This window comes from Chenopodium album, chromosome 14 (genome assembly GCF_948465745.1).
Source record: "Chenopodium album chromosome 14, dcCheAlbu1.1, whole genome shotgun sequence".
Classification (NCBI taxonomy): domain Eukaryota; kingdom Viridiplantae; phylum Streptophyta; class Magnoliopsida; order Caryophyllales; family Amaranthaceae; genus Chenopodium; species Chenopodium album.
This window is the reverse complement of record NC_137847.1, coordinates 32,151,151-32,223,239: the sequence shown is the minus strand read 5'-3', so window position 1 is coordinate 32,223,239 and position 72,089 is coordinate 32,151,151. Positions and strand designations below refer to the sequence as shown.

Here is a 72,089-nt window from a genome sequence, read left to right as displayed (position 1 = left end):
TACTTGCACAAACCATTGTTAGTAGCACCAAATATAATATCATCTACATAGATCTGTACAACTAACAAATCAGTTCCTCGAGATTTAAGAAAAAGAGTTTTATCTACTTTTCCTCTTTTAAAATCATTTTTCAGTAGGAACTTTGAAAGCCTTTCATACCAGGCTCTTGGAGCTTGTTTAAGCCTATAAAGAGCTTTATCAAGCTTAAGAACATGATTTGGAAATTTAGGATTTTCGAAACCAGGAGGTTGTTCAACAAATACCTCCTCATTTAAGAAACCATTTAGAAAAGCACATTTCACATCCATTTGATAGAGTTTGAAACCCATAAAAGAGGCAAAAGCTACTAGGATTCTAATAGCTTCTAATCTAGCTACAGGAGCAAAGGTTTCATCAAAATCAATACCTTCCTGTTGGTTGTAGCCCTTCACAACCAATCTGGCCTTGTTCCTTACTATAGTGCCATGTTCATCAAGCTTGTTCCTGAACACCCATTTGAGCCCAATGACTTTCTTATCCTTAGGCTTTGGCTCAAGGTGCCAAACTTTGTTCCTTTTAAACTCATTTAGTTCCTCTTGCATGGCCACTATCCAGTCAGCATCTCCCAAGGCTTCTTGATGATTTCGAGGCTCTGGGATGGACAGAAATGCATGGAACGCACAGAAGTTCCTCATCTGCGATCTTGTTTGAGTTCCTTTTCTTATGTCACTGATTATGAGATCAGTTGGATGGGAACTTTTATACTTGAATGTTCTAGGTTGAAATTCCCTAGCAGGAACTCCAATTTGAGGAGCTTCTGGATCTGTTCCTTCTGCTTCCTCTGATAGTTCCTCATTCACCTGTTCATCTGGTTGAGGAACTTCCTCATTCTCTTGATGATCCTCTTCTGGAGCAGGCTGCTTTTCTTTGTTTTGCTTCTGAGTCTCTTCTTCATCCCTGTCTCTTATCAATCCAATTTCAAAATCATTATCATCTTCTTGTTCCTGCACACTCACAAACTGGTTAACTTCATCAACGATTATGTGAATGCTTTCCTCAACACACATTGAACTTTTATTGTAAACTCTATAAGCTTTGCTATCAGAGGCATATCCAAGAAATATGGCCTCTTCACTTCTTTTATCAAATTTCCCTAGGTTTTTCTTACCATTGTTATGTACAAAGCACTTACAACCAAAGGCTCTAAGGTGAGATATGCTTGGCTTCCTTCCCTTGAATAGTTCATAGGGAGTCTTGTTGATGATACTTCTGATTGTTACCCTGTTGAGGATGTAACATGCTGTATTCACGGCTTCAGCCCAGAAGTTCCTTGGCAATCCACTTGCAATCAGCATCGTTCTAGCCATTTCCTCAAGGGTTCGATTCTTCCTTTCTACAACTCCATTTTGTTGAGGAGTCCTTGGAGCTGAGAAATTATGATTCATGCCATTTTCCCTGCAAAACTCATCGAATCTTGAGTTCTCAAATTCAGTTCCGTGATCTGATCTGAGATGGACTATGGAGTGACCACTGATTTTTTGTATTTTCTTAGCAAAAACGACAAACTCGTTAAAAGTTTCATCTTTACTAGCAAGAAAAATAACCCAAGTGAATCTGGAATAATCATCAACAATAACCAAAACATATTTCTTGCCACTCCTGCTTTGAATCCTCATGGGACCACACAAATCCATATGGATTAATTCCAGAGGCTTTGTAGTGCTCACCATTTTCTTCAATTTAAAAGATGAACGAACATGATTGCCTTTCACACATGCATCACAAACTTTGTTCTGTAGGAACTTGATTATAGGAAGTCCCACAACCAGGTTCCTTAACCTTAGCTTGTCCAGTAATGAAAAGCTAGCATGTCCAAAACGTTTATGCCATAGCAGGGGATCATCTTCAACAACACTTAGACATGTAAGGTTGTTCCTTGGGATTAAGTTGAGGTCAACTGTATAAGTATTCCCTCTTCTTGTTCCTTCTAGAACAACCTTTCTTGACTTGTTGTTGATGATGTTGCAAGAGTCAGAAGTAAAACTTACAGAGTTTCCTTTATCACAAAACTGTGATATGCTAAGCAAATTGTGCATTAAGCCCTCGACCAGGAACACATTATCAATGGAATGAGATTTTGATCTTCCAATTTCGCCTTTTCCAATGATCTCGCCCTTCTTATTATCCCCAAAGGTTAATGTTCCTCCAGGGTAGTCTTCATGTGAGAGGAATTTTGATTTATCACCTGTCATATGCTTTGAACACCCGCTGTTGAGATACCACGAGTTGTTCCCCCTCACTAGGACCTGCAAGAAAACTAAACATTAGGATCAAGAACCCAGGTTTCCTTGGGTTCCCTAGACGTGGATGTAATATTAGTTTTCTTGACCCACACTTGTTTTACATTTCTTTTATCAGCTTCTTCTCTTATTCTACATTGATCATAGAGATGTCCAGTCTTACCACAAAAAGTGCATACCTTCATGCTAGGAAGCTCAACATATTTTTTTTGCTTACCTTTTCTCTTGGTCATGTAACCAAGGCCTTCAGTTCGTTTTCCTTGAGCTTCAGCAATCCACTTAGGTATGACCTTTGGGTCAATACTTCTATCCTTTCTAGCATTCAGTTCCGATACAAGTTGATCCTTTTGAGTTTTTAAAGTAGAAAGTTCATTTTTCAAATTTTCAAAATCAACATTGAATTTAAGCAACTGATCGTTTGTGGAACTGCTAGAACTGATATCAGAATTCATGAGCTTATACTGAGTTAATTCAACATTCAGAAGAATACTTTCATTCTTGATTCTATCAGCTATCTCTGTTATGTGTTTATATTTAAAATCAAGCTCTCTTAATTTGCTTTGAGACTTTGCATAGGCTATTTCCAACCAAGCACCATGTTCTTTGCAAACCTTAAGAGCTTTTTAACATTTGTTTAGTTTCACACAAGTATCTCTAAAGAATTCTTCTTCTTCTGGACATATATCTATTAGGACATCTTTAGAGAGAGTCTTAAGCTGTTTAGGATCAAGAAATACCTCTTTCTGAAGTTCCTCAAGGTAGGCCTTTTCATCATCTGATTTAGCCATCAGACAAAGATTAGCCGTCTCCTCTTCTGGTTGGTCATCCTCTTCTTCTTCACTGTCTGAGTCTCCCTAGGCTGCTATCATGGCCTTCCTCATGTCTGACTTTTGGTAGTTTGCTTTGCTGAATTTTTCTCTTCCTTGTTCCTTAGCCTTTCCTTTTCCTTTATCATTTTCCCAGAGGGGACAGTCTCTGATAAAGTGATCTTGGGATCCACACTTGTGGCAGCTGTAGTCAGGTTTTGGATTTGAGGTCTTTTTCCCAAAGTTCCTTGAGGTGCGGCCTTTCTTGAACATCTTCTTGAATCTTCGCACAATTAGGGTAGCCTCATCCTCGTCTACTTCTGAGTCTTCCTCCTCATCAGCCTTTAGAGCCAATCCCTTGTTCCTCATGGATTCGTTGTTGACTCCAAGGTGCAGCTCATGAGTCATGAGAGAACCTGCTAGTTGTTCAATGTTGAACTTGGTAAAGTCCTTAGTTTCCTGAAGGGCTGTCACCTTAGCTCTCCATTTCTCATCTTGAGGAAGACTTCTAAGAACCTTCCTAACATGCTCATCTGTAGGAATCTGTCTACCAAGGGAAACCAACTCATTTATGATGTTAGTAAAATGGGTTGGCATCTCTTGGATGGTTTCCTTAGGTTGCATCTCAAATCTTTCATACTTTGACATAAGCAGATCGATTTTTGAGCGTTTAACCTCATTGGTTCCTTCATGAGTAATCTTCAGCAAATCCCAGATTTCCTTAGCGTACTTGCACCCCATAACATAATTTTGTTCGTGAGGTCCAAGTCCATAATGGAGCAATTTCACAGCCATAGCATTGATTTCCATTTTATCAAAATCCTCTTTCTCAAATTCAGACATAGGCTTAGGGATTACCTCATTTTGAGCGTTTGTTTTGGTGACTTCGAAATCACCAACCTCGATGACCCTCCAGACTTGGTAGTTCTCCGCCTTGATAAAGATTTCCATGCGGTTCTTCCAGTAGGTATAGAACTTGCCGTTGAACATAGGAGGCCTCTGAGTTGAGTATCCTTCCTCGAGCTTTTTATGAGTATTCATTTTCTCCAAGACCTTTCTTCTTCAGGGTTTCCTGATTTTCCTAGAAGTTAGGCTCTGATACCAATTGTTGTTTCAATGAATACTACAAGAAGGGGGGTTGAATGGTAGTATGAGAGTTTAGCCAAACTTTTTTTTTTTTTTGCGGAATTAAGACTAAGTAAGCTAAAGGAACAGAAAGATAAATTGAAGGAACTAAAAGATGCAAGAGAGATTTTTACGTGGAAAACTCCTTAGCCCTAACTAGGAGAAAAACCACGACCACTTGGGATTTTGGGAAAAGAATCTTCACTAGAATAGGGCAAATGGTCCTATTACAAACTAAAGACTCAGACTTCAAGTTCCTCAACGAACTTGAAACCCCGAGGAACAAGTCACCTAACTTGTTACTCTTCTCTTCTCTTTCTCTTCTCTATCTCTCTTCTCTTTCTCTTCTCTTTCTCTTTTCTTTATCTTCTCTTTATCACTTCTCTTTCTCACATACATAAATTCACTCAAACTTCCCCATTCCCCAAATTACATCTCGAAAGAAAAACAAACTCTAGTATAAGAACATTAAGAACACTCTAATTAGCTTGTGTGGAATTGACACTTGACTCGAATTAAAAGTTAGAAAACTTATGTGAGCAAGGGTGAGTTTTTCCATCTGAAATCAACAACTATTTATAGACCAAAATTCGTTTAGGAAAAACTTCTTTATGCAGCAATTCCACTATGCCACTACTCCACCCCACTAAGAAGATTATGTTCCTAAAATTTAGGAAACATGAACTCCTCAATGTGCAAGACCATGACTTGAAGAAGATCATGGAGGAGTAGGCCGCAAGTTTTTAGAAAACGTGGAAGATTTTATTTGCAAAAGATATTTTCAAAAATCAGAATAAATAAAATCTTTTTGTTAGGAAAAAGATAACCGTTAGAAGATAACCGTTTTCCTAAAAACTAGCATGCACAATTTTATCAACTTAGACCAATTCCACACAGCTTTTTCGAGTGTAACTAATTTCTCATACTTACATAAATCCTAAAATATAAAAGTATAGTTAGTCTTCATGTCTTTGGATGAAGCTTCTACTTTGATGCTTCCTGTTCCTTGGGAGGAACTTCTCTTCTCTGATGAAGCTTCTGCTCTGAAGTTTCTGTTCCCTGAGGGGAACCTTCTCTTCTCAAGTCTTCATTTCCGAAGCACCAGTTCCTGCAAAGGAACTCTTCTTTATGGATAGCTCTGCTTCTGGCCTTCTTGTTCCTCATGGTATCTTTACAAGACACTTAATTCTCCTGGTCTTTGCAACTGAGTACACACTTAAACAATCAAGCCCTTATTAGTTTGTAAGTAAGTGAGGTTGTGTCATCATCAAAATCATTAAGTCCAACAGCTAGCAACCATATCCCATTCCTTGTGGACCGAACTCTTACTTATCATTATGCTTGGTTTATAGGATGTTTGTTTATAAGTGTGTTTGATTGAGTGTAGAATGTGCGACCGTTCTAACGCCTATCAATATTGCGTAGTTGCCGGGGAACGGTGTTGTTGATTGCTAATTAATTACTTGAGTCTAGTTCACCATAAAACAAGAAAAATTCAGAAAAATAGAGTGTGTTTCTTTTTGGCTACACTTGTGGCCTTGTTACTAATTGCAATTGTTGAGAGTGTATGCACAGAACTCATAACAGGATTTTGGTGCCTTACGATCCCGAGATTGAGCAAACTTATAGGAAGAAAAGGAAAGCCGGTTCTAGGCCGTTAACTACTTCCCCAACTAGGGAGTTCGATTTTGAGGAGCAATAAGATCAAATGGGTGACGCGGATCCACCACCTCAAAGACCTTTGAAGGAGTTAGGAACTCTGGGAGCTTATAGAGCTTCAAGTGGCATTGCTCCGCCCGTCACTCAAGCCAATGATTTCGAAATTCGGCCCGTAATTATAAATTTGATTTAAAGGAGGCAATTTAGTGGAGCAAAACATGAGAGCCCTCTTACACACTTGAACGAGTTTAAAAAATATTGCAACACGATCAAGGTAAATGGGGTAACTCAAGAATTTGTGAGACTAAAGCTATTTCCTTTCTCCTTAATAAGAAGGGCTCTTGAATGGCTTTAGAAGGAGGTAAGGCCTAACTCCTTGAGAATTTGGGACGAGGTCACCACGACCTTCTTAGGGAGATTCTACTCTCAAAACAAGATGGCCGAGGCAAGGGCATTGATCCAAGGTTTCCGTCAAAAAACTAGTGAAACCATATACGAGGCATGTGAAAGATATAAAGAATATCAAAGGGAGTGTCCTCATTATGGCATTCCGACTTACTAAGTGCTTCAAATTTTCTATGGGGGCTTGATCAGCCTACAAGGAAAGACTAGCTTAGATGCGGGAGCGGGTGGCCCGATCGTGAACAAGACGCAGGAGCAAGTCATTGAAATAATTGAGGATGTGGTGAGGCACCACATGGATTGACAAGAAGGAGAGAGGGAGTCTCTAAGCAGAGGAGGAAATGTGGTTTACTCCGTCGATCACCTCAACACCATCAATAATTTGACGTCTCAAATCGCCAACCTTGGCAAAGAGATGACATCTATCAAGGCAAAACTTGAGACCTCCACTTCACAATAAGAGCATCCCTCCCAATCTAAGGGGAGAGTTATGAATTCTAACTCTTCTCCTTCTACATCTAATAACATGCCACATGGTGTTTATATTTGTGAAAATTGTGGGTCATATGACTATGATACCTCTTCTTATAATTATGATTTCCAACCCCAACCCCAATATGAAGATGGTAATGATAATGAAAATGAACAAGTCAATGCCTTGTCTTATGATAATAGACCTAGGAATGCCAATCAAAGATACTTACCACCTAATCGAAGAGAACAAGAGGGAAATTTCTATAACCAAAGAGAAAATGATTATGATTACCATAACCAAAACCAATGGGGAAATAGGAACCAAAGGGACCAAAATCCCTAAGGTAACTACAACCAACATGGTGGTTATGGTAACCATAACCATAATAACCAAGGAAACTATGGGAATCAATGCCAATATCACCAAGGGGGGAACTCTAATAATAGGAATAATTGGAACAACAATAACAATAGAGGTTCTTTTAATCAAAATGCTTCCAATTCAAATGTGACAGTGTTGGGGTTTGGTGAGTCCGACTCACCGCGGAAACAAACCCAAAACCAAGACCGCACTCGCAATAAATAAAACCATGAACATAATTAACTTAATGACAAGATTAAGATAATAATTATACCTTTGACGCGTGCTTCGCCCAACTTCGAGGGGCTCTTACATCGAAAGCTAGCCTCGAAAATACGATGACCTCCAACGGAAGTCCACCCACAACTCAAACACCGACTACGTCCAATGCCTTGGAATTAGCAAGGCTCGACCGAAACCCGAGTAATTGAGTTCAAAGGTTTTCACAATGGTGATGCCTTTTTCAACTCTTGAGTTCAAAGGTTTTCACTACTAGTGATGCCTTTTCAAACTCTTACTCAAGTGATTTTTCCGATACCCCAACTTGGATTTTTCCAATACCCCAACTTGGAAAATTATGAGTGTGAAAAGCTCTCCCATCAATGTGGGAGAATTTGATTTTCCCATTTTATTTTAAAGCTAAAATAAAATTAATAATCAAACTAGTAATAAATCAACAAGTGGCAAGCTCACAAAGAGGAGTAGGTGAGGACCATTTGGAAGAGGGGGGGACCAAACTTGCCTCCCACTCTCACTCCCATAACCGGCCACCTCAGTGCCCTAACTCCCATTTATTTTGCGCCACGTGGCACCCACACTTGGGCACCAAGGCACCCAAGGTGGGCTGCCATGTGCTACGGCCTAGCAGGCCACGCCATAGCCCGCGCCACAGCCTAGCTACCCGCACTTGGAGATGCGGGTTGCTGCTTACGGCTAGTAAGCCACGTACTCCGAGTGCGGGCTGCTGCTGCACGCTGTTAGCATGCCGCGCACTCCGAGTGCGGGTTGCTGCAGCTTGCTGCCCTTGGACGCCTTGGCTGCTAGTAATGGTGCGCTACCACGCACCAGCCAGCCTTGGCTCGGCTTGGTGTGCATGCTAGCCACCATGCTTGTGCATTATGCCCTAAAACTCGGATTTCTTGGGGCGTTACGATGCTAGGGGTAGTTTGGTCTTTGTTGATTTATTATTATTTTCACGTCTCGTCTTTTACTATTTTCGACTCGACTTCCGACGCTCGGTTTCGACGCTCCAAGCTCGAATTTCCAACGTCTAAATATTAATTACTCGGTCGACTTATTAATTAATTCCTAATTAACTCGTCTCTTCGGCTCGTTAGTTGCTTGGGTGTGACCCGAAGGGTTCAGTCAAGAATAAGCTGTAATATTAATTATGCATCAATATTACTGATCGGAAGCGGCCTCCATCCAGGCATTCCGATCACTTAACCTCACTGAAAAAATTAGCTTTCTAATAATTCCGAACCCCCTATCGGAATAATACACTTGTTCGAAGGACACTATTCCTTTCAATCTCCCACTGGTCCTTCCGGACAAGTGTGCTTTTAGTGTATAGCCCTTTTCCTATGTCACTTAATGCCTCTTCATGCCCTATAAGGTAAGATTAATTTTTCATCCTTATTACGTCTAGAAGTGTTTCTCGATTCCAAGTCCGACTGTCAATAAACAAATGATTTCTAAAATCCATCCGAGCACAGCCATGCATTTTTACAGTCTCGCTCTACGTGAGGCCTTGTAAACAACAAAGACATCTTCCCTATATTTAATAGGAGGACATTTCCAGTCTTGTAATGTAGCTTCTCTTACTAAGAGGACCTAGCCGCCCAGTGATGCCGTTATAATCCCCTGTTACGGCAGACGTTTGACAATCATCAAAGCGGACTAGTACTCAAACAAGAAAGCTCAGAATACTCATGGTGAGGAAAAAAAGGTTCCGATAGCAATAATGAGAAGTATACTTATGACGATATTTTTAATCTCTTAAAGTATTCTCATAGGTCGATCCAGTATGATTCTAAACCAATACCTGTGCAAATGATTTATGACAATCATGTCCTTGTAGCACAAGAAACGGTGCTATAAATCAAACTACACACTAATCTCAAATGGTGATTAATCGTCCATCGTTTAATTGACCTCAATTAGGGATAATTTTCGATTATAATATTCAATGTTCACTTAATAGGTGTTTCCTTACCAAGACTGGTCTTGATACCCTATTTTGAATATTCCAAGAATCGAATGGATTCATTATTTAATTCTAAACCACAATTAAATAGCCAATGGAGTGATTTAAATCGCATGAAAAATTTAATTACTCCAAAACTGAATGGTTCATCATAGTGCTTTACATTAAAATTGTCCAAAATTAATTAAAACACTAAAATAAGGAAATCAAAGCCAATCTCCAATGTGCCTAATTCCCATTGCCTCAACATGCTTATTGTGATTCACTTGAGGCAAAGTTTTAGTCAGTGGAACGGCTACATTATCATCCGTTCCAACTTTACAAATTCTGATTTCACCTTCTGATTTCCATTCCCGAATCATGTGAAACCGCCACTTGACATGTTTGACCTTCTGATGTTCTCTTGGCTCTCTGGCCTCAGCAATAGCTCCATTGTTGTCACAATAGAGGTCTATTGGTCCCTCGATGGAGGGTATAACACCAAATTCACCAATGAACTTGCGAATCCAAACTGCCTCCTTAGCTGCCTCAGATGCTGCCAAGTATTCGGCTTTAGTTGTAGAATCTGCAGTTGTGATTTTCTTAGCACTCTTCCAACTAAACGCTCCTCCATTGAGACAGAATATGTACCCAGATTATGACTTGAAGTCGTCTCTGTCTGTCTGGAAGCTTGCGTCGGTATAACCCTCAACAACTAATTCACCTCTGCCACCGTAGACCAGGAATTTATCCTTGTTCCTTTTCAGGTACTTTAGGATATTCTTGGCCGCAGTCCAATGCGCCTCTCCTGGGTCTGATTGGTATCGGCTCGTAGCGCTCAAGGCATACGACACATCTGGCCTAGTACATATCATGGCATACATGATCGATCCAATAAGCGAAGCATATGGAATCTGATTCATCCTTTCTCGCTCAACAGGTGTCTTTGGACACTGATTCTTTCTTAGGGTTATGCCATGCGACATGGGTAGGTGACCTCTCTTGGCCCCTTCCATTTGGAAACAAGCTAGTACCTTATCAATATAAGTACTTTGACTCAATCCTATCATCCTTTTCGATCTATCCCTATAGATCTTGATGCCTAGTATGTACTGAGACTCTCCCAAGTCTTTCATTGAAAAACATTTTCCAAGCCAAGCCTTTACAGACTCTAATAAAGGAATACTGTTTCCAATGAGTAATATGTCATCGACATATAAGACTAGGAAGGCAATGTCACTCCCACTGACCTTCTTGTAAAGACAAGATTCATCTGGATTCTTGATAAAACCAAACTTACTTATGGCTTCATCGAATCGCAGATTCCAACTTCTGCTTGCTTGCTTTAATCCATAAATGGACTTCTTAAGCTTTCATACCTTTCCAGCGTTGTTTTGGTCGACAAAACCTTCAGGCTGTGTCATATACACAGTTTCTTCCAAAATACCATTTAGGAAGGCGATTTTGACGTCCATCTGCCATATTTCATAGTTGTAATATGCAGCAATCGCTAGGAGGATCCGAATGGATTTAAGCATTGCGACTGGAGAAAAGGTTTCATCGTAATCAATATCACGAACTTGTGTATAACCTTTTGCTACCAATCAGGCTTTGTAAATGAATACATTTCCATCTTTGTCGGTTTTCAACTTGAAAATCCACTTACATCCGATAGGTGTGTAACCTTCGAGTAAGTCAACCAAGTCCCAGACTTGATTTTCAAACATGGAATCCATTTTGGATCTCATGGCCTCTTGCCATTTAGTAGAGTCGGTGCTTGCCATCGCTTGCTTGTAGGTTGGCGGTTCATCTCCATCCATGATCAGGATGTCCTGATTCTCGGTTAATACTAAACCAAGGTATCTATCAGGTTGGGATCTCGGCCTTTGAGACCTACGTAGGGTAATAGACTGAGCATTTGCATTGTCGATTCGACTTTGCATATTTTGATCACTTTGACTTTTGTCAACAGATGCTGTTTGAGCACTTTGACTGTCATTCTGACTTTGTTGCTCATCCTCATGAACTTCGTCGAGTTCGATTTTCCTCCCACTTGTCATTTTGGAAAGGTGTTCCTTCTCCAAAAAGACATCATCGCGAGCAACAAACACTTTGTTCTCTGATTTGTTGTAGAAGTAATACCCTTTGGTTTCTTTTGGGGAGCCCACAAAGTAAACCTTATCAGATTTGGGATGATGTTTGTCAGAAATCAATTTCTTGACATATGCTTTGCATCCCCATATCTTTAGAAAAGACAACCTAGGAGGTTTCTTTGTCCATAACTCGTATGGAGTCTTTTTTACAGCTTTTGATGGAGCACGGTTCAGTGTTAGTGCCGCAGTCAAAAGTGCGTGTCCCCAAAAAGAGATAGGAAGATCACTAAGACCCATGGTTGATCGTACCATGTCTAACAAGGTTCGATTTCTCCGTTCGGATACTCCGTTCCATTGTGGAGTTCCCGGAGGTGTTAGTTCTGAAAGTATGCCATGATCTTTCAGATGGTCATCGAATTCTTGGCTCAAGTATTCACCAGCTCGATCCGATCGAAGGGCTTTGATTTTCTTGCCAAGCTGATTTTCCACTTCACTCTGAAATTCTTTGAACTTGTCAAACGATTCAGATTTATGCGACATGAGGTAGACATAACCATATCTACTATAATCGTCTATGAAGGTGATGAAATATCGATGTCCATTTCTTGTGGCGGAGCTCATTGGTCCACATAGATTGGTATGTATTAGGCCCAATAAGTCACCGGCCCTTTCTCCCAACTTGGAGAATGGCTGCTTAATCATCTTGCCTAATAAACATCCTTTGTAATTCTCAAAAGATTCTAAATCGAAAGAGTCAAGAACGCCTTCTTGTAGAAGCTTCGTGATGCGTTTGATGTTAATGTGGCCAAGACGACAATGCCACAAGTAAGTTTGATTTGACTCCATGGTCTTAGCTCTTTTGGTATCATAATAAACAATTTTGTCTAAACACACAATAGTGTCATTTCCATAAATATGAACAAGACATGAAACAAAAGTCTTGTGATCAAGGTTAAAATGACGTCCAACGTCATGAGATCAAAGTATGGTAGATAAAACTCAACAAGTTTTAGAATTTAGACAAAACACATGAGATTACAAGCTTTCTTTGGATAGGTTATCTCCATCTTCCACTTGTGTACTCATGTCCACTTGAAAAAGCACCGCTCAGTTTGTTCCTGAAACAGGAGCATAAAGTGAGTCAATTTTCCGGTATCTAATACCTTATAAATTTCTTGTATTCAAGTGTTAAGATGATACCTGAGATTTAGGCTGCTTTTCCTGTTGCCTCATCTTCCAGATACTCGCTACATTCCCTTTTGTAGTGACCTTGCTTACTACAATAGAAGCAGCGCATCTTAGCCTTGTTCTTGAACTCCTTCTTCTTGGGCCTTAGAGCAACCTTAGCCGCCTAGCAAGAATAGGTTTTCTAGAGCTCTTGGACAATTTCCTTGTAGGATAGTTTATCCCGATTGTTGGTAAGTTGCATTTTAATTGCAATGTACCCCGAGTGGAGTGAACTTAAAAGCATATGAGCCGCTTGCTCACCCTCCACCGGCCTACCAATCAGTTCTAGATGGTTAAATAACCTTGTCATCTTTTGCACATGGGCTTGAAGCGGCATCCCGGGTCTAAGTCTTGCACTATAGACCCTAGCCCATACTTCTTGCCTCTCTTTGCTGAGACAACCATCTTGCGGTGGCTTGATCCTCATGTTAGACAGTGACCTAGTCACTTCCTCCACAAGTCCATCATAGTTGCCCATGTCGCTCTTTGTGACCCTCAGATTGACCACATCTTCTAGAGCCTTGAGGAGTACATCTGGAAGGTAGTTGGAGAATTTCTTCTTCCACTGTTCCGGGAGGGGTGTGTCCAAGATATGCTCTAGGTAGAAATTGCGGAGGGTCATACGGAGTTCTTCCTCTCATTCCTTGAAGTTCACCAAATTCAAGCTAAATGGTAACTTCTCGGGAAGATCTGGGATTATTAGATTGTTGTCGATAGTTGAAGACATGATTCTACAATTGAAAGAATTTTAATGAAAAACCATTCATGATACTTAAATAAGATTGAATTTAATTCATGCATATTTCAAACTTATTTAACGTCTTTTTTACACATAAAATTGTCCCTATTTTTGTGAAAATAAGTCGATTCCAAAATCCAAGGAAACAAAGAGTGACTAAGCATGCTTTGGCTTGTCTTAGCACTCAATCTCCCAAGGTAAGCAACGCTTTGCAAATGGCTCCAAGCCACTCTTGGTTGAATAAATCGTCACATCTAATGCTCTCTTAACAATTTATTCACTTTGCCGCGACATGTTAGGACTCCATCACTCATATCGTTGAGTACAACCAAAACCAACTTACATACCCGGTATGCCTTATGATTCTAGGGAGTAGTAGTGATGCTTCACTTTGGCGTAGCCCATCACCACTCTCAATAGGTCAATAAGTGTTGTTTTGGAATGGCAATTTTACTCAATATTTTAGGGACCTAGGGTTTCTATGTTGGTTGATTTAAGTGAACTTAATTAATCATCACAACATTCGAATTCCTAAACATGCATCTAACATATAATTCATATAAATGATCATAAATATGTAAAGAAAAATATGTAAAGCATAAGCATTTGATGCATATTCGGCAACTGCCATGACCCCTTGAATTCTTCAAGTCTTCAACAGGTCTTCTTTTGCAACTTCATGGCTTTGTCTTCCAAGAACATCCATCTTCAAGACTTGACCAAAATTATGCAACTACTAGTATGTACGATTAGGACTAATCTAAATATTAAGGTACAAAAATACTCAACGGTGCGCAGACCGTATTTAGATTTACAAAAATACATCATGGATCGCAGCCCGTATTTTCTATCCTAATCGGGCCCCACTAGTTGCCATTTTATTAAACCTGTGAGAGAACATATATTCCATTCATCTATTCACTATTTGTGAATGGCCCATGCATTGTACAACGATAAAACAAGTAACAATGCATAAACACGCGATAACTAGTAACTAATCTAGGTGGTTAATCCAATTAACACACCTAATTAAAACTAGTCAAAGTTGTTTTAACCGATTATGTAAATAAGCGCAATTAATATTTGAAGCTCCCCCTAAATTCCTCATCCAACGTAATTAATCCAATTAATTAAGCCCAAAATTTGCCAAAATTAAAATTTGCCAACGCCCCTCAAAACCGAGGCCTAGCCTCCAAAATTTTAATTAAAATACACTAGATTAATTAAAATAAATAAACGGCTAAAATGCAAAATAATATCGCCTTAAAACCGGGGTATATGTGCTAATTAAGGGGAGGTGCGCATAGCCGGGACCCATGCTAAGCGTCACACCCATAGCTTAGAATACCGCACACGCGTCGACTCTTCTACGGGGCGTGCATGAACACAAGCCACGAGGCCGCACAAGCTTGCTAGCTATGTGCACCATGCCGCAAGCTCGCAGCACAGCCCACACGCACACCCCTGCCGCACTAAGCCATGCACTCAAAATGCTCGCACACACCACCACACCACAGCAGCCATGTGCTGCGCTACGGCAGCAGCACGCACGCATTTAGCACAGCCGTAACATGATGCTGCTGCGTTGCTGCTGTGGCTGGGCGCGCATGCTACGCATAAGGCTGCATGCAACCATCGAGCAGCCCCTTTGGCAGCCACATGCTATGCAGCCCGACTAGCCAAGGGAGGCTTTGCCTCGATTTGCGTGCCATAGCCTCGGGATTTCAATCCCAAATTTCGCGTGACAATTTATTAATTCTAAATTAATTTTAGAACTAATTTTAATGAGAAAAAAATTGAAAATTGAATAAGTCTAACTCAAATAAAATTCATCCAAGTGCATATAACCAAAATTATTTCTAAGAACCATTCTTTAATAAAATTAGTTTAACTTGGTGCAACAAAATAAATAGGCAATTTCTCACTATTAATTTAATCAATTTAAATTAATCTTGAGATTTTGACAAAGTTAAAGGAAATTTGGAAAAATGAACATAAGTTCAATAAAGATTCCAACTTTATACTTGTGAATCCTTAGAAAATTATATCTTCCAGTATGAAGATAAACAAATTTCTATCACAAGTTTAAAACTTTATGATTCCAATCAACTTAAAAATGATTAAATCAACAAAGTTCAACAAAAATTCATGGAATTTAGTAAATTTAAAGTTTCAATCACTTAACATAATTAAAGATTGAATCTTTAGTACTACGAAGCCTCAAAGAACAACAATTTCACACTTAATGCAATTAATTTGCAATTATGTGAAAAATAAAACCAAGCTTTCAAACACAAATTACTACCAAGTAATCATTCCTAAAGAGGTTTAAAATTGCATATAAAATATGTATTGAACCAATTACATAACCAACATAAATATGGAATTAATTTTCAAGGTTAGAAAGACTTAAAATTTTTCGTCAAAACGAAAAATCCCTCAAAAAGTGCATTTCTGGTCGTTTTTTGGCTAAAAACTGTCCTAAAAGAGTAAAACCATTTCCAGAACGCCTTTACCACCCAAAATTCACTATTTTTGGGTCGAAATCTGGGTTCGGGAGATGAAGTCAGCTTTAATACGGGATTAAAATTAATAAAATGAGCTACTAATCTAATTAGCAACTTAAAACCAGAAAAATTAAGCCATAAAACACCTTGAAAAATAATATGATTTTAAAAATAAACGAGCGAGGCTCCGATACCACTGTTGGGGTTTGGTGAGTCCGACTCAGCGCGGAAACAAACCCAAAACCAAGACCGCACTCGCAATAAATAAAACCATAAACATAATTAACTTAATGACAAGATTAAGATAATAATTATACCTTTGACGCGTGCTTCGCCCAACTTCGAGGGGCTCTTACTTCGAAAGCTAGCCTCGAAAATACGATGACCTCCAACGGAAGTCCACCCACAACTCGAACACCGACTACGTCCAATGCCTTGGAGTTAGCAAGGCCCGACCGAAACCCGAGTAATTGAGTTCAAAGGTTTTCACAATGGTGATGCCTTTTTCAACTCTTGAGTTCAAAGGTTTTCACTACTAGTGATGCCTTTTCAAACTCTTACTCAAGTGATTTTTCCAATACCCCAACTTGGGTATTTATAGGGAAAATCATGAGTGTGAAAAGCTCTCCCATCAATGTGGGAGAATTTGATTTTCCCATTTTATTTTAAAGCTAAAATAAAATTAATAATCAAACTAGTCATAAATCAACAAGTGGCAAGCTCACAAAAAGGAGTAGGTAAGGACCATTTGGAGGAGGGGGGGACCAAACTTGCCTCCCACTCTCACTCCCATAACCGGCCACCTCAATGCCCTAACTCCCATTTATTTTGCCCCACGTAGCACCCACACTTGGGCACCAAGGCACCCAAGGTGGCCTGCCATGTGCTACGGCCTAGCAGGCCACGCCATAGCCCGTGCCACAGCCTAACTACCCGCACTTGGAGATGCGGGCTGCTGCTTGCGGCTAGTAAGCCACACACTCCGAGTGCGGGCTGCTGCTGCACGCTGCTAGCATCATGCGCACTCCGAGTGCGGGTTGCTGCAGCTTGCTGCCCTTGGACGCCTTGGATGCTAGCAATGGTGCGCTACCACGCACCAGCCAGCCTTGGCTCGGCTTGGTGCGCATGCTAGCCACCATGCTTGTGCATTATGCCCCTAAAACTCGGATTGCTTGGGGTATTCCGATGCTAGGGGTATTTTGGTCTTTGTTGATTTTTTATTATTTTCACGTCTCGTCTTTTACTATTTTCGACTCGACTTTCGACGCTCGGTTTCGACGCTCCAAGCTCGAATTTCCGACGTCTAAATATTAATTACTCGGTCGACTTATTAATTAATTCCTAATTAATTCGTCGCTTCGGCTCATTAGTTGCTTGGGTATGACCCGAAGGGTTCAGTCAAGATTAAGCTGTAATATTAATTATGCATTAATATTACTGATCGGAAGCGGCCTCCTCCCAGGCATTCCGATCACTTGACCTTGAGCATTTGATTGCTAAAATTTCACTAAAAGTAGGAGATAAGGTGATAGAATTTGATTTGAATGAGAGCATGAAGTATCCAAGCTTTAATCTTGATAATTGTATGATGATTGATTCTATTATGACTTCCACGCATGAGCACTTGCTCACTACTAACGATGCCCTTGAGAATGTCCTATTGAATAAGGAAAAGATAGGTGAGCAAAGCAAGGAGATGGCATTGTATGAAGAAATGCTTGAAAGAAGTATGGAAGAGAGCATTGAGCAAGTATGCATGGGAATCACAAGTGATGATGCATTGGAAATAGCTACCTCAAGAGAAGGTAAGGGTGTTCCAATGATAGAGTTAAAACATCTACCATCACACCTAAAGTATGTGTTTTTGGGTCCTAATTCAACTTTTTCGGTAATTGTGAATTATTCTTTGAACGAGTGCCAAACTCAAATGTTATGTGGTGTTTTGAAAAACCACCAAGATACTTTTAGGCTATACCATTGATAACCTCAAAGGTATTAGTCCTGCTTTATGTATGCACCACTTAACACTTGTGGAGGGTTCTAAGCCTTCCATTGAGAAGCAAAGGAAACTCAATCCTCAAATGGGGGAGGTGGTGAAGAAAGAAATCACCAAACTCTTTGATGTCGGCATCATCTTCCCTATTTCGAGTTCTAGATGGGTTTCCCCCGTTCATGTGGTCCCTAAAAAGGGAGGAATGACCGTAGTTGAAAATGAGAATGGTGATCTCATTTCAACTAGAACGGTGACCGGTTGGAGGATGTGCATAGACGATAGACGTTTAAATGCATCCACTAACAAGGATCATTTTCTCTTCTCTTTTATCGACCAAATTTTGGAAAGACTAACCAAGCACAAGTATTATTTCTTTCTTGATGGTTATTCGGGTTTCTTTCAAATCCATATAAACCCGGATGACCAAGAGAAGATAACTTTTACTTGTCCATATGGTACTTTTAAATATAGGAGGATGTAGTTCGAACTTTGCAATGCGCCGGAAACCTTTCAAAGGTGCATGATGAGTATCTTTGGGGACATTTTTGAAGCCGAGATGGAAGTGTTCATGGATGATTTCTTGGTAGGAGGCCTCTCATTTGAAGATTGTTTGTCCAATTTGGGCAAATGCTTAGCAAGATGTGAAAAGATCAACTTGGTCCTAAACTGGGAGAAATGCCACTTCATGGTTGAAGAGGTAATCGTCCTTGGTCACAAGATTTCAAGCAAGGGGATTAAGGTTGATAAGGCCAAAGTTGAAGTTATTGAAAAATTGCCACCTCCAATCAATGTGAGAGGAGTAAAATCCTTTTTGGGGCATGCCGGGTTCTATAGGAGATTTATCAAGGATTTCTCACAAATTTCTAGACCCCTAAATTCTCTTCTTCAAAAGGATTCCATCTTTATTTTTGATGAAAAATGTCTTCAAGCTTTTAACAAATTAAAGGAGGTTTTGATCTCTACTCTAATCGTGCAAGGGCCAGGATGGGATTTACCATTTGAACTTATGTGCGATGCTAGTGATGTTGCAATTGGAGGAGTGTTGGGGCAAAGAATAGAGAAGAAGTTTCATGTCATCTACTATATGTCTAAGACTTTAAATGAAGCCCAACGGAACTACACCACAACGGAGAAAGAGTTTCTTGCCGTGGTACATGCTTTTGAGAAGTTTTGGAACTACCTCATTGGTTCCAAAACTATTGTCTACACCGATCATGCGGCTATTAGGTACCTCGTTGCAAAGAAAGAGTCCAAGCCTCGTCTTCTTCGTTAGGTCCTTTCTCTTCAACAATTTAATGTTGAAATATGTGATTAGAAAGGGGCCGAGAATGTAGTTGCGGATCATATTTCCCGGTTAGAGAATGTGCAATCTAGTGATGATGATATTCCCATATGTGATGAATTGAGAGATGATGTGCTTTATATCTTGAATGAGAAAGAACTTCCTTGGTTTGCCGACTTGGTGAACTACTTGGCATGTGGGGAATTTCCTCCCGATTTCTCCAAGAACCAAAGGAAGAAGCTAAAGAGGATATCAAGGCACTATATATGGGATGACCCCATTCTCTACAAAAGAGGAGTAGATGGTTTGCTTCGAAGGTGTGTTCCGGATGAGGAAGTGCAAAATATGCTCAAGATGTGTCATTCCAATCCTTGTGGAGGGCATATGGGAGCAAAAATAGCATTGAAGGTCTTGCATAGCGGTTTGTGGTGGCTTCACATCTTTAAAGATGCTTGGGGGTTTGTGAAGACTTATGACCGGTGTCAACGAACCGGCAACATATCCAAGCGAAATGAGATGCCTCAACAACCAATACATGAGCTAGAGGTATTTAATGTATGGGGTATTGATTTCATGGGGCCATTCCCTACTTCTTATGGAAATCAATACATCCTTGTGGCGCTCGACTACGTTTCAAAATGGGTTGAGGCCATTGCCTCCCCAACTAATGACCACAAGGTAGTCATGAAATTGTTTAAGAAATTCATGTTTCCAAGGTTTGGAATTCCTAGAGCTGTGGTAAGTGAAAACGGTGCACATTTTGTTCATAGTGCTTTTCAAAAGATGCTAAGAAAGCATGGGGTTCACCAAAGGTTCGGTCTAACCTATCATCCACAAACTAGTGGACAAGCAAAAGTGTCCAACCGTCAAATCAAGTTAATCCTTGAGAAGACGGTTGCAAGGAAAAGGAATGATTGGTGTAAAAACTTGATGATGCTCTATGGGCATATAGAACGGCATATACCCCAATAGGCACAACTCCATATCGGTTAGTGTATGGAAAATCTTGTCATCTTCCAGTAGAGTTTGAACATCGAACTCAATGGACTATCAAGAAGATTAACTTCGACTTGGCTAGTGCGGGAGAGCAATTTAGTGGGGCCAAGTATGAAAGCTCACTAAACCATCTCAAGGAATTCGAAAAATATTGCAATACTATCAAGGTGAACGGAATTTCCCAAGAATTCATCCGCCTCAAGCTCTTTTCCTTTTCTCTCAAAGGGCGCGCTTTGGAATGGCTAGACAAGGAGGTCAAGCCAAATTCTCTAAGGACATGGGACGAGGTTACCAAGGAATTTCTATCCCGTTTATATCCACAAAAGAAAACGGCGGAGGCTAAAGCTTTGATTCAAGGTTTCAAGCAAAAGCCAAGTGAGAGCCTCTATGAAGCATGGGAGAGATACAAAGAGTATCAAAGGGAGTATCCTCATCACGGAATTCCATCCTATCAAATTATTCAAATCTTCTATAGAGGCCTTAGCTCTCAAGGAAAATCATGTTTAGATAGAGGAGCCAGAGGTCCTATCATGAACAAAACGGAATAGGAAGTAGTGGACATAATTGAAGACGTAGTGAGGTATTATAAAGATTGGAAAGATGGAGAAAGAGAGTCAACTAGCAAGAGTAGCTCTTCGGTGTACTCGGTTGATCATCTAAATGCAATCAACAATCTATCCTCACAAATGACAAACTTGGGAAAGGAGATGTCCGCTATCAAGGAAAAGTTGGAAAGTGTTACCTACGAAGTTTTAAGTCTTCCTTCCCAATCTAAGGGGAGAGGTATGTCTTCTAATTCTCAACCCCCTCCCTCTTCTAATAACATGCCTAGTGGATTCTTGTTTTGTGATGATTGTGGGTCGTATGATCATGATGTTTCTAGTTTCCCTCATGCATGTATGGATGTTTGTGATGATCAAGATGGAAATGTGAATGAGCATGTGAACTATGTGTCAAATAATCATGATTCTAGGTTTGAGAATCAAAGAGGTCAATGGAATAGGAATTACAACAATCATGGCAATTTTGACAACTATAACCAAGGTGGTGGTTATAAGAACCAAGGTGGCAATCTCGTAAGATGTAAATTGTGAAGATTTTAAAGTAGTAAGGAAAACTATAAGAAAGATCAGTATTCTGGAACATATTGTTAAGTAAATAGGCTTCGTAAGATGTTTAATGGTTATTTGTAAATGATATTAGAGATAATGAATAGTTGAATGCAAATTTATAGTGGCACTATTTGATAATGATTCTGTATGTTAATTTTTTATATTTCTTATTTTTTTTGTCTATAAAAGGGAGTTCTTTGTATAGAATTATATCATAGGTCACAAAGTGGAAAAAGCTTTACTTTTTAACTTTGTTAAAATTCTCTAACCTAGTTGTGGTCACAATGCTTCTTGAGCTAGGTTTACTTCATTGTATTCATTGTAAGCAAAAAAGAAATCTTTTTATAGCTTATGTTATGATTATTGCTCTTGCAATACATCATTAATCAGATCAGAGTTCATACAAAATTCGTAGTCTTCCGTCAAATCGGAGTCCTGTTTTTCATCCACCTCTCATGATTTTAAAGTGGTGGTTGTGATACTTAAATTGGGTTCTTTATTTGACAACTCTACTTGTTTGCCTCTACAAGTGGAGTTTGTGGAGTTTTTATTGAAAATGAATTTTTTAAATATTCATTTATATTTTATTTTGGTTAATTTCCATCTTTAGTAGCTTCAACAAAATAATATTTTTTTTGAGGGGAAAAAATTGGAATTCTCCTATTACCCAATGCTTCAACATCTTTCATTACACTTTAAAAAAAATTTGTTCTACAATGAAGTGATCTATGCCTTCTTCTTTTTTTGGGAAGATATGTTGGTAAGTGTTTTGCACTACTATTTTATAGTAAATTCCGATTTGTGTATTGTATTGTATTGATATAAAAGTATCTACATACCTTATTCCTAAGCTTGTTTCCTGAGAAACTTACATGATTAGTTGGATGTTAATTTGAGCCTATGAATTTGTATGGACTATAAGAAAGTGTTCTTAAAGTCCATACAAAATTCGTAGGCTGAAGTACAACATAGCCACTCTGTAGCTCTTTAATATTAACTTATTCTTTATTTTCTCTGAATATGGTTTTATGAGGGGTATTTTATAGCTGCAATGTGAATGGTGATAGTGAATGAATATGGCTGATAGAGGTCTTTTATAAGATGAGAGTGTATTTTTTTTTCATTCATTTTTTAAACTGTCCTTTTTTTTCCTTTCTTTTTATTCAATGGTCTAAGTTGTGCTGTTATTGCAGGTTATGCTACTGAATGAGGAAGATATCACTGATGCTTGTAATTTCATCAAGTCTAGGAGGCAGTGGGAATCACAAGTGCTTTATCATAGTTAAAGACTGTAAACTCTGTTGTTCCAGTTTGGCTTTGCTATAGTAAAGTTGGTAAAACTAAAGAAATTATTGTTACTAATTTTGGTACAAATAGATTAGGTGCAGGGTTAAATTCTTTTATAATTTTATTAAAATTTGTAAGGCTATAACTTAATTTATGATGAATATTGAAAATATAATTCAAATTATAATATTTTTCTGTTTTACTTTGATGGAATTCTATAATGATCACGGGTTAAATAGGTCGTTATGCTACCACCCTAACCAAATTAATCATTTATAATACCTAAACCTACACTAAACTAGTTAGTGGCAAGTAAAGGGTCGAACCACTAGGGAAGCACGCTAATTCAACATCAAATATCACTAATGCAAGAGTGAAAAGGGGATTGTTTTTGTTGGTTTTGTTGAGTAGAAGACTAAAACTACAAGTAAGCAAGAAAATGATGATTAAAATCAATAGAAAATGACGCTAGGGATACGGGGGTGTCCAATATGATTAGAAAGAGGAGAATAATGGTAATTATCATGAAACATATGCCAAAGAACACAAGGTTCTACCTAAACAATTCATTCTCATGCAATAGTCTAGGCAAATCAATGAAAGAGGTCTACACTAATAAGGATCATTCTCATGCATCCTATTAGTTACAATCAAATCAAGAGAATAAAGAAGCACAATCCATAAAAACTCCACTTTAATTACTCATTCTCATGCAATCACTAAAATAGAGGTAATCCTAATCTAGTTCAAATCACTTTCATGCATTTAAACTAGAAAACATCAAATAGAGTGCAAAAATAATCCCAAGCTAATAAAAATCATGTCTTTCATCAATATATGGCATAAGTTCAATCCAACCATCATCATTCATCCAATATCAAATCATATCTTCCACCCCCTTCCCCTAGCTAAAAGTTTAGCCTAGAGAAGGGAGATTAAACATAATATCAAAACTAGCAATAATTTCAAGAAACTCAAAACAAAACATGATTGAAATCAATGAAATCATTAATAACTAGATAAACTAATAAGATTGACAAAAATAAGTAACAATAAAACAAATAAATAATATGAAAGGAAAGGAGAAGAGATTACTAAAGAAGGGATTAATGAAAGATTAAAACTTGGATCCTTGCTTGATTGAAGAAAGATTAAAACTTGAGCAAAGTTGAATACAATAAAGGAAGCTTGAATAACAATCTATTTTTCTCTCTCTAGATTAGGCTAATGTTCTATGGAATTAGTACTAAGTCAATCCGAAAAAAATCCCCCCAAAACGTTTTAAGATGGGACTTATATAGTCCATACAGAGCCAGCTGATAAAAGGAGAGGTCCGACCGAACAAAGGGAAGGTTCGGCCGGACTACAGGGTAGGTACGGCCGAACCATGGGTAGGTTCAGTCGAACCTCCCTGATCCTGGTCTGGTCGAACTTCTGTGGTTCGACCACTCCTGCAAAATTGCCAAATTGCATCTTGTCCCTGCCTCGACGTTCGGCCGAACCACTGAGCAGGTTCGGCCACACCTTCAGGAGGTTCGGCTGAACCTCTTCTGAATCATGCTTCCTTCAGCTTCCCTTGAGCTTAGCTTCCTCCTCTTGAAAATCCCGATGGTTCCTACAAAGCATAAGCATGGAAATCATAATAAAAACAAAGCGAGAAGACTAAGAAAAGGGAAGATAGTGGAGAAAAGAAAGGAGGAAGAAAAACTAAGTAAAAATGCTTAGAAAAAGGGCCAAACAAGTGCAAATGAGGAGAGAATCCTTAGAGAAAAAGGATAAAAGAGTGGCATAATTTCCACTCATCAAAATCCCCCACACTTGCCTCTTGATTGTCCTCAAGCAAGGAAAACTGGAACAAAAAGACAAACACAACAAACGTAACATGACAAGGTTTTTAGCAAAACCAATCAAGCCTCAAGGTAATGAAATGCTCAATTTGGACTCATTTGCAAATAAAAGCACCAAAGAATACTTATCTTTCTCAATTCAAAAAGGGAAAACACGTTCAAAGATGCCCAAGGTTGAGAAAGACAAACCTAAGCTAAGCGTAGAGAACTAATGATTTCATTCTCCGCCCTAGCCCCAACCAAGACGGTCCGCGTTCTCTCCACTAGCTTCAATTCATTCCCTAGCTAGCTCCTCATGGTTCCTCGAGGGAACCGGAAAAAGAAAAATTTTATGTGGAATCATAGGGTCATCCCGACATCTCAACTATGCATACTCTCTCCATAGGGTTGAAATCTATCTCCCTCCACCATTCTTTGACCACGCCCCTCTAGAATCCAAGGGCCTTAAGTAGGGTTGTAATGTCATGGCTAGGGGTTATGGTTGGGAAACAATTTGAAAATTTTTGTGGTAATTCCTAAGTGAAGCGTAAGAGTGGTTATCTCTCAAGAACATCCTAAGAATTGAACCTATTCTTCAAACTTACAACCTTTCAAAACAAACCACACCACATTACTTCAATTTTTTTCATCAAATTTTTTTTTATTGGTTTTCATGAGTTTCAACTTTCTTGCCAAACCTATTTTGCGTACTCTTTTCACGAATAGTCTTTCAAAACCTTATTTGAACCAAATTACACAAACTTCTTGCTCAATTTCAACATTATCAAACTCGAACCTCACAAGCCAATGCTTCACTAACTACAAGGGTTGGTAGAACATAGGCCGATAGGTTTGTAATATGGCTAAGTCAAGAAAGGGGAAATAAGGCTCAAATTGGTTAGCAAGAGAGTGAATGTAAAAATGAAAACCAAATTTGTAACAAAACACAAAGAAAACAAAGAAAAATGAGAAGAAATGCCCTCTTCCTCCTCTAGAGTTATATGGTCACGATCTTGGGAGCTAGACGCCAACAGAAAGATTAAGACATGCATAGTTAAGGATCCTAAGTGCCGCTCACAAGAATGATGAAGGCTAGAACAAATGGCGCTCACACGGGATGAGAAATATAGCAAATACTAACCAAGGGAATCTTATCCACCATAGAAAGCAACACCATCTTACCACTTTCCCGTGAACTAGGGGTTCAAACGCCCTCAAAAGTTCTAAACCGGGCTACCTTAGCTTACAATGTGTCTAACTCAACCCAAAGCATTCTCAAACCGTGCAAACCCTCATCAACTAGGAAGATAAGCATTCAAAGACACATCGAGGCAAACTAATCCAAAAGAGTGAGCAAATTACACATCAAAAATCATTTCAAATTGTCATATTATGCTTGTAACAAAAAAAGGGGAAAACAAAACAAAAGAAAGAGGAAGAAATAAAAAAGGTTCACATCCGAGGCATATAATTCACTCAAATCCCAATCGTCATACAAGTGATCGTTCGATAACAACATCAACGATCCCAGATTTCATAGAACCAAAAGCAAACATCCTCGAACCATTCAACTTCTTCCTAAGCTAACCTAGACTAAACACTCAAAGAAAGAGAAAATAAAAGAGAGGAAAGGTCTCACCAAATGCCTCTTGAAATGGAAGACAAGATATTTCATACAATCTCACCAAGGGAGCTTGTGTTGCTCCTTAACTTCCTTCGTTTCCGCTTTCAAGCTTCAAGAAAAGTGAGCCAAAACAAAAGAAACTATGACAAAACAAGAAAAATAAAAAAAAAAAGTTAGAAACCAAAGAAAAAGACTAAAGTTATAGATAAAAAGTAAAGAAAGATAAATAAAAAGTTATCTACAAAGTTTGGATTAAGGGAATTTGGATTGTCAGGAATTTTGGATTTTTTTTTTCTTGGGAGCATCTTCGCCTACACAAAGCTCAAGCACCATCAGAAATCGTCAAAAATCAGCAAAAATCATCATAAAAACATCATTAAAACATCACCATCATCACCATCACATCATCATCATCATCATCACATCACCATAACAACATCATCAACAACATCATCAACTACAACAAGGCCACAATCCTCAATAGTCCTCCTCATGTAAAAGCCACTACCTACCACACTACCTTCCCCTCCTATGTACACTTCAACCAACCCAAAAGGAACATCCTCCCCCACACTAGTCTTTTGAACGTCCCGAGCAAAAGTTAAAAGTTAGAAGTTCTGAGGGGAAGGAAGGGAACCCTCATCATGGGGTCCTGTCTCCTTGCCCTCTAGGTTGAGGGGGGTTCTCAAAATCGAACCCGGGAATGTCCATAAGTGGGTGGAAGGGTTGGTTAAAGTGCTCATAGGGCCACCCCTGGTCACCCCATCCACCATCAAAAGGGTTTGGGGTGGTTGTGCGAGCCGGATCATAAGCCGGATCACACCCACCCGGGCGATAAGGATCATAAAGTGGGGTGCCAATGCGTTGAGAAGGGTCGATAAGACCTTCCCAATAGGGGTAGACGTTGGGGGTAGGGTTGTTGGGGTCATAGGGGTCCCAATGTGGAACCGGACCCTCTTAAGGGGGGTGGTAGGGGTAGTTAACATAGGGCGCTTGGATGCCCGTTTGTACAAGGTTATCATAATTCATCCTCCCGTAGTACCCCCATTGTTCAATGGAAGCTTGGTTATCCCAACGGATATTCTCGAGGGTACTACGGAGGACATTCATATCAAAAGAAGGTAAGGAGAAAGAGGAAGATGCCTCACCTCCCTCGCTAAGGGGGGGAACGGTTTGCTCCTGGCGTTGGACCGGGGGAGGATGAGGAATTGCGCCCCGGGCTCTTGTTCTTCTTAATTCATCGGGGATGTGCTGCCGGGGGATCTTCCATTTGAGATGAGAGAAATGGTCCACCATAATGAGGGATGGGTCCGGAAGGACACACCATTCAACCTCTTTGTCCACTAAGAGGATGAATTTGCACTTGCTTGTTGAGTAGTTGATGAAACGGTTGTGACGGAGAGCACTAAGGGAGAGAGAATAGGGAGGGAACTCGTCAGTGACTTCCTCTCGAGTTTGGTGCACAAAGGGGAGCATTTCTATTTGCTCCTTGTAAGCTCCATCTTTCAAGGAGAGGGCAATGATAGTGATCATGACCCCCATAAAAATATTGTCACCAAGACGGTTGTCCCTAGTATCCAAAAGCCTTTGGATGAAGGTGGATGAGCATTGGAACTTGAGGCGCTGAGGGTTGTCGGCCAAGAATAGACAAGTAACCTCATCCTTAACCATTGAGCCAAGGTTTTCTTTGAAGAACACGGCATATTGGAGGAGCCGTGCAAAATATCTCAAGGCTATGTGGATGATGTTGTTGACCTTAGATGTGTTGGTCCGAAAACTATCCCTGGTGGATATGCCCTCCACCATTCTTGCTCGTTGTAGGGGATGCGATGAGTGGATGCCATTTCGCATGGATGATCTAGCCCGGTCGCATGCCAATGGAAAATCTCGTTTAGATCACTCTCGGTGAGGGAGTGATCCTCATTGAACATGCGGAAATGTATTACAAGTTGAGGCTCCTCATCATTAAATTCCGGCTCAATGACTTCCTTGCGAAGAGAGGCAAGGAATTCCAAAGTCACTCGCTCATAGGTGTGAGAGTGAAGATAGATGAAGTCGCCCCAACCAAAATAAAGAAAGGACAATCAGCAATACCAAATGCACCAAGGAAAGCATACAACCTTACTCACAAGGAAAATACCATGTCTTTGGCTCAATAAGAAAACCATACAGCAAATACAAAAAGAAACCTGCCTAATCAAGGTCAATAAACCTAAATACACCAATGCAAATTGCATTCAATATCCATTTGATGAGCGTCGTTTATGGCGCTCAAAAGAATAAGATTTAGGTTCATTTTCTTTCATCATTTTCATATAATTCTCTTAGTATTATTTGATTTTCCATTTTTATAATTCACTTTGGTTCTCGATTAGTTTTTACGAGTTTTTCATATTTTTAGTTGATAATTCATAGTTTTAGTTTTAGTTTTACTTTGTTATGCTTTCTCTCTTTGTTTTATTTGTGTTTTGTAGGTGAATAATCAAGTCAATTTGCTCATTTTGGGACTGCCTTGTTCGCGGGCATCATCTCGAGTGCACTGATGATGGGGATGCTCAAGAGCGCGGAGTTTGATCAAGCAAGTGAAGGAGCCAAGGCCTCGTGCACCACACAGGGATGCGCGCGCATGGCACAGGGGTGCATGCGCGCAGACCTAGCTGTGCGTGCGCGCGGCTGGTCTGTGCGTGCGCACGGCCCTGTGCGGCCCCCTTCGCTCGATTTTCCTATTTATAGCTTTTGACTTTATTTTTTTATGACGACTTAACTTTTGTACTTGAGAAATAATTTTCCAAAAATAGTAGAGAGAGAAAGTAGAGAGAGAAGCTTAAGATTTACTTGTTTGTACTTGAATTTGATCTTAGATTTCAATTTGATCTTGAAATTCCTTCTTCAATTCAATGGGAGTTTGTAAGATTTCTTTCCTTTAATTTAATTTTAATGCAATTCTTTCTAGTTTCTTGAATTTTGATTGAGATTACATTCCTTGCTTTAGAATTTGTTGATTGATTGATTTTCTTTTGATGAAGCTTTAAATGAATATGATTTTGATTGAATTTGTTTTGTTCCTTAATTTCACCATGTTTAGTGAGTAGATTAGTTGCTAGGGAGAAGGGGAAGCATGCTTGATTGATGATTTTTTCTAGTTGATTATACTAAATTGATTGGATTGTTGCAATTAAATTGGTTGACATAGTTGTGCATGTGATTATTTAAACTAGGAGTGATCAACCTATAAGATTAATCTAGATTGCATTGCAAATTTCATTGTCATGAACCCTTGATTTGAGAATTGCTTTAATTGATTGAATTTGATTGTGAATTTCCTTGTTAGCCATTCATAGTGAACCCTAGATTGGCTTATAGGAGATAGCTTTTGGATTCCTTTGATTGCAACTATTGGTTGTCCCTTGTGATGTTGAATCGATTGAGTGATCTATAAATTAGCATAATCATTGAGCTTGCATGTGGAACCTATATCCCTAGTGTTTAGCATATTGAATTCCTCAATTTGTCTAGCTTTTTGACATCTTAGTTACCAACCACAACCATTTATATTCTTCGAATTAGCTTGACATAGACTATAGAATCGTTCCTACTCATTCCTTTGGGTTCGACCCTTGACTTACCATATACTTGTATTAGGGTTGGTCGAGTGTTTACAAATTAAGTTTGTCTCCAAGAGAGGTAGATAACGACCTACATTTTCCTCTTGTCAAAATTGGCGCCGTTGCTGGGGACTGATATTGGTGCTTTGTTATAGTTGTTGAGTCTATTTCACCTTTAATTGAAAATACAAAAAGATTTTCTTTTAGGCTACATTTGTAGCCGTGCTACTAACCATTTCTTTTAAGATTTTATGCATAGAGCACGTGGTCATTCTCTACTGCCATTTGATCCAGAAATTGAGAGAACTATTGCAAGGTTGAGGGGTCCTGGACGATCTTTGAGCCCTAGCATTTCAAGTGAAGAAGAACCACAACAAGAAGAACAAGCAAGAATGGGAGAAAATCCGAGAGTGGCATTGAAAGAATTGGAGATTCCCGATTCATATAGATTTGAGAGTGGGATTGCTCCACCTACAACACCGGAAAATGATTTTGAAATAAGACCGGCAATGATCACTTTGATAGAGAGGCGAAAATTTAGTGGGGCCAAGCATGAAAGCCCACTAAACCATCTCAAGGAGTTCGAAAAATATTGCAATACTATCAAGGTGAACGGAATTTCCCAAGAATTCATTCGCCTCAAGCTCTTTCCCTTATCTCTCATAGGGCATGCTTTGGAATGGCTAGACAAGGAGGTTAAGCCGAATTCTCTAAGGACATGGGACGAGGTTACCGAGGAATTTCTATCCCGTTTCTATCCTCAAAAGAAAACGTTGGAGGCTAGAGCTTTGATTCAAGGTTTCAAGCAAAAGCCAAGTGAGAGCCTCTATGAAGCATGGGAGAGATACAAAGAGTATCAAAGAGAATGTCCTCATCACGGAATTCCAACCTATCAAATCATTCAAATCTTCTATGGAGGCCTTAGCCCTCAAGGAAAATCATATTTAGATGGAGGATTCGGAGGTCCTATCATGAACAAAACGGAAGAGGAAGTGGTGGACATAATTGAAGACGTAGTGAGGTATTATAGAGATTGGCAAGATGGAGAAAGAGAGTCAACTAGCAAGAGTAGCTCTTCGGTGTACTCGGTTGATCATCTAAATGCAATCAACAATCTATCCTCACAAATGAAAAATTTGGGGAAGGAGATGTCCGCTATTAAGGCAAAGTAAGAAAGTGCTACCTACCAAGTTTCAAGTCTTCCCTCCCAATCTAAGGGGAGAGGTATGTCTTCTAATTCTCAACCCCCTCCTTCTAATAACATGCCTAGTGGATGTTTGTTTTGTGATGATTGTGGGTTGTATGATCATGATGTTTCTAGTTGCCCTCATGCATGTATGGATGTTTGTGATGATCAAGATGGAAATGTGAATGAGCATGTGAACTATGTGTCAAATAATCATGATTCTAGGTTTGAGAATCAAAGAGATCAATGGAATAGGAATTACAACAATCATGGCAATTTTGACAACTATAACCAAGGTGGTGGTAATAGGAACCAAGGGAACCAAGGTTCTCGAGGTAACTATAACAATCAAGGTTATAGTAGCCAAAATCAAAACCAAAATTATGGTAATCAAAACCAAGGTTATGGGAATCATAATCAAGGTAGTGGTAACCATAATCAAGGTTATGGTCAAAATCAAAATAGGGGTAATTGGAACAATCAAGGTAGAGGCAACTTTCAAAACAATGCTCAAAGAGGCTCCAAAGGCCCTCCACCCGGATTTGCTCCTATGTTCAATCCTCTTCTTCTTCACATAGAACAAATTTGGAAGAAATCATTGAAAATCAAACAAAGTTGTTGAACACTTACATGACCGTAAGTGACAAGAAATTTAATGAAATGATGACTCATAATAAGATGCTTGAAAACCAAATTTCTCAACTTGCTAATGCTTTAAAAGACCATGCTAGTCCTTCTTCTTTACCTTCCCAAGGCCTAGATCCCAAGAGACCGGTTAATGCTATTGTCACAAGGAGTGGTAAGATTCTTGAGGAGAGTTTGCCTAGGAAGAGTGAGACCAAAGAGGGCACAAAAGGGGTTTTGGTTGAAGATGAGAGAGATGGTGCATCTTTTAGCGAGGTTGAGATTGAGAAGCCTAGTGAGGTGAGAGTGGAGAAAGAGATTGTGAAACCCAAGCTTCCTTATCCACAAAAATTCATGAGACACAAGTTAGATGAACAATTTGGAAGACTCATTGACATGCTTAAGCAACTTCACCTTTCTCTACCATTCACCGAAGTTGTCACCCAAAGGCCCAACTACGCAAAATTCCTCAAAGACATTTTGAGTGGTAGGAGGACTTGTGATGGTGTAGAGACGGTGAACTTGACCGAGAATTGTAGTGCTATCATAATGAACAAGATGCCACCTAAGCTAAAAGACCTCGAAAACTTTTCCATCCCTTGTGCCATTTATAAAATGCAAATTGAGAATGCCTTGTGTGACCTAGGAGCTAGTGTTAGCCTCATGCCATACTCAGTGTACCAAAGACTTGAGCTAGGGGAACTCTTACCTACTAACATCACTTTGCAATTGGCCGATAGGTCAATTAAGTTTCCTAAGGGTAAGGTAGAGAATGTTCCTTTGAGGGTTGGGAAATTTTTTATTCCGGTAGATTTTGTGGTGCTTGAGATGGATAAAGATGCTAATATTCCTATCATTCTAGGAAGACCATTCCTTGCTACTTCGGGTGCTTTGATAGATGTGAAAAGTGCTAAAATTTCACTCAAAGTAGGGGATGAGGTGATAGAATTTGACTTGAATGATAGCATGAAGTATCCAAGTTCTTCTTTAGAAAATTGTATGTTGATTGATTCTCTCGATCATGTTGTGTCTTCTATGCATGAGCAATTGCTCACTTCTAACGATGCTCTTGAGAATGTTTTGTTGAATAAGGAAAAGATAGGTACTCTTAGCAAGGAGATGACTTTGTATGAGGATGTGCTCAATGGAAGCTTTGAGGATGTTGAAGAGAAAATGTGTTTGAGCATTTCTAGCCAAGAAGCGTTGCAAGTGGCAATATCAAAGGAAGGTAAAGGTGTTCCAATAGTTGAGCTCAAATCTCTTCCATCACACCTTAGGTATGAATTTTTGGGACCCAACTCCACTTTTCTCGTGACTGTTAGCTCTTCTTTGAGTGAGCATCAAGCTCAAAAGTTGTGTGGTGTTTTGAAGAAGCAACGAAGTGCTTTGGGTTATACCATTGATGACCTCAAAGGTATAAGCCCCGCTTTATGTACACATCACATAACTCTTGAGGAGGGTGCTTTACCTTCTATTGAGAGGCAACGAAAGCTACACCCCCAAATGGGAGAGGTAGTGAAGAAGGAGATCACCAAACTTTTGGATGCGGGAATCATATTCCCCATTTCTAGTTCTAGGTGGGTCTCTCCCGTTCACATCGTCCCAAAGAAGGGAGGTATGACCGTCGTTGAGAATGAGAAAGGTGAGCTCATTCCAACGAGGACGGTCACGGGATGGAGGATGTGTATAGACTATAGACGTCTAAACACATCTACAAAGAAAGATCATTTCCCCCTTCCTTTTATTGATCAAATGCTTGAGAGACTAACAAGGCACAAGTTCTATTATTTTCTTGATGGTTATTCGGGATTTTTCCAAATCCCTATCCACCCGGATGACCAAGAGAAAACAACCTTCACTTGTCCATATGGTACATTTGCTTATAGGAGAATGTCGTTCGGCCTTTGCAATGCTCCCGTGACATTTCAAAGATGCATGATGAGTATATTTGGAGATATGTTGGAAGAGGAGATGGAGGTTTTTATGGACGACTTCTCCGTAGGAGGTGTTTCATTTGAGGCATGTCTTGAAAACCTTGAAAAATGTCTTGCAAGGTGTGAGAAGGTGAACTTGGTCTTAAATTGGGAGAAATGTCACTTCATGGTGGAGGAAGGCATAGTCCTTGGCCACAAGATCTCTCACAAGGGGATAGAGGTGGATAAAGCTAAAATTGAAGTCATTGAAAAGCTTCCACCTCCGGTGAATGTAAAGGGAGTGAGATCTCTCTTAGGGCATGCCGAGTTTAATAGAAGATTCATCAAGGATTTCTCATTCATTGCAAAGCCCCTCAATGATCTTCTTCAAAAAGATGCCGAGATGATAAGTGTTTGGAGGCATTCAATAAAGTGAAGAAACCTCTAATCTCTACTCCTATTGTTCAAGCTCCAAGATGGGATTTACCATTTGAGTTGATGTGTGATGCAAGTGATTCGGCAATGGGAGGTGTCTTGGGTCAAAGAGTGGACAAGAAAATTCATGTGATCTATTATATGTCCAGGACTCTAAATGGAGCTCAACGGAATTACACTACAACGGAGAAGGAATTCTTGGCTATAATTCATGCTTTTGAGAAGTTCCGTTGTTAACTATTGGGTTCCAAAACCATTGTCTTCACGGAACATGCGGCTCTCAAGTATCTTTTTGCCAAGAAAGAGTCCAAGCTAAGGTTGATCCGGTGGGTTCTTGAGCTCCAAACCTTTGACATTGAGATTAGGGATAAAAGAGGAGCGGAAAATGTTGTGGCGGATCATCTTTCTCGTTTAGAAGATTCTCAAACTCATGATGATGGTTCTCCAATTGAGGATAGGATGCTTGATGATTTCTTGTATGCTATTGAAGCAAAGGAGCTCCCATGGTTTGCCAATTTAGTGAACTTTCTTGCATGTGGAGAGTTTCCTCCTTCCTTTTCTAAGAACCAAAGAAAGAAGCTCAAGAGAGAGGCAAGGCATTATGTGTGGGATGATCCCATCTTATACAAGCGAGGGGTCGATGGCTTACTTAAACGTTGTGTGCCGAACGAAGAGGTGCCTAGTGTTTTGAAAATGTGCCATTCGGATCCAAGTGGGGGCCATATAAGTGTCTCTAAGACCGCCACTAAGGTCCTTCCATGCGGTTTATGGTGGCCAAATCTCTTTAAGGACTCATGGGGCTTTGTAAAGACATGTGATCGATGTCAAAGAGTTGGGAACATCTCCAAGACAAATGAAATGCCTCAACAACCCATACTCGAGTTGGAGGTGTTTGATGTGTGGGGTATTGATTTTATGGGGACATTTCCCTCATCTTTCGGAAATCAATATATTCTTGTGGTGGTCGATTACGTGTCTAATTGGGTTGAGGCCATTGCCTCCCCAACTAATGACCACAAGGTGGTTATGAAGTTGTTTAAGAAGATAATCTTTTTAAGATTTGGGGTACCAAAGGCGGTAATAAGCGACAACGGTTCTCATTTTATTGACCATGCCTTTCAAAAGATGTTGAGGAAGCATGGAGTCCATCAAAGATTCGGCCTCCCATATCATCCCCAATCGAGCGGTCAAGTGGAAGTCTCTAATTGTCAAATCAAGCTCATCCTTGAAAAGACGGTTGCGAGAAATCGCAAGGATTGGTAGGATAAGTTGGATGATGCTCTTTGGGCCTATCGAACGACTTTCAAGACCCCCATAGGTACCACTCCATACCGCCTAGTCTATGGCAAGTCATGCCATCTCCCGGTTGAAATTGAACACCGTGCTTTGTGGGCAATCAAGAAGATAAATTTTTACTTGGCAAGTGCGGGGAAGAAAAGGTGGTTAGATCTTCATGAGCTAGAGGAGCTTCGGCTTGATGCCTATGATTGTGCTAGTGTGTACAAAGCTCGTTCCAAGGAAACACATGACAAGCTTATTGAGAAGAAAGATTTTTGTGTTGGCGATAAGGTTCTTCTCTACAATTCAAAAATGAAATTATTTCCCAGAAAGCTCATGTCAAGATGGAGCGGTCCCTATTTGGTCAAGAATGTTTTTCCAAGTGGTGTTGTAGAGGTCTCTATGATGGATTCTTCTTCTCCGTTTAAGGTCAATGGCCATCGTCTCAAAAAGTATTTTGACGTTGTTTTTGTTGGCCTTGCTCACTCATTGCTTCTCCGACTACCACCTTAATTGGTGGAGGACGTCGAGCTATGACGTTAAACAAGCGCTACCCGGGAGGCAACTCGGTTTTCTAACCTTTTTCTTTTGATTTTACATTTTTTTTCTATATTTCTTTTATCCTTGAGAATTTTTCTTATTCCTCTTTATTTCTGTTTGTTTTCTTGATTTTAGGTACCATGAGATTGGATCGAAGAAAATTTCCATCAATTTTGGTGTTATTTCAAGATTTCACGAGGTTTGGTTAAGTTTAGGTGGAAAAGCTTGTTGGGGTCTTATGCTCTCATATTTGCATTTTTATTGATTTTCTACTCTTTTTCGAATGCGCTTTCAAATATCTCATTATGCAAACACGAGAGTATATTCATGGCCGAAATATTCTTGCTTGGTGCACGTGCACCATAGGTTGCGCGCGCGCACCAAAGGGGTCAGAAAATTTTCACTAACTTAAACAAAATTTAACGGTTTTTGAACCATCCCTGTACCCCCTTGGTGCGCACGCACCCCATCCCTGCGCGCGCGTACCACCGGGGTCAGAGTTTTGGCCTGTTTTTGAACCAACCCAGCCCCTACCTAGTGCGCACGCACCTTCTAGCTGCGCGCACGCACCAGCTAGGCAGCGATTCTGGCCAATTTTCCAACCCAAGCCTCACGCCAAACCCCCCTGCTGTCACCTACGCGCACACACTGTCGCCTACGCGCACGCACCGTCGCCAGCCGCCAGGTGCATTCAGCGCCCCCCTTTTAACCCCAAAAGACGTACCACCCTTATTTCTCCATTCTCTCTCCCCGATTTCCCCTTACTCCCTCACTCATTCTTCTATCTTCAAACCCTTCCAAACCTTTGAAAATTCACACAATTACTCAATTTTAATATTCATTTCTTTACAAATTACATCAAAGCATAATCAAATTCCTTCCAAAACAAAAAAAAAATTCCAGAAATTTCGAACTTGAAATTCGAAAATTGGGCATAATTTCGAAATTTTGGTGTTTTGATTTAGTGCTTGAATCTTGTCTTTGGCTGTTCTATTTGTTCTTAAATCTTCATTTTGGGCAATTTGAAAGTAATTCAAGGCTTCATTGAGGTATAATTTCTTATTTTCTAGTAATCTTCTTCCTCATTGTTCAAGCTTGAAACCCTTGTTTTTGCTTTCATGGTAGAACTCCATTGTTGGTTCTTTTAGCTTGTAATTTGTGTTGAATGATGTTATTGGATGTTAACTTGAAGCTTTTTCATGATGAATTTGTATACCTTGCTTGATTCCTTGATTCACCATTGTTGGTCATTTTCTCTTTCATGGGTATTCTTTATGATGGTTTTATTGCTTTGATAATTCAATGTTTGAGATTATTTTTCTCAATTTGATTCATGATTTGGTCTCTTATGTTCAATTTTGCCTTTAAATCCATGCCTACTTGCTTTAAATTCATGACTCTATATTAATGGCATTGTTCATATGTAGCCATCTCTTGTTTCTATTTTGAAATAATTGCATTTGTGCTTGATTCTTGAGCAATTACTTATGCTTATTATTGAAATATGACAAATGTAAATATTTTCTCATGAGTTGTTTTCATCCTTGTAGATGGCTCCAATCCGTCACAAGAAGCGGGCAAGATCGAGTTCAAGCAAGCCTAGGCATGTTGTTCCACCTCTACCCGAGGTAGAAGAAACATACGACATTGAATTCTCTAAGAATCACAGTAGGATCGTTTCAAGCGTCTATCCAAGAGAAAGCTAAGACCAACAAGATTCTACGATCAAGCAACAACCAAGTTTCCCGGCATAGATGAGGACGTTCGGCTTCTTGCAAAGGGCCTTGATCTTTTAGAGTTCTTGGATTTGAGCGCCCCTACTTATGCAGGGGTGACCTATGAATTTCTTTCTTCTCTTGAAGTAGTCCGAGAACCGGGTGACGATTCCTCAAGGATTTTGACTTTCCAACTTTTCAATCATGATCACTCATTGACGGATTCTCAACTATGTTCATACTTCAAGTTTCCATGGGCCGAGGACGCGGATCATTGTATCTATCCAGCGCATAGTAGAATGGCGAATGACCATGGATATAATGAGCAATGTTGGGGGAGAAGTATCTCGGAGGAAGGGAAGTATGAGCCTCAAAATTCCAAGACCGCTTCCATGATTAATCCGGCTATGCGGTATTTCGACCGTCTCCTCACTTATGCTCTTTGCTCCAAGGACTCTTTGGGAGCTATCTCTCGAGAGGAGCTTTGTTGGTTGTGGATAGCCGACCAAAACGACTTTGAGATTGAGCTAGTGGATTTCACGGAGCATTTGGTCATCGATTCGTGGATATCCGTGATGGAGTTAGCCTATCGGGGAGCATCCAATTGGGAGGGATGATTTTTATCCTAGCTCTTTGCATCAATGACGACTATAAGACTTTGTTAAATGAGCTTCCCCCAATTATTGATCCTCGAGAAAAGTCTTCTTCTCATTTCCTCAACATCTCCGCCCTTGTGAACCAAAAGTTCCTCGATCGTACTAGAAAGGATGATGTTTTCATTTGGAAAGTTTCCCAGATTAAAGAATGGTTCTTAATCCCATGCAAAGAGGCAACTACCCGACCAAAAGAGAAAGATTCCTTGTCTTGGAGGCCTCCGGTGCGAGATGTTGATCCTTCTATTCGAAGTAGGACGAATCATACAAGAGGCCGCTCAACCAATGCTTTCTCATTGAATGTTCACACTATTCCCATTGTTAAACCGGAAGGTACACCTATTCCTTCCCCCTCTCCTACTCCTTCTACTTTTGATTTGTCAACCATTCATGCTAGGCTTGATTCTATTGCTAATGTGTTATATTCTATGCCTTCTATGCAAACCCCTAATCTTGGTTATGACTATCATACAAATCAATTGTACGACTTACATGTTCGGAGGGGGGAGATCGAGCCCTATGTGAATTACCAGTATCTCCCGGTCCAACAAGGACCTATCCCTCAATGGGAGCCTTTTGATCCTACCATTGGTCCTCGACCTTGCTACCCTTATTGGGAGGGCCCTCATGTTCACCCTAGTTCTATCATAGGCACCACCCCGGCCACTTACGACTATCAGCGGCCCGGTGGTTGTGATTATACATATGATCCGGCTAATTCTTCGCCCTTTTCGGACCCCGACACTTTTGGAAGGTGGGGTAGGTCGGGTGAGCCGGTCTTAGATGATTGGTCTCATTATTTTGAGGTTGATAGAGCTAGGAGGGAAGGTAGGTTAAGGGGTAAAGCTCCCATGGACGTGAGCGAGATGGCTAGCTCTAGTCATATGATGGAGACCGGTGAGGGGAGTTCTCATTCTACCCCTTACCATAGTGAGGAGTGATACTACCAAGGCTACCCCCCCTTCTTATGTGCTTTATATGATGTTTCTATGTTGCCTATATGTCTTTAGGTTTAGAGTTAGGGGGGTAGTCTAGTTTAAGCTTGGGGGTGCTTTATGTCATTTGTTTCTGTGCTTCACCATATCCCCCCTGCTTTTGTAGTTCATTCCTGGTCTTTTGTGCTTCTGGTATTGATCTCTGTGTCGTTTGGTTTTATGATGATGCTGCTGTAAATCTGCTGATTTCTCTGCCCGATTATTGGTTTTGTTGCTTGTTTCGCTGATCGTTGTCCGCTGACTTTCTCTGTGTCTCTGTTATGATGATTCCTGATGATGAATGTCTAATATCTTGTCTCCTGATAATGCTTCAATCTGATGATTCTACTTCCTACACTCATTTGATCCTATTCCTGTTGCTTTTATTACTTGTTTTTTCTTTATTTTCATGCATTTTGTTTTCTCTTTTCTTCTTTTCTTTTGTATTGAAGTTACTAACAATTTTCTTTGTATATAGTTTTTTATTTCTCACCTTGCTCTATTGCTTATGCTTTGGATTTCGACGATTCATAAAGGTGCTCTTTCGCCTTGTTTAATGTGCAATAGCTTTGGCGCCCGGTGAGATCTTTCTATTTCTTTTCTTTTTCTTTTCTTGGTTTCTTAGTCTAGGATTAGTTCTAGGAGAAGTTGAATGGTTCGAGGTTGTTTGCTTTTTAACACCCTAGTGTGTTTGGGAAATTGGCATTGTGGCCGAATGTTCACTTGTTTGTTGATTGGGATTTATGTGTGTTAGCATTACTTCCTTATTGCTTTTTACTTCTCCTTTACTTTTCTTTTTTTCATTTCATTTTCCTTTTCTTCTTTTTCTTTTTCTTTTTCTTTTCTTTTCTTCTTCCTTCATGTTTTCCTTTTCTCTTTTTCTTATTCTTTTCTTTTCTTTTTATCCCTTGTTCTCTATATTTTGTTTTTGGTCCTTTTCTTTTCTTCGAAAAAAATATAAAAAAAGAAAATAATAAATAATAAAAAAAAACAAAAAACAAACAAAACTTGTTTTTGTGAATATGAATAAAATGTTTTTGAGGCATTGCTTTTCTTTGTTCATCTTTTTGCTTTTACTTTGGACTTAGTACCACTTGAACTTGCACATTGGCTACTTTTATTCCTAAATACAATGGTTTGCACGGTTTGAGAGTATCTTTGGTTGACTCTAGGATAGGGTATGCTAAGGTAGCGGTTTAGACCTTTTGGGGCCTTGAAGCCGGATTCTTTTGGTTTGTGGTAAGACGGAGTTGCTTCCTTTGGTGGATTTGACAACTTTAGTAAGTTTTTGCTACAACCGTGTGAGGATTTCTCTTTTTCAAGCCTTCATCATTTTTGTTTGTGCATCGTGGATCCTTAACCTTTACATGCCTAATCTTGAATCTTGACTCATAATTCTCAAACACGAGACCGAACCAACTAGGAAGGACAAAGGCCATTTTTCGGGGTGGTAATTTTTCATTTCTAGGATTTTCTTCTTTCTTTTTAGTTCTTTGGGTTTACATTTGCCATCTTGCTAACCATTTAAGCCTTTCCCCTTCTTTTCAAGCCACATCTTTAGAATTTTGAGCCTTTTGTTTCTTTTTGTTCCAATCTTGGTTTTTGTGAAGCAAATGATCATGTTTTTTTGGAGTTTGTGGTCTAAAAGGTTGGATATTGGTTTTATTTGTAAGCACGCTCATCTTTTATATATTGTGAATAATGGCAAATGAATAAATGAAAAAGCCGTCCAAAGTTAAAAAAGGCAAGGACATAATAAATGCAAAATCGAAAAAGCCGTCCACAGTTAAAAGAGGCGAGGACAATTGCTTTGATAAAATGAAAATTACAAAATAAAAAGAGTGAAAAAGAGAAAATTCAAAAAGCAGTTTGATGTGATTCTTTTCCCTTTTCAAGCATTGAGGACAATGGTTCCTTTTAGCTTGGGGGAGAAGCGTTTACGCTTTTTGTATATATGCTTGTGGATATAGCTTTGAATAAGCTTGGGGGTATTATTTTGTTTTTGTTTGGTGACTTCTTGGTTTTGGTGTCGAGGTGTGGCCAACCTTTGCTTCATAACCTAGGTGTACCACCAAATTCGACCTAGTAGTTGAGTCATATACCGAGGGAGGGAATTAAGAGTTAAAGCCTAAGGAAAAGGGATGCAAGGTCGAGATGTCGAGAACCCTCAAATTCTATTCTTTTCCGGTTCCTTCGAGGAACCATAGAGACGCTTACTAAGGGAAGATTTGAAGCCATTAGGGAGAACGCGGTTAGATTGGTTGGGGTGAAAGTGGATTGCGCCTCATTAGTTCTCTACGCTTAGCATACCCTATGTTTCAATCAACCCTCGATATCTTAGAACGTGATTACCATTGTTGTTTTAGAAAGTTTTATATCCTTCATGCCTTGATCATGTGCAAAAGTCCATTGTATAAGCATTTCTTTTCTTTTCAAGGTTTTAAACTTTCTCTTTTCTTTTCTTATTGCTTTGCCTCCTTTTTAATAAAAAGAGTTATAGGTTAACCTCTTTGGAAACCTTTACGAGAGCATCACTCGTCCTTTAGAGCGATCTAGGGGTTTAAATGGCTTGTCTTTAGTTGCTAAAATTGACCGTGATTCCAAAGAAAGTGAGTTAGTGTATATTCTCATCTTTTCTAGTTTTCTTGTTTTTTTCTTTGCTTGAATAGTGTCATCATTTTCCCTAGGGTTTGATTTTGTTTTGCTCGAGGACGAGCAAAAGTTTCGCTTGGGGGAATTTGATGAGCGTCGTTTATGTCACTCAAAAGATTAAGATTTAGGTTCATTTTCTTTATTTTCTTTCATCATTTTCATATAATTCTCTTAGTTTTATTTTATTTTCCATTTTTATAATTCACTTTGGTTCTCGATTAGTTTTTACGAGTTTTTCATATTTTTAGTTGATAATTTATAGTTTTAGTTTTAGTTTTACTTTGTTATGCTTTCTCTCTTTGTTTTATTTGTGTTTGGTAGGTGAATAATCAAGTCAATTTGCTTATTTTAGGACTGCCTTGTTCGCAGGCATCATCTCGAGTGCATTGATGATGGGGATGCTCGGGAGCGCGGAGTTTGATCAAGCAAGCGAAGGAGCCAAGGCCTCGTGCACCACACAGGGGTGCGCGCGCACATCATAGGGGTGCGTGCGCGCAGACCCAACAATGCGTTCGCGCGGCTGGTCTGTGTGTGCGCACCGCCCTGTACGGCCCCCTTCGCTCGATTTTCCTATTTATAGCTTTTGACTTTTTGTTTTTATGACGATTTAACTTTTGTACTTGAGAAATAATTTTCTAGAAATAGTAGAGAGAGAAGCTTAAAATTTACTTGTTTGTACTTGAATTTGATCTTAGATTTCAATTTGATCTTGAAATTCCTTCTTCAATTCAATGAAAGTTTGTAAGATTTCTTTCCTTTGATTTAATTTTAATGCAATTCTTTCTTTTTTCTTGAATTTTGATTGAGATTACATTCCTTGCTCTAGAATTTGTTGATTGATTGATTTTCTTTTGATTAAGCTTTAAATAAATATGAATTTGATTGAATTTGTTTTGTTCCTTAATTTCGCCATGTTTAGTGAGTAGATTAGTTGCTAGGGAGAAGGAGAAGCATGCTTGATTGATGAGTTTTGCTAGTTGATTATACTAAATTGATTGGATTGTTGCAATTAAATTGGTTGACATAGTTGTGCATGTGATTAATTAAACTAGGAGTGATCAACCTATAAGATTAATCTAGATTGCATTGCAAATTTCAATGACATGAACCCTTGATTTGAGAATTGCTTTAATTGATTGAATTTGATTGTGAATTTCCTTGTTAGCCATTCATAGTGAACCCTATCTTGGCTTATAGGAGATAGCTTTTGGATTCCTTTGATTGCAACTATTGTTTGTCCCTTGTGATGTTGAATCGATTGAGTGATCTATAAATTAGCATAATCATTGAGCTTGCATGTCTAGTGTTTAGCATATTGAATTCCTCAATTTTTCTAGCTTTTTGACATCTTAGTTACCAACCACAACCATTTATATTCTTCGAATTAGCTTTTCATAGACTATAGCATTGTTCCTACTCATTCCTTTGGGTTCGACCCTTGACTTACCATATACTTGTATTAGGGTTGGTCGAGTGTTTACAAATTAAGTTTGGCTTTAGGAGAGGTAGATAACGGCCTACATTTTCCTCTTGTCACCACTTCATAAATTTGTAAGAACATCGGCTAATACATCTATCAAACAAGCTAGGATAAACACATACTAAACTATGCAAACTCCCTAAGGAATGATTAATTAATTATTAATTGTTAAGAAATAAAATAAGATAACTCACCAACAAACTGCGATTTTCCACGGATGAATTGTTCTTGTATAAAGCAACCAATACTCAGCAAGGAACTCCTACACAACATTTCATACTTTTAAAAAATCATCAAATCAACAATTAGAAACAAAACTACTACTAATAAATCATTCTTGAATGACACTATAACACCATCCTAAATAACTATAGAAACAATAAATCATGGTAAAAATGTACAATTAATTAAGACTATTTCAAAATAAATATAACTAAAACAATAAGACATAATAAGCCATACAAACATGAACAGGGAAATACTAAAACAATAACCTAAATCAAAGATAACATGGAAATCATACAACTATCAAAATAGGCAAAACAACTAAACAAGAATTTAACTCAAATCAATTTAAATTTGATAAATTAGTAGGAATAACATGATCTATAGTTCAAATATCGCCTAAAATCCAACATTATTATCAAACTACTCATCAACCATTCATTTAATTTACCACACAATCTATTAAATCAATTGTATTCGAATCCATATTGAGATTGTATCCCATATCAAAATTACATGGTTCAATCCTTGATTTACTGTCCACTAATTTTTGTCCAGAATCACAAAGTCTAGGCTAATTAAGTCCAATATTCAAATTTAGTATTATTGGACACTTTATATATTGCATAAACACTAAATCAAAAATCAAAAATAGCATAAATTGAATATAATTATTATTAAAAAAAAAAAAAGAAACAAAGAACAACAATACCTATAGAAATGGTAAATAACATACAGCACAATAAAACCTTCTAACTAGAAGTTAAGTATATATAGAAAAAGAGCACAGTACCATAAAAAAAGTGTGTAAAGGACACAAAAAAAAATACACACACAAGAATTACCAAGCCAAACCAGACGCACAAAAACCAGGAAAAAAAGACAGCCACACACTGTATTAAACAGTAGCAGTATGGGCAAGCCACCTTATAATTGTACTATCTATAGACTTTACTCAATAATCTACATTTTTTAAGATAAGCAAGCCACCCAATAATGGTACCATGTATAACCTAAACATAGCCACACATTGTACTGAACAGTAGCAATATGGGCAAGCCACCCTATAATTTTACCATCTATAGACTTTAGTCAATTACCTCCTTTTTTAAAGAATACCCTATAATGGTACCATGTATAACCTAAACTCAAATAAATAAAAAAAACAAAAAAATTGTAAGACAAAAATAAATAAGTAAACAAAAAAGTTTAAAAAAAAGCTCAGCCAATCAGTTAATAAATTTTAGCTAAAATTAAATCATCCAAGCATTAAAAAATAACCCTAGCTAAAATAAAATCACTAATTTTTCCTTTCTTCTTGTCATCACTATTATAAAGAATTTAACACTAATCATCAATTCTACTTTTCTTCTCTATTATTACTATTATAAAAAAATTTAACATCATAATAAATTAGAACAATCAAGAGCATTTCTTTCAAAGCAATCACACTAAATTGAACAACTACACCTGTTAATTGCCTCATTATTTCTTTCACAACTCTCGTAAAATAAAGACAATACACAAAGCCATACAATAACCAAAAAATATATGATTAAAGCAGACCAAAGAAAGCAACCAAAGACTACATTAACTTAATTAAATTACTCACATAGTTAAGTCAAAATTAGAACCAACACAACCAAAAATTTCTTGTCCAACATATCCAACAACATACCTATAATTGTAAATAAAAATACAATTACAACATTGTAAATAAAAATACAATTACAACATAAATGACAAACCTCCTTTCAATCCAATCCCGCAAATCAAGTGCCATCCTAAACGATGATGATGACTAACCAAATAAAACATAAATTCTAACTAAATAAAATCGAAACTCAAATTCCAATACCTACAAGTGCTGCAAGACAATAGAAGAAAAATTTTGGCTAATTAAATGGTGATGATGACTAACCAAATGAAACCGAAATTCCAACTAAATGAAATCGAAACTCATATTCAAATACCTACATGTGCAGCAAGACAATAGAAGCAAAATTTTGGCCAATGTACAGTAAACTTCATGGACTTAAGACTCATATCACTATTCCCCGAGGATGTTGACTGATTTTTTAAAGGTTTCCACTTTTGAATGGGTTAAGATATAAGATACAAAATATACAGGTATTACAATCTACTCTCCTTAAAACAAGTTTCGGAGTTCGCCCTGAAACTTAAAATAGAAAATTTTAGGGTATCACAATCTATTTTCCTTAAAACAAGTTTCGTCCCCGAAACTTAAAATAGAAAATTTTAGGGTATTACAATCTACCCTTCTTAAAACAAGTTTCGTCCTCGAAACTTAAAGTAGAAAAATAATTTGTAAATTTGAAAGAGAGTAAAAACTAAACCAAACTTTTCCGTATAAAATATATAGATAGAGTACAAAAATATTTAGGGTATTACATACTCTCCCTCTTAAAAAGGAGTTCGTCCCCGAACTCAACGTTAGTCACATAAAAAAAAACATAACAAGCACGAGCACATACAGAAACACTCTTGAAATGGCTTCACCTATGTCAATTTTAATCCTAACTCTTAATTAATAAGTTCATTCCTAAAACAAACCACGCTGGGATATGAAGATCCCTGCATAAATTTAAGTACATGTTCCAAGAGTAGGCCAAAACTAAGCGGTTTGAGACCCACAGGCATATCCTTGAGAGCAAGCTCAAGAAAGGAGAGCCAGTCAACCTACATGTGCTCAAAATGATCGGATTATTTGAGAACATGGAAAGGCTTGATGTTTGGTATTCAACCGAGATGGCAATTGACATCATTCTCCATTCGCTGCACAAAGGCTATGATTTGTTCAAGATGAACTATAATATGCACAACATGGAGAAAACACTCACTGAGCTTCATAGGATGTTAAAGCAAGCCGAGCAAACTCTCAAGGATGAGGGGAACCATGACATGCTTATGGTCAAGAAGGGCAAGCCATTCAAGCACCCGGGCAAGAAGAAAGGCTATAAGGGGAAGGGTAAGAAGACTTTTCCGCCTAAGTCAAAAGCTACCAAGGGCAACAAGGACAAGAAGGTAGCCTCTTCTAAATCCGATTTTGAATGTTTCTACTATAAGAAAAAGGGACATTGGAAGCTACAGGCGTCGCTCAAATTGAGCCTACTTAAGCATGTTGTGAATATGCTTGGCACTCTTAGGAAGTGGTAATTGACATATACGATTAGGGACATGGAAAGTTGGAAGCCACCAACAAGTTTTTAAGGAACTTGTAAACTGTTCACGGATCATAAAAGGCAACCACGAATAAAGGGACAACGATAGGCAACAACGATTGACCCGTGAAGGTTACACCCCATTCATAATCCATGAGATTACTAACTCCATATGGTTCGGAACCACGAAAGGAGGATCGGGGATGATGGTACAAAGTGAGTCATGGAGTCACATTCGCCCGTATTGCCCTCTACTCGATTCTTATAGTGAAAAGTGATTCCTGCGATCTCAAAGGCATGCAAACAAAGATTCAATTTGCTCTAAACTATTATTATGCTAAATTGGTTGAATATTAATGCAACATATAATTCTAAAACATTGTGATCACTTGATTAAACAACAATATTAAAAAGGAACCTAAACCAGTTGTCCAAATCATTGTATTAGGCGTGATCTTCGATTACATATTCCCTTGAAACATGCAATATAGTGATCAACAAATTTAGTAAAAATCAACATTAATATTGGAAGCAATTCAACATAATATCGTTAGTCAAATCAAATTATAATAAACCTAGTCATGATACTAGCAACAAAAACAAAAATAAGAGTAATTATGTGAATTAATTACTCACTTTCCGCGTTTCCTTGAATTGCTACATCATGAATAAACTGTTAGTAACGTCAATAAATATATAAATCAAATTGAAACAATTAAATTAAATAAAAAGTAGAGTTGATTTGGTCCAAACTCTCAATTAATTATACCTTTCACGCCTTGGTTTAAGTATAGGACTTCGGGTATTGTATGGACTCCTTATTGTGCTTAGGGGAAGTATTATGCGAAGAATAGAGAGGCTAGTGTTTAGGCTAAAGAGGGAGAATAGAATGATTTTGTGATCAAGCTTGTTGATGATTGAAAAATTGGTGATATGACTTCTATTTATAAAGAAAAAAGAAGGGTCGAAGAATTAAGATAAAATCCGAATTCGAATCGGAATAAAACTCTTGCGATAGGCAGCAGTTTTTGCAGTTTTTGTTTTTATCATATCTTTTGATCCATAATTCGGAATAAGATAAATAATATGTCGTTGATATGATCTTCAATTCTAATTTCTAACCCAATTAGAATCATATTAAAGTAATTTGCATAATAAAAGATATGGTCGAAATAGTGGGACGGTGTCAGTTTTGGATATAGTTTCGTATTTCATTTATATCTTTTCCATTATAGCTCAGAATTAATATTATAATATATCAATTAAAAGATAATTTCAAGGGATATCAAAACATCTAAGATTTGGATAAAAACTATGAGGCACAAAAATTATATCTGACTATCTTTGAACGTCTTTCAATTCGAATAGAATTAGGACTTTCAAAAAGAGGAGTTTCATTCAATTTCAAACTCTTTAATCTTATCTTTTCAAACGGGATAATTAAGATCTTTAAAAACTTATAGTAGCTTCCAATTAATCCTAATTTTTTTAGGAATGGAATTAAATCCTTTGGACCCTCCACATGATCATTGGGTCGTAGGTAAGGTGGGCTTAGGTTTGGTTTAGGCTTAGTTTAGTATTTTGACCATAACTTATTCATTATAACTCAGATTTGGGCTTATAATATATCATTGGAAAGATCTTTTCAAACCCTATCCAACTATTCAATCATTGGACCTAGATTACGGACAAATATAAACTGGTCTAATGTTTTTATAAAAAGGACACGAAATGAATTATTTTGGGCTTAAAGGCACAAAAGAGGAAAATAGGTTATGGTTTGGGGAAATGGGCTAGGAATTGGGTTGTTTTATGAAATGTATTGGGATTGAATATGGATTTAAGCACTCCAAGATTAAATAGTCAACCCGACCAATAATGGCAGTGAAAGGTTGTTGATCATCGGGTTTGGTTTTGGGGAGACATTTTTAGGTGTCTACAGAAGCCCCCACTTTGACTGAGTTTTTAGAAACGTCAGTTTCTAAAAAGATATTCAAAGTAGTCAATAGGGACGGAGAATGATTTAAGACGTTCTGCGATCCTAAATCACTTTGTGTACGCCGATACCTACAGAAAACGTTAGTTCCACAGATAAAAGAGTGGAGATAGAATGCGTATCTATCACTAGTGTATCTGTGGCAAATATGTTAGATAGTATCTGACACCAATGTATCGGTGGCATATGAATTTGGTAGCTTCTAACGCTAGTGAATCGGTGGCAAATAAGTTCGGTAGCTTTCTATGCTTGAAGAAATCCACCGGATGAAGATTGTTGTGATATAATCGCTGACTTCTTCGCCTTGAGAGGTGGCAACGACCGACAATTTTCCATGCTTGAGGAAAAACTTGTCTGATGATAAGATTGTAAGTCTCTGTGTATCGAGAACCTTACGTCGTGAATCATCTTCGCCTGGGAGATGATCACAAAAAATGATGATGGTTCGATTGTCCCCGAATATGGGCTGTAAATGGTTCCCTTGTCCCCGAACGTGAGCTGTAAATGGTTTGCTTGTCCTCAAACGTGGGCTGTAGATGGTTCGCTTATCCTCGAACGTAGGCTGTAGATGGTTCGCTTGTCCCCGAACGTGGGCTGTAGGGTTTTTGCTTATCCCCGAACGTGGGTTGTAGATGGTTCGCTTGTCCCTGAATATGGGCTGTAGATGAGACCTGCAAAATGAAATTTGCCAATGGACTCGTATATACTGTGATTGACTTGACCAACTGACTTGACCAAGCTTGACGTGACATGACATGACATGTGTATGAATTGTGGTTGTGTGTATTTTGAGTGAGCGTGTGCACAGACACAAGCAACCGACAAAAAAAAAATTCCGTCATTTTTGTCATGAGTGGAGGGTACCAACTTTCTCCCGAAAAAGAAAGACGTGAAAAATGAAGTTTTGTTTTTGAACTTCCTTCAATGGAAAAATTTTGAAAAAGTTTTTAAACTTCCTCAAAAGAAAAGACATGAAAAAGGAAAAAAGTTTTGAACTTCCTTGTTGAGTAAGACGAAATGAATCGCATAGATTGAATTGCTTGTCTTGAAAATAATGTATACATGATGCATGTTCTTAGGCCAGGAGGCTAAGGACAATTATATCATGTGACACGATAGATGAATGAACTTAAGTCATGGAGCTAAGCATCATATATGGTGTAAAGAAACGATCTTGAACGTCACTTAGGTCTGGAAGCTAAGCACGTATATAGATGAAGTGATTGCTGAGTATTTCATAATGAAAGCTGCTTAGGTCAAGGAGCTACGCACGATATGCTTTGTCTGATTACAAATCATTGATATATAAATGTTACTAAGCACATTATGCGATGCGTGAAACAATGAACATTGCTCAGGTAAAGAAGCTAAGCAAGTATACAATGTTTCTTCTAATGAATGTTGTCTTGAAAGATGATGAAGCATGCACGGTAGGGAAACAAGATTTCATGATAAAGGGTTCCTAAGGGAAAGATGATATGGCTATGTATGTGTGAAAGAAGTGTGTGACAGTGATACTAAGGTGAGGCTGCAAAAGCTATGGTGATGAAAATAGATGTGAGAAGACTCGAGATGGTGACTCTTTAGGCTCGGTAAGCTAAGTGATGTGGGTTCAAGCCCCCAATTGTAGCTCTATATGGTAGGGATAAGCATTGGATATTCTTTGACTTGATCATGCATATGGATGTGGCTGCACCTCAATGTGAGGTTGCCTACATATCTGTTAGAAATTAGGCCGAACGTAGCTCTAACCGAACTTTACACAAGTGTATGTACACCACAAAGAGGTCTTTCAAGGGTTGTAATATGGTTAAGTTAATGGTTTAAAGAAGAAAAGGGTAAAAGGCTCAAGACCCGAGAGAATCCACAAGATGTGTAATTGTGAATTTGAAAATTTTGAATTTTGCAAGTTTATTTTCAACTTTTTGTTTCTTTGTTTTTTTTTTTTTTTTGCTTTGATTATTATTATTTTTTTCATTCTTTCGAATCAATGTGGTCAATCTCAGATCATGCGATCCATCACTAACTTAGTATTCATGTTTCTTAGGCACGGTACAAAGCACTCGATGAGAGACGAAATTTGATACGTGTTCATATCAAAGACATTGGAACACTTGCCCTTAGACATTGTTTTATTGTTGCTTTGCTACTTTTTTTTTTACTTGCTTTTTGAATGTTACACAAATTTCACACTTTCCCATCCCAGGACTAGGTGAATGTGGGTTGAATAAATAAGGTCAATCGTTAGACGAGGCTCAAAGTGGTTGATTAAGAATTGGATATGTGATTGAATGGTTAATGGGAATGAATGGGTTATAAAGGTACCTCAAATCATTGGTATACCTTGTGTTCGGTTTCGGTAATTGATTTTTTTTTTTTTTGCTAATCACATGATTGAATGTAAGAAAGAGATGCTCATTTATGAAGAAGTTAAGAAAAGTGACACATAGATGCATGGATAAGAAGAACCTATGCTAGACTTTTTGGGGGGGAAGGGTTTAAAACTAAAGAAGAAGAAAACATGAAATCTTGGTGAGAAGCTTGCATCGTGCTTTGTCTTCATGGCTTTTTATGAGTTAATTCTTGCCACCTGGTGAGGAAAAAAGTTTGTTATTGTTGATGCTTTGATTGGAAGGAAAGAAAGAAGGATTGACGTTCCCCTTATTCTTCCAACTATTGCCTAGTGATTTTAGACTAAAGTATTGTGTAAGGATGAACTCACTTAATGCATTCACTCAATACTTGGATTGGAAAGGAATAGAGTATGAAACAATTTTGAAAACTGATGGGAAATACTCCACTCATTCCTATTACGACGGAAAACGACGCATGCATGGTCCTAATATACGATCATAAACAATATGGTGAATGACTCGGAGACAAAGTGTGTGCAACTACTCAAAAAATGTGATTCGGTGAGTTTATAAGACTCGTGGTATGATCGTATGGCTAGACATGTAAATGGTATAAAAACCACTGACGCACGGACCAAAAATAGCACGGAAGAATAAAAAGACAAACTAACTTGATTAATTTTGTCCAATTTTAATGTTTATGCTATTTACTAGGTGAAAACGGTTAATTGGCAATCGTTAATCATAAATAAGATCAACCACAATCAAAGACAAAGAACACATATTAAGGTTAGCACAAAAATCACAAGAAACTAGGAATATGACTAGAATTCTAGAAGAGTTAGGACTTATGGGTATAAATAAATTAATAAATAAATATTAAAATCTATAATCCTATTTTACGAGTTAACACGGATTAAAGGACTTGGCTAAGACTAGCTTGACACGAAAAGATATAAAAAAAAATAAAGTTGAAGCTAAAAAGACACCTAAACTAGACATACTGTAGTATAACGGTTATAACTTTTGATCTGTGACTCTGACTGGGACGAAACCAACGCCAAATGAAAGATAAAACTCGGGCTACAGATCCATAGGTGCCATGACACGTAAATATTTCTAGACCTCTGGATATGACTAAAACAAGTTAACTCTTGTGCAGGATACGAGAATAAAAATGCGGGTTGACTCAAAAATAAAAAATATGACTCAACTCTAAAATAAAGTTAGATAAGAGAAAAAATACAACTAAAAATAAAAAGTCAATAAAAAAAATGCACATAAAAGCACATTGTCACGCATGATGCAATGAATTTTGCAATCTAAAGTCAACTTCTATGTTCCACTATGGTCAAGTTTTTGGGTGTTTAAGGGTACCATGATTAAGAGTTTGGACGCGTTAGCAAGGCAGCCTCCCTTAAGGGTGTATGCCAACTGATAGGAATGGTGTCCTTCGAACAAGTGTATTATTCCGATAGAAGGTTCGAAATTATTAGAAAGCTAATTATTCAGTGAGGTCAAGTGATCGAAATGCCTAGGTGGAGGCCGCTTCCAATCAGTAATATTAATGTATAATTAATATTACAGCTTAATCTTGACTGAACCCTTTGGGTCACACCCAAGCTACAAACTAACCGACACGAAGAATTAATTTGGAAGGAATTAATGAGTAGCTCGAGTATTGTGAACAAAGACGTCGGATTCCGAGCTTAGAGGGTCGGAACCGAATCTTAAAAGTCCAGCCAAAATTTAGGAATTGGCGAGATGGGAAAATGCTTCAAGTAACAAGTAAAAACCCTAGCCGCGCGAAAGGCTAGGGAAGCGCGCCAAATAGAAGTGCGCCACGTGGCAGCCACCATGGTGACGGCGCGCCAAGGTGGCGGCGTGCCATGTTGGCAGCCACCAAGTGGCAACACGCCACGTGGCAACGTGTCACGTTGGCAATGCCATGTGGCAACGGGCCACGGACCCGGGTGGCGGGTCTTGGACGCGAACCAAAAGGTGGCGGCCCAACCGAACCCAACTTGGGACTCAAGGTTGGGTGCAACATGGTTAGATCACAATGCATGTGAGTTGCCTTGGGGAGTAAGTGAGGAAGTTGTCCTCACCTAACCATGTGACACTTGTTACTTTGTTATTCCTTGGTTTATTTAACTAAGGATTGAATTCAACATTCTTTCTATGTGGGATCTTTTTGTGAAAAAGTCCCACATTGAAAGATGAGTGGAATTCACAAGGAAGTACTCCTTATAAATAGCCAAGGCATACCTTGGGATTATTCACTTGAGTAAGGTGTTAGAAAAGGCATCGCCATTGAGAAAACCTTTAAACACATATAATTACTTGAGTTTAGGTTGGGCTTAGCTAACCTTTAAGCATTGGATCTTGTCGAGGTCGTGTTGTGGGTGGACTTCCGTTGGAGGTCTTTGTGCGAGCGAAGCTAAAAGCTTTCCGAAGTAAAAGCTCTTGTTGAGAGCGAAGCACGCGTCAAAGGTATTAATCTTTTCTTAATTCTTGTTGTTTAAGTTAATTATGCGTTGTGATTATATTAATCGTGAGTGTGGTCTTGGCTCGGGTTTTCTTCCGCGGTGAGTTAGACTCATTGAAACCCAACAGCGGTATCAGAGCCTTGCTCATTTATTTTTATAATCATAATTTCAAGGTGTTTTTATGGCTTAATTTTTTTGGTTTTAAGTTGCTAATTAGATTAGTAGCTCGGTTTTATAATTTTTAAGCCCGTATTAGAGCTTTCTTCAGCCTAGAACCCAGATTTTTGCCAAAAAATAGTGAATTTTGGGTGGAAAGCGTGTTCTGGAAATGATTTTACCTTTAAGGCTGTGTTTTTGGCCAAAATCCGACCAGAAATGCCTTTTTCAAGGGATTTTTCATTTTGACGAAAATTTTTAAGTCTTTCTAACCTTGAATCTTAATGGCATATTTATGGTGGTTATGTATTTGGTTCTTTTCTTAATTTTTCTGCAATTTTGAATATCTTTAAGCATTGTTACTTTGTAGTAATTGGTGCTTGAAAGATTGGTTCATATTTTCACATAATTGCAAATCCATTGCATTAGTTGTAAAAAATTTGTTCTTTGAGGCTTCTAAGTACTAAAGATTTAATCTTTAATTGTTTTAAGTGATTGAAACTTTGAGTTACTAAATTCCATGATTTTTTGGTTGAACTTTTGATTTAATCATGTATTAAGTTGATTGGAATCATAAAGTTTGAATCTTGTGATAGAAATTTGAATTATCTTCATGTTGGAAGATATAATTTTTCAAGGATTCACAAGTTAAAGTTGGAATCTTTATTTGAATATTTGTGTTCATAATTCCAACTCCCTTTATTTTGTCAAAATCTCATGATTAATTTAAATTAATTAAATTAATAATGAGTTATTACCCTTGTTCATTTTATTGCACCAAGTTAACCAATTTTATTAAAGAATGCTTCTTGGAAATATAATTTTGGTTATGTGCAGCTTGATGAATTTTTAATTTAAGTTGGACTTGTATTAATTTTTCATTTTGGCTCATTTTATTAATTCTAAAATTTAATTTGGAGTTAATTAATTAGTCACGCAAAATTGAGGTTAAAAACCCGGGGGTGCTGCACGAAAATCGAGGGCAAAATGCCCCTTGGTGAGCCGGGCAGCATAGCAGCCCGCATGACGAAGGTGCAGCCCATGCGTGGCTGCTGCCACAGCCAGCAAGCACGGTTGCCTGCCGAAGCAGCAGCAGCACCATGGTGCGGCAACAACGCCCGCCATATGGGCTGCTATGCATAGGCTTGGCTGCCCGTGGTTGCTTGCGTGTGGTTGAGCCTTGTGGTGCATGCGTTGCTTGGTGTGGCTAGGTGTGTACACAACCCCTCACTTAGCGCTTGTGCCTCGTTTTAAGGCTATATTTATTTGCAATTTTGCCGTTTAATTATTTTAATTAATTATTTTGGTTTTAAATATTTTAATTAAAATTTTGAGGCTAGGCCAGTTTTGAGCGGCATTGGCAAAATTTAATTTTGACAAAATTTTGGGTTTACCGACTTAATTAATTGGATTGATTAAGATGGATGCGGAATTTAGTGGGAGGTTCAATATTAATTGCGCTAAATTACATAATCTATTTAACAAACTTTAACTAGTTTTAATTAGGCATGTTAATTTGATTAACGACCTAAATTAGTTACTAGTTTACGCGTGTTTTATGCATTGTTACTTGTTTATCGTTGTAAAATGCATGGGCCATTCACAAATAGTGAATGGATGAACGGAATGTATATTCTCTCACTGGTTTTTATGAAATGGCAACTAGTAGGGCCCGATTAGGATAGAAAATACGGACTGCGATCCGTGATGTATTTTTGTAAATTTAAATACGGTCTGCGAACCGTTGAGTATTTTTGTACCTTAATATTTAGATTAGTCCTAATTGTAGATACTAGTATTTGCATAATTATGGTCATGTCTTGAAGACGGAGGTTCTTAGAGGACGAAGCCATGAAGTTGCAAAAGCCGTCCCTCGAAGACTTGAAGACTCAAGGGGTCATGATAGTTGCCAAATGCATCTTTATTTATGTTTTCGATATATATATTTATGATTTTATATGTGTGTGATTCATATGTTAGATGCATGTTTAGGATTTCGAATGTTAGGATGATTAATTAAGTTCACTTAAATCAACCAATATAGAAATCCTTAGTTGCTTACCTTAGAAGATTGAGTGTTAAGACAAGCCAAAGTATGCTTAACCACTCATTGTTTCTTTGGATCTTGGAATCGCCTTATTCTCGCCAAATGGGGACAAATTTAATGCGTGGATAAGACGTTTAATAAGATTGAAAATTTACATGAATGCTTTTAAATTTCAAACTTATTATGTTATTTTCTTGATAAATGGTTATACTTTGCACTTATATTTATAGAATTCCAAATCAAACTATATTGTTTTCCGTGATTGGTAAAGGAAATCTTTGAGAATAGTTCTCAAAGGCATTTCTAAAATACAATTCTCATAAATGACTTTTATAAGTTCGAAAGGATAGTTGGACATCATGTATTCAAAATACTAGGTAGTTTTGATAAACATGAAGTATTGAGTTGGAAACTCAAAATTGTCAATGCTTGACAACCAACATATCTTTTCGCTTTATAGGCTGGTGAGCACAACTCATTGATGTATTAATTCAAGTACGAATTAAAGGAAAAGATGGAACTTTGTTATAAGGCGCACAAGATGCTTAGTCATGCCTAACAAAGTATAAAAGTCAAAGACTCTTAAAGAAATGGTTCTTAAAGATTATGAGATGAAGTATGATAAGAAATATAGAAAATAAGGAACAAAGAAAAGGAATTAGATTCCATTTCTACTAAAGAATTCATGTTAACTTAGCAAGTCATTATCTTCACAAGTATCAGATACTGCTTGAGTGTTACACTTTGAAAGTGACCTCAAACTATTAAATATAAGCTAAGTTATTGACTTACAAGCTTAGAATGAAGCAATAATAGCTACATCAGTTGTAAGGTCGTATGCTTTGTTTAAAGACCTTTCACTAGGCGAAAAAAGGGGTTGGCCACCGGTTCAAAACCCCCCTTTGCCACCGGTTTTGAACCGGTGGCCAGTGGGGGGGTGGCAATACCCCACAAGAAAGGCCACCGGTTAACCGGTGGCAATATTATTTCCCGGTTTTTTTTATTTGGATATTAAATATTATTGCCACCGGTTAACCGGTGGCAATACTGTCCCAAAAAAAAAAAAAATTTTTTTTTTTTTTAAAACTTTGAAATCAGGATACATTAAAATTTAATAATAATAAACATAAATTATGTAATATACATAAATCAAATCTGCAAAATTACATACAAAAATCAAATCTGCAAAAATTACATACATAAATTTGGGAAAATTACATACATAAATCTACAAAATTACACACATAAATTATATATATCTATATAAAATTATAAATCTGCTTCAAAAAAAAAATATATATATATATAAAATTATAAATCTACAAAATTACATAAATATACAAAAATCTCCAACCCACCACCTCCTACCACCACCAACCGTCACCCCACACGACCCACCACCTCCTACCACCACCAACCGTCACCCCACACCACCATCTCCAACCCCAGCCCTCACCTCACGCCACCAGAACCCATCCAAACCCACCCAAACCCTGACCGAACCCATAACCTAACCAAAACTCTACCCAACGCCCCACCTACAACCCACAACCCACGACCCACAACCCACCACTAACAACCCACAACCCACCACTAACAACCCACCACCGAATTAACCAAAACCACAAACCAGCCACGAAAAACCACCCAAACACCCACGAAAACCACCCAATCACCCACCAAAAACCACCCACAATAAACCATCAAATCACCCACCACCCAAAAACAGAAAAAATGAAAAAAAAAATTGAAAAAAACACACAAATCTTCATTCGCCTTGGTGGCTGCGGTGGCTGCGGTGTTCAGTGGCGGTGGTGTTCAATTCGCAGAGAGGAGAGAGAAAGAGAACAAGACAGGAGAGAGAAGAGGAGGATCGCAGAGAGGAGAGATAGAGAAATAGAGTAGGAGGAGAGATTGAGAACGAGGAGAGGAGAGGAGGAGGAAAATCGCAGAGAGGAGAGACAAAGAGACAGGAGAGAGAAGGAGGAGAGGCTGCGAGAGAGGAGGAGCTGTTAAGGTTAGGGGTTTATAAGGAGGGGGGCGTTTTTTTTTTATTATTTTAAAAAGCCACCGGTTTGAACCGGTGGGATTAATATTTTCCCCACCGGTTCGGTTTGAACCGGTGGCAATACTAATCCCTTAAAACCCCGCCCATTTTCCCCCTATTTTTTGCCACCGGTTTTCGAAAACCGGTGGCCATTGAGCGGTGCTTTTTTGCTTTTTTCTACTAGTGTTTTAAGCTAAGGCTGGAACAAATAAATGGTTATTGTGTTCCATAATCAGCAAACAATCCGTTAACACACGGAAAGACTCACATTCAAAGTAAAGAGCAATAGTTGCAAATTTATTTGAATGGCATGGTTATCTAAACCATGAGTCAAGAATGATTGATTATAAACAAACATTTCCCTAACATGAAAACTCACAAAGTTCAAATCACAGACATGCAATGATTTGTGTTCCGGACATCTTAGCAATGTCACATTAACAAGAACGTACTCAAGGCTATATAGGCTCTTGACAGTTGATCGATTTGGAATCGTTCTAAGACAAGCAAGTCTTACTTGTTAAAAACCGAAAGTAAAGAGTTATTGTTCTTGGTATAGACAATTGACTCCGAAAGCTAAAGAGGATTCAATTACTTCAACGTTTCACGAAGAATTTGAAAGAATATGGCTATATTCATCAAATGTGAACAAACTTGACCTTGAATAGTACAAGAGTTCAATGAAGTACAGAATCGAGTTGGCAAGATCTCAAAACGTCTAGATTAGATCGAGCGATGTTTGCTTGAGCCAAGCGTGACCATCACAAAGTTATGAAATTGAAATTTTCATAAATATCTCCAAAAAGAACATAGTGTGTCTTTACGGAGACCTCGATGCCATTTTAAAATGACTCGAACAATGATGGATCACATCCCTTCCTATAAAGTTCTTAAAGATTTGCACAAATGACTAATGTTACACTAAACAAAATGTTGGAGCTAAGAAAGGACACCATATTCAGTTATAGATAGAATCAACTTCTAAACGTCTTTTCAAGTATATGTCTAAAATTCTTAGCCTCAGTGGGAGCTCACTAGCTCAGCGGGAGCTAAGTGACTCAGTGGGAGCTCACCGGCTTAGCAAGAGCTAGGTGGTTTAGTGGGAGCTTAATGGCTCATTAAAGTCTAAGATAGCTTAAGTGGGAGCTAACTGTTTGTTTCACAACGAAATTTTACCCAAAGACAATATACATGTCTCTTTGTAAGCATTCAAGTGAGACTACGGGCATTACCTTCCCAACCTAAATGAGAACATAATATTTGTTGCTCTAAGTGGTGTCTTTCTGGAAAATAACACATTTCCAAAATGACAAGTGGGAGGAAAATGAACTCGATGACTATCGAGCTTAGCAACAAACTAGAACTGAGAAACTCGGAAGACTCAAAAGGGCTTCATGAGAATGATTGATCAAGAATACTCAAAAGGACTTTACAAGTACCTTAAAAGAGAATTCATTACTCACAAAACTATTGATAAGTTGGAGTAACATCAACATAATGAAAGGTCTTTGGAAGCGCCTTGAAACTCAGTGTTTGATGCAATAACCACGCATAGGTATAGAATTCACCAAAGTTTTAGATTGAATCCTATAAATTTTCTATTAAGTTAGAAATAAACCTAAGACTTACAAGCATACTATTTACTATTAGATAGTAAGGGAATAATGCCTTGTAAGATAGCTACGACAAATCCAAATTCCAAATAATGGTTAGAGGCCATAAGATCTGAAATAGACTCCATATTTGAAAATCATGTTTAAAACTTGATTAATTTGCATGAAGGGTGAAAGACCCATCGATCGCAAATAATTTTTCAAGGAGAAAACTAACAAATATGGAAATGTATATGCATACATAGCTAGATTGGTTGAAAAGGATATAATTAAATTCACGGAGTTGATTTTAATAAAACCTATTCACCAATCGGAATGCTCAAGTCTTTTCGTGGTTATTCTAGCAAAATTGCACATATGAAATATGACAAAATAGATACCTAAACCGCCTTCCTAAAATAGGATTTTGGAAGTGACTATGAAAATAGTCTAAGGGTTTTGATAATCTAAATAATGCTAGATTTGAAAGCAAGCTCAAGAAATCCATTATGGGATTGAAGGAAGCATTGTATAAAGGAATTGGAATGTGTTTTCTCATAATGTTAATAAAAGGATTAGCTTATGAAGAAACATAGAAATTCTTATGAATAAGAAGTTTAGTGGGAGTAAGAGTCAATCTTGTAAGGTCCAACAAGTTTACAAACTCTGTTGTAAATTAACTATCAAATGCTAAATGCTTAGATTTGGAAGTATTTTCGACAATGGACCAAGCAAAAGACGATATTTAGTACATATTGGGTATTATGATCTATTGTATAGACTTAATAAAATGTCTTAACGTGTAAAGGAATTTACCGTGTTAAACATGAATTGAAGGACTTTGAAAGACTTTCGACCCGTGTGAATAAAACTAAGTAAATGTTTGAGCTAAGTATGAGCTAGGCTAAATACTAAGTCAAACAAGAAAGACTCTAGTAGAGACTTTCAACCATATCACATAGCAAACAGTTTAGCAAGACTCAGTGAAACTAGATGAGCTAAAATGTAACGTGGGTGGAAAAAGATTGAGAATCATTCTATAATTAAATCCATAATGTACGCTACAATATGGAATCGTTACACGACTTACTTGCTTAGAGCATGTGAAGTATGTATATAGTACCAATCAACCTGAATCTATAGATCGTAAGATTATGTCTAAGAACATCCAAAGTACTTGGATAAGTAACAAGATAAGTTCTTGCCTTGTGGAAACAAATACAATTTGAGAATTGATGTTGCAAGCACAAACCTTAACAAGGATTAGATCCTTAACAAGGAAGTTGTTTATAAGCACGAGCTAACAATGAGTCGTGGCTTGAGAATGGTAACATGCACGTGCATCCATGTGTAATGTGCGGGAATTTAAGGTAAATTTCCATGATCACAAGTGATTAGGGTATCCTAAATCATTGTGAGCCGTTTGGTGTGAAACCCAAGCAAAGCATTATCAAGAAGTCTACTAAAATATCTGTTGAAAATATTGTTTCCTTAAAGGATATAATAAAGAAGATGTTCTATGGAAAGTTTGTGGTTGAACGTTAATGATTGTAGGTTGTCAAATTGAAGATCTCAATCATGAAGATGAGTGGGAGCCAACACTTGGACAAGAAATCCTAAATCACATATAATCCATGACACTCTCAAATGTTATCATCTTATTATGAAAGTGATCAGTAATGAAGATGCTAAGATTAGCAAAGTAATTATAACTAAACCTATGCAGTAATTGAACGACAACGTTCATAATTGCACGAAAGAAATCAAGCATATTAGATATGGGTGTGATTTCTAAAAATGTTTTATAAAGAGTGTTACTCTTAAAACATTCGGAAAAACCATTTATCATAAGATGAACCATTCAGGTTTTGAAGTAATTTAAAATTTCATGCAATTTTATAACTCCGGTTGCTATTTAATTGTGGTTTAGGATTAAATAATGAGTCCATTCGATTATGAGAATATTCAAAATAGGGTATCAAGACCAATCTTGATAAGGAAACACAAATTAAGTGAACATTGAATATTATAATCGAGAATTATCCCTAATTGAGGTCATTTAAGCGACGGACGATTAATGACCACTTGAGATTAGTGTGTAGTTTGATTTATAGCACCGTTTCTTGTGCTAAAAGGACATGATTGTCGTAAATCATTTGCACAGGTATTGGTTTGGAACCATACTGGATCGACCTATGAGAATACTTTAAGAGAATTAAAAATCGTCATAAGTATACTTCTCATTATGGCTATCGGAACCTATTTCCTCGACCATGAGTATTGTGAATTCTCTTGTTTGAGTACTAGTCCGCTTTGATGTTGTCAAACGTCTGCCGTAAAAGGGGATTATAACGGCAACACTCGGGCGGCTAGGTCCTCTCAGTAAGAGAAGCTACATTACAAGACTGGGAATGTCCCCTTATTAAAATAGGGAAGATGTCTTTGTTGTTTACAAGGCCTCTCGAACAGCGAGACTGTAAAAATGCATGGCCGTGCTCGGATAGATTTTAGAAATCATCTGTTTATTGACAGTCGGACTCGGGATCGAGAAACACTTCTTGACATAATAAGGATGGCGAATAAATCTTACCTTATCATTCATGAAGAGGCCTTAAGCGACATAGGAAAAAGGTTATACACTAAATGCTCACTTGTCCGGAAGGCAAGTGGGACATTGATAGGAATGGTGTCCTTCGAACAAGTGTATTATTCCGATTGAGGGTTTGTAATTATTATAAAGCTAATTATTCAGTGAGGTCAAGTGATTGGAATGTCTAGGTGGAGGCCGCTTCTAATCAGTAATATTAATGTATAATTAATATTACAGCTTAATCTTGACTGAACCCTTCGAGTCACACCTAAGAAACAAACAGACTGACACGACGAATTAATTCGGAAGGAATTTTTGGGTCGCTCGAGTATTGTGAAGAAAGACGTCGGATTTCGAGCTTAGAGCGGCGGAACCGAATCTTAAAAGTCGAGCCAAAATTTAGGAATTGGCGAGACGCGAAAGTGCTTCAAGTAACAAGTAAAAACCCTAGCTGCATGAAAGGATAGGGAAGCGCGCCAAATAGAAGTGCAACACGTGGCAGCGCAATGTGGTAGCACATGTGGCAGCCACCATGGTGGCGGCGCACCACAGTGGGGGCGTGCCAAGGTGGCAGCGTGCCACATCGGCGCACCAAGTGGCAACGCGCCACGTGGTAGCGTGCCACGTTGGCAATGCCATGTGGCAACGGGCCGCGGACCGGGGTGGCGGGTCATGGACGCGGGCCAAAAGGTGGCGGCCCAACTGAACCCAACTTGAGGCTCATGGTTGGGTGCCACATGGTTAGATGACAATACATGTGAGTTGCCTTGGGGAGCAAGTGAGGAAGTGGTCCTCTCCTAACCATGTGACACTAGTTACTTTGTTATTCCTTGGTTTATTTAGTTAAGGATTAAATTCAACATTCTTTCTATGTGGGATCTTTTTGTGAAAAAGTCCCACATTGAAAGATGAGTGGAATTCACAAGGAAGCACTCCTTATAAATATCCAAGGCATACCTTGGGATTGTTCACTTGAGTATGGTGTTAGAAATGGCATCTCCATTGAGAAAACCTTTAAACACATATAATTACTCGAGTTTAGGTCGGGTTTAGCTAACCTCTAAGCATTGGACCTTGTCGGGGTCGTGTTATGGGTGGACTTCCATTGAAGGTCCTCGTGCGAGCGAAGCTAAAAGCTTTCTGAAGTAGGGGCTCTTGTTGAGAGCGAAGCACACGTCAAAGGTATTAATCTTTCCTTAATTCTTGTTGTTTAAGTTAATTATGCTTTGTGATCATATTTATTGTGAGTGTGGTCTTGGCTCGGGTTTTCTTCTGCGGTGAGTTAGACTCATCAAAACCCAACACCAACGGGCGGCTCTGTGAGTTCGAGATGAAATCAAACTCGACTCCATGGGTTGGGTGGATTTAAAAACTCGGATGAACCCTTATTGCCATTAGCATTTTCGGGTTGATAAAGCTTAAATCCCCCGGGCTAGCTATATACATAGAACACATACTATTGTGGCAAAATAGGTAAGCTAAAATGCATACGCATATGTGAAAATGCTAATTAAATAGCAGGAATACAATTCAAGAATCTTTAAAGTCTCATCCACTTATCTCAATTAAATGCGGATCACTCAAATCGATAAGTATCCAAGAATCCTCACCAGTGGAGTCGCCAAATTGTAGGCGTCGTAGTTCGAAGTGCACCTACTTAATCAAGTTGTGAATATGTTTGGCACTCTTAGGAAGTGGGAATTGACATATATGATTAGGGACATGGAAAGTAGGGAGCCGCCAACAAGTTTTTAAGGAACTTGTAAACCGTTCACGGATCATAAAAGGCAACCACGAATAAAGGGACAACGATATGCAACAACCATTGACCCGTGAAGGTTACACCCCATTCATAATCAATGAGATTACTAACTCCATATAGTTCGGAACCATAAAAGGAGGATTGAGGATGATGGTACGAAGTGAGTCATGGAGTCACATTCACCCGTATTGGCCTCTACTCGATTCTTATAGTGAAAAGTGATTCCTACGATATCAAAGGCATGCAAACAAAGATTCAATTTGCTCCAAACTATTATTATGCTAAATTGGTTGAATATTAATGCAACATATAATTCTAAAACATTGTGATCACTTGATTAAACAACAAGATTAAAAAGGAACCTAAACCGGTCGTCCAAATTATCTTATTAAGCGTGATTTTCGATTACATATTCCCTTGAAACATGCAATATAGTGATAAACAAATATAGTAAAAATCAACATTAATATTGGAAGCAATTCAACAATAATATCGTTAGTCAAATAAGATTATAATAAACCTAATCATGATACTAGCAACAAAAATAAAAATAAGAGTAATTATGTGAATTAATTACTCACTTTCTGCGTTTCCTTGAATTGCTACATCATGAAGAAACTGTTAGCAACTTCAATGAATATATAAATAAAATTGAAACAATTAAATTAAATAAAAAGTAGAGTTGATTTGGTCCAAACTCTCAGTTAATTATACCTTTCACGCCTTGGTTTAAGTATAGAACTTCGGGTATTGTATGGACTCCTTATAGTACTTAGGTGAAGTATTATGCGAAGAATAGGGAGGCTAGTGTTTAGGCTAAAGAGGGAGAAGAGAATGATTTTGTGATCAAGCTTTTTGATTATTGAAAAAGGGGTGATATGAATTCTATTTATAAAGAAAAAAGAAGGGTCGAAGAATTAAGATAAAATCCGAATTCGAATCAGAATAAAACTCTTGCGATAGGCAGTAGTTTTTACAATTTTTGTTTTTATCATGTTTTTTGATCCAGAAATCAAAATAAGATAAATAATATGTCTTTGGAATGCTCTTAAATTCTAATTTCTAACCCAATTAGAATCATATTAAAGTAATTTGTATAATAAAAGATATGGCCGAAATAGTGGGACGATGTCAGTTTTAGATAGAGTTTCGTATTTCTTTTATATCTTTTCTGTTATAGCTCGGAATTAATATTATAATATATCATTAAAAAGATAAGTTCAAGGGATATCAAACCATCTAAGATTTGGATAAAAACTATGAGGCACAAAAATCATTTTTGACTATTTTTGAACGTCTTTCAATTCGAATAGAATTAGGACTTTCAAAAAGAGGAGTTTCATTCAATTTCCAACTTTTTAACCTTATCTTTTCAAAAGGGATAATTAAGATCTTTTAGAAACTTATAGAAGCTTCCAATTAATCCTAATTGGTTTAGGAATGGAATTAAATCCTTTGGACCCTCCACATGATCATTGGGTCGTAGGTAAGGTGGGCTTAGGTTTAGTTTGGGCTTAGTTTAGTATTTTGACCATAACTTATTTGTTATAACTCGGATTTGAGCTTATAATATATCGTTGGAAAGCTCTTTTAAAACCCTATCCAACTACTCAATCATTTGACCCAGATTATGGACCAAAATAAACTAGTCTAAATGTTTTTATAAAAAGAACACGAAATGAATGATTTTAAGGGACACATAATGAATTATTTTGGGTTTAAAGGCACGAAAAGAGGAAAATAAGTTATGGTTTGGGGATATGGGCTAGGAATTGGGTTGGTTTATGAAATTTATTGGGATTGAATATGGACTTAAGCACTTCAAGATTAAATACTCAACCTGACCAATAATGGCGGTGAAAGGTTGTTAATCATCGGGTTTGGTTTTGGGGAGACATTTTTAGGTGTGTACAGAAGCGAGATTGCCTCAAGTTCAAGGAAGATAAGAGGAACAACACCGTTGCTTCTAGATCAAGTATTTTTATTATAGAATTTAACTTCACTAGCAAAGCATCATGGGTATTAGATACCGGATGTGGCTCACACCTTTGTTCCGATGCTCGGGGACTAAGTAAAAGTAGAAGGCAAGAGAAGGGAGAGGTTGAACTGTGGGTTGGTAATGGAGCCAAAATTGCAGTCGTATCCATAGGAAGTCACAGTTTTTCTTTGCCCTACGGGCTTGTTTAGAACTTAAAAATTGTTATCATGTTCCAAACGTTACCAAAAACATTATTTCAATTTCGGCGTTAGACGCCAAAGGTTTTGCATTTCGAGTAAAAGACAATACTTGTTCATTTTATTTCGATAATGTTTTATATGGTTAAGCATATTCAGAAAAATGGTCTTTATGTGTTTACTTTAGACAAACAAGTTTATAATGTTAATGATACCACCAAGAGAGCTAAGACCGTTGAGTCAAATCAAACATACATGTGGAATTGTCTCCTTGGTCACATTAACATTAATCGCATCAAGAAGCTTCTATAAGTAGGTATTCTTAACTCATTTGACTTATAGTCATTTGAAAATTGTGAAGGATGTTTATTTGGCTAAATGATAAAGAAGTCATTCTCCAAGTTGGAAGAAAGGGCCTCATACACACGGATGTATGTGGACCAATGAGCATGACCGCAAGGAATGGTTATCGCTATTTTAACACCTTCACGGACGACTATAGTAGATATGGATATGTCTACCTTATGTTGAATTTGTGAAATTCAAAGAATTTTAGAGTAAAGTGGAAAATCATCTTGGCAAGAAAATTAAGACCCTTCAAACGGATCGAGGAAATGAGTATTTAAGCTACGAATTCAATGATCATCTGAAAGAACATGGTATTCTCTCATAGTTAACACCTCCCGGAACTCCACAATGGAACGGAGTGTCCAAGAGGAGGAATTGAACCTTGTTAGACATGGTCCGATCAATGATAGGTCTTAGCGATCTTCCTATCTCTTTCTGGGAACACACAATTCTAACCGCGGCACTAACTATAAACCGAGATCCGTCAAAAGCTGTTGAAAAGACTCCATATGAGTTATAGACTAAGAAAACTCCAAGGTTGTCTTTTCTTAAGATTTGGGGTTACGAAGCATATGTTAAAAGATTGATTTCTAACAAACTTCACCCAAAATCAGACAAATGTTTTTTTGTGGGATATCCAAAAGAAACAAAGGTGTTTGGGGTAAAAATTAATAAAATCATCCGAAACAAAAGGGGTATTAATTACTTCTACAACCAATCTGAGAACAAAGTATTTGTTGCTCGAGATGGTGTCTTTTTGGAAAAGGGGCATCTTTCTAAAATGACAAGTTGGAGGAAAATCGAACTAGATGAAGTTCGAGAGGATGAGAAACAAAGTCAACCTGAAAAAACTAACAATTAAAGTGCTTTAGAAGCATTTGTTGACATTGGTTATAGTCAAACCGACAATCTGCAAAGTCAAAATGTCGATGCAAATGCTCAACCTAGGTCGCAAAGGCCAAGATCTCAACCCGCTAGATATCTCGGTGTTGTATTAATCGAGGATCAAGACATCCTAGTTGTGGATGGAGATGAGCCAGCCACATACAAACAAGCTATGACGAGCCTCGGCTCTGCAAAATGGCAAGAAGCCATAAAATCCGAGATGGACTCCATGTTTGAAAATCAAGTATGGGACTTGGTTGATTTGCCCGAAGGTTACACACCTATCGATCGCAAATGGATTTTCAAGTTGAAAATCGACAAACATGGAAAAATATATGTATACAAAGCTAGATTAGTGGAAAAAGGTTACAGGCAAATTCATATCGCTGATTATGATGAAACCTTTTCACTAGTTGCAATGCTTAAGTCTGTCTGGATTATCCTAGCACCTGCTGCATATTACGATTACAAAATATGGAAAATGGACGTCAAAATCGCCTTCCTAAATGGAATTTTGGAAGAAACTGTGTGCACGACACAGCCGAACAGTGTCCTCAGACACTTGATGCGCGAGAGAGGATGAATCAGATTCCATATGCTTTGCTTATTGGGTTTATCATGTATGCCATGATATGTACTAGGCCGGATGTATTGTGTGCCTTGAGTGCTACGAGCCGATACCAATCAGATCCAGGAGAGGCACATTGGACTGCGACAAAGATTTCCCTAAAGTACCTTAAATATGAAAAAGGATAAATTTCTAGTCTATGGTAGGAGTAATGATTTGGTTGTTGAAGGTTAAACCGACGCAAGCCTCCAGACTGACAGAGACGACTTCAAGTCGCAATCAGGGTACATATTGTGTCTATATGGAGGAGCGTTTAGTTGGAAGAGTGCTAAGAAAAGCATAACCACAGATTCTACAATTGAAGTCGAATACTTGGCAACTTTAGAAGCAACTAAGGAGGCAGTTTGGATTCGTAAGTTCGTTGGTGAACTTGATGTTGTACCCTCAAACAAGGTTCCAATAGATCTTTATTATGACAATAATGGAGCTATTTCTCAGGCTAGGGAGCCAAGGAAACATCAAAAGGTCAAACATGTCAAGAGGCGATTTCACATGATGAGGGAATGGAAGTCGGAGGGTGAAATTAGAATTTGAAATATTGGAATAGAAAACAATGTAGCTGATCCACTCACTAAACCTTTGCCTCAAGTGAAGTACAACAAGCACGTTAAAGCATGGGAATCAGGCACGTTGGAGATTGGCTTTGATTTCCCTATTTACCCTATTACTTTTGAAGATTTTAATGTAAAACACTATGATGAACCATTTGTTTATGGAGTAATTTAATTTTTCTGCAAATTATTATCACTCTATTTCTATTTTCTTGTTGTTTAGAATTAAATAATGAGTCCATTCGATTTTGAGAATATTCAAAATAGGGTATCAAGACAATGTCTTGGATAAAGAAACACATTGAATATTTTAATCGAATTATCCCTAATCAAGGTCATTTAAAGTTGGACGACTAATGACCACTTGATATTAGTGTATAATATGATTTATATAGCACCGTTTCTTGTGCTACAAGGACATGATTGTCATAAATCATTTGCACAGGTATTGGTTAGGAACTATATCGGATCGACCTATGAGAAAACTTTAAGAGATTTAAAATCGTCATAAGTATATTTCTCATTATGGCTACCGGAACCTCTTTCCTCAATCATGAGTATTGTAAGTTCTCTTGTTTGAGTACTAGTCCGTTTTGATGTTGTCAAACGTCTGTTGTACAAGGGGATTATAATGGCAACACTCGGGCGGCTAGGTCCTGTAAGTAAGGGAAGCTAACAATACAAGACTGGGAATGTCCCCTTATTAACAATAAGGAATGTGTCTTTGTTGTTTATAAGGCCTCTCGAAGAACGAGACTACAAAAATGCATGGTCGTGCTCAGATGGATTTTAGAAATCATCTACTCCCTTTGTTTTTTTTTTTTTATTTGCATCAGTTTGACTGACACATTTGCCAAGGCACAACTTTGACCATTAATATCTTTATTGTCTAATAGTAAAAATTGTAACAAAATTATATTATGAAACTAGACACTATGATTAATCTAATGATATATTATATAACATTTATTTATTTTATAGAAGTGAAAAAATTAAGTCAACCATGGTATGTGGATAATGTAAAAATCAAAGTGATGCATTTAAAAGAAATGGAGGAAGTACTTATTGACAGTCGAACTCGAAAATCGAGAAACACTCTTGGGCGTAATAAGGATGACGAAGAATATTACCTTATAGTTTAAAGAGACATTAAGTAACATAGGATATGGGTTGTACACTAACAGGGCGGAAGGACAAGTGCATTATTCCGATAGAGAGTTCGAAATTATTAGAAAGCTAATTATTTCAGTGAGGTCAAGTGATCGGAATGCCAAACTGGAGGCCACTTCCTATTAGTAATATTAATGCATAATTAATATTACACCTTAATCTTGATTGAACCCTTCGGGTCACACCCTATCGAGTAACCGAACAAAAACAACGAATTAATCATGATGAGTGACATTCTCAACCATCTGTGACCACCAATCGATCACACAAAATAGAAGATCACAAAGAGAAGCTAATGACCAGCACCTAATTGCCCAATTTAGTCAATTAATCAATTAGCTCAGTGCATGAGCTTCGATTCCTAGAAGCGGGCGCTCGAATTTTGGTCCAATTTCTTCAATTTGAGGAAGAATGTTTAGAGTGATCGCTCCTATTTTTGGAGCAACTGCTCCGTTTCATGGGTTGATTTCTACGGAATTAATGAGCTTGAACGGCTGAGATTGATTGAATTAATTTAACGGCCGCAATTTAATAAAGCTTGTTAATGATGAGAATAATGGTGATTGAAGATGATAATTGCTGATGATGATTGATGAAGATGATCGAATGGTGGTGATGATGAAGCGCTTTGGTAAAGAAGGGTTTGACTTTTGGGTTCATGGCTTTTATTTATTTTTAATTCCTTTTTCTTTCTTTATTCTTTCAGTCCCTTTTCCTCTTATTTCTTTATATTTCTTTCTCTCTTTCTTTATTTCCTCCTTTTATTTACTTTATTTTCTTCTTTTATTTTTCTTATTTTCCTCGCTTCATATAAATACCCATTTTTGGGGTATTTAAGAGCATCAACTATTATTCTACTCTCTTAATTAGGTTTAGCTCTCTCTCTAGTTTTAGGGTTTAGGGAAGATTAACCTCCATAGTTAGGGTTTTAGAGTGAGAAAGTGAGAGATCTTCAATGGTGGGATTTGGAGATTAAAGATTCAAATTGTGACAATTGTTTTGGAGATCTCCTTATTAAATCAATGAGAATTTCTTATCTTCTCCCTCTATCTTAATTGTTTATTGTTTTCATTCTTACTTTAGTTGTTAGTATTGCTTATTAAAATGTTGATGCTTGTTATTTTGTTAATTAATCTTGTTATTATCATGATTAGTGAGTAATTCCCCAACTAAGGGGATGGTTGTGGTGTAGTTGGATTTTGAGCATGTTTTAGGGTTTGAAATTGATTTGTTTGTGATAAAAATGCTTTATTTTCCATGTGTTACCAATTATTTCATTTGAGAGGCCTATCAATTGTTGTAGTTCGGTATATTGAACTACATTATGGCGATAGTGTGATCAAGGAATGTCCATTCAATGATTTTCTTGATTTGTACCTCGATTCGTGTAGCTCATGACGATAGTGTAAGTTGTGCTTGAGTTGAGAAATCAATTAACCCCGATAGGTGGTTAGATTGTGCTTTAAATCATTGACATGAGTTACTTAGTTCGCATTTCTATTTAATTTCATGCCTTCTTTATGCTTGAGTGAATGTTATACCTAAACCGTTTCCGTTAGTGCTTTATTTCTTGTTTTAGTGTCATTAGACTTTAGATTACTTTTCCCTAACCCGGACTAGCTTAGCTGTTGATAACATTTTGTGGTGTTTAATCGTTTTCTGTGGTTCGACCCCTATGTTTACCTTATACTGATATTAGGTTTGTTTAGGTTGTATAAATTGTTTTGATCTATGGATAAACAATTTACGACAAGTTTATTCCCTTATCAAATCCTAAGGATTAAACGAGTATTAGAGTATTACGAACAAAGACGTCGGAATTTGAGCTTAGAGCGTCGAAACCAAGTATCGTAAGTCGAGTCGAATTTAGGAATTGACGAGATGAGAAATCAAGCAAACAACAAGCCACAAATATAGCCCTAGCCTCGGAATGCCCGAGTCATCCCAAGGCTAGGGCAATATGGCTATCCATGGCCACTACCGCAAGGCAACGCTCAACCGCAAGCTCAACATGCCTATCATGGCCGAGCATGCCTTGCGCGCATCGCAAGGCCAGCATGGCTGGCCGCATATGCTAGGCGAGCTAGTAGCACCATCCGCACCATCGCAAGGCCAGCAACACGAAAGTGGTTGGTGGGCCTCGCACATGGTCGCAGCGAGTGTGTGAGCTCGCTAGTAATAGCAGCGCACATCAACGCATAGCAGCCTGCATCAGCGAGGCTCGGTATTGCGGGCTGGTGCAAGGGCCACGCGCGCGGGCCTCCAAGAAGGCCCGGGCAAGGGGCCAGGCTTCTAGCGAAGTAGCCTTGGCGCCCAAGACTAGCAGCGCAAGCCGGCGCGCGCGTATTGGGAGAGTGAGGGGAGCCCGGTTTTGTGAAGGGTGCCTTGGGGAGCAAGGGGAAGGTGGTCCCCCCTTGTGGTCCTCACCTAACCCCTTACTCTATTCTTGACACTTGTTGTTTGTTGATTCATTTGCATTTTAATTTGATTTTTGAATTAAGTTAAATTGTATTTTGCCATTTTACCAACTCTCCCACACTGATGGGAGATTGAAATTCAAGGGCTCATTTCCCTATTGTAGGGAATATTTCAAGCATCAACTTCGAGCCCCACTATGATCATGCATTTAAGCATGGTGGCGTCCAAAGGGAAGGAAGCTAGAGTAAAAAAGTCGCCAACAAGTTTTAGGAACTTGTAAACTGTTCACGAGGTGAAGGTTACACCCCATTCACGATCACAGAGATCGCTTACTCCATAGTGATCCTGAACCATGACTAGATATTTGGGGATGATGGTACGAATCCAACCTAAAAGAGATTGAACTCGCCCTAAATAGGCCTTTACTTTGTTCTCCTGATAT

General features: G+C 38.1%; 3 non-coding genes across 3 annotated transcripts; all 3 read right to left on the bottom strand.

Annotated features, from left to right (window-relative positions):
* Window positions 1-6,312: 6,312 nt before the first annotated feature.
* Window positions 6,313-6,418, bottom strand: LOC145580473 (small nucleolar RNA R71). Its single transcript, XR_014099506.1, has one exon. It is a non-coding gene; the product is annotated as a small nucleolar RNA R71 (small nucleolar RNA).
* Window positions 6,419-20,464: 14,046 nt separating this feature from the next.
* LOC145580408 (small nucleolar RNA R71) lies at window positions 20,465-20,570 on the bottom strand. Its single transcript, XR_014099457.1, has one exon. It is a non-coding gene; the product is annotated as a small nucleolar RNA R71 (small nucleolar RNA).
* Window positions 20,571-30,359: 9,789 nt separating this feature from the next.
* Window positions 30,360-30,465, bottom strand: LOC145580324 (small nucleolar RNA R71). Its single transcript, XR_014099390.1, has one exon. It is a non-coding gene; the product is annotated as a small nucleolar RNA R71 (small nucleolar RNA).
* Between the last annotated feature and the right edge of the window lie 41,624 nt (window positions 30,466-72,089).